The following is a 72,089-nucleotide window of genomic DNA, read 5'->3' on the forward strand; positions in this document are numbered from 1 at the left end:
AATTTATTAAAAATTATACATGAATTGAAAAATTATTCACAAACAAAATTTTTATTTTATAAACGGTATTTTGTATGGAAATTTTGTTTTATAAACCTTTTATAAAATAAAAATGTTGTTTGTGAATAAGGGGGTAGAATATTATTTATTATTTACTTATTAAAAAAGTAAATAAATTATCAATTAAAATAACAAAAAATTATTATTAAAATTGTAAGTATGTAGTAGCAAAACTACAAATTATATACATATTATTTTTTATCAGTCAATATTGGGAACTTATAATACCGTGTAGGTCTCTACTATTGTCGTATAAGAAATATATAATGATCTTTATAGAAATGTGACCAAACCACTACCATGGAAAGTTGTTAAAAATTAAGATATCTATGATAAAATCGAGTTTTAATAATTTTATTTACAATTGTGGGATGTTTGTACTCTCAATTGATTAGTAAAAAGTTCCCTATAATTGATAAAATAGATGCATATTTAAGACAAATAGTTTGTGCAATTTTTGAGTATTTCGCATAAATTTACTACGGTTTAAAATGAATATAAAATTTATTTATTAATTTTTTGTTCTAAAAATATAATGAATACCTAGATAGATGTACATATTTTTTCGGATTGTAGCAACTCTAAATGGTGTACTTTGACAGTTGTATCTACCTCAAATAAAAAAATGAGTGATCAGCTGTTGAATTGACTTCACCTATAGCTATAGAGTACCTATAGGTACTCTGTTCAAAATTTCGTGCGAAATGCTGTCAAACTACATATAAAATATTTGGTATGAAATATTTTCGAAATAATTTCGCAAAAGCAGTAGTACTCTGTTCTTATTGTGAAAAACATTGTAAAATTTATCTGGCAACCTTGTTTTCTAAAGCACAAAATTAAAACAAACATCTGATTACATTTTATTGTTTTTCACAAAATTATTATTTCTCGAGCCGAAAAATTAACAAAATCATCAAAAAATGATAAACAAAACAATAAATTTACTGCACAAGCAGTCAATAATATATTTTCATTCATTTTAAATAAAAAACACTGAATAGTTTATATTATTAAGATTTGTTTTATTTTCAGTTTTCAAAAAACATATGGATTTTACGTATTTAAAGCAATGATACATAATTTATAGCAATAGCGACAAACTTTCCAAAATCGCGAGATAGACTACATTTGTTGCACATCAATTTTTTCGTATGAAAAAAACATAATTTTTCGCAACTTTGAACGGGGTTGACAAATTAAATTGAAATATAAATTAAAAAGAAAATTTATTTTTTGTAACATTAAAAAATTTTGTAAGAAACATTTCACGTTTTTCAACAATACAAAAAGAGTACTAATTCAGCAACATTATTCCATAACATTTTCGTTACAATTTTTTTTTTTTTTTTTTGATGAAGTTTCTAAAAAATTTCATGTGAAACATAAATAAAAAATACTTTTAAATAAACATAAACAGAGTACTAATTCAGCAACATTATTATATAACATTTTCAAGTCACCTTTGACGACTTGAAGGTGACGGCGAATATTTTAGTGACTGACGCCGCCATCATTAATATTGCAGCGGTGGAGTCTGCTTACCGATTGTCAAAAACGCGCGTAGCAAACAGAATTAAAGGAGGTTTAGTAATTTTATTAATACAAAAATTATTTCTGCTGTACAATTTTAAGAAATAGACAAATAAAGTAATTAAGTTAAAACAAATTGTCTAAATAAGTTAACAAAATGAATGTAACACAAATGAGTGGTCAACTCGACTTACTGGATGTAGCCGGAAGCATGTTGGAAAAACATGATTCTAAAGATTTGTGTGCACCAGGACTTTTGGAGGTACATACATATTTTTTTCTATTAAATCCAATTGAAATTTATAAATTTGTTTATATCAAAGATGACCGGCATAAATCAACATGGAATGGCAACGGCCAGTGGTCTTAATGATTACGATTACCAGACACTGTCAAGTTTGTCTATGGGTCATAAGCAGCTAAACCAATTGCAAACCGTCAATAAAATTCCTATACCTCCTGAAATTTTAGAGCACTTTAAACGTAAGTGAATTTTTTTACCTATTGAGACGGTTTTTTATTGCTGTGATTTTGAACTCTCACATGTAACATATATAGTGTTCCATTCCATATCACACAAAACGATAAATGCTTTAGAAAGGTATTAATAAGACTAATAGGATTTTGAATGAAAGCCCACTTTAAAAAAATATATTCTCCAATATTTTTATTTAATAAGAATCAAAGAAAGCCTTAATGGCCAGAAAAACATTTATTGTCAGAAAGATATATACATGTGTACATCTGCATCTATATGTGTAAAAGCTAATATGAATATCCCTCTCAGTTATTGAATAAAATGAAAGCCTGAAAATTTCAGTGTAACTAAATTTGAGCTTGGTGATTAAGAATCTGCAGTCAACGCGCGTAGTAAACAGAATTCAAGGGCCAGTGGATAGCTATTATAAGTTGGTTACTTAGGATATCACATTTTTTTATCGCTAAGAATCCAATTATAAATTTAAAATATCTCTACTCCTTATGTATTTATGTTTAAATTTTTTTATTTTTTAAATTCATCGATCTTTTTTTTAGACGGGATCTATATTTGTCCAAAATTTTGTTCCAATATTTTTATCCGTTCAAATTTTAAATTAATTTTAATTTTATATTTAGGATTTAAAAAAATCTCTATATGTGTAATGATTTTGAACTTTTTTGTAAGTGGTGTTTTAACAATAGGTCCATTATATTATATATTTACTAAAGTTTAATCCCTAAGTCATTACGTTTTCAATGATACTATACATACTTCTACATTTTAAATGCTTTTTCGATGATTTGCAAGCAATTTTCACTTATTAGTCCTGCCCCTGGAAAGGAAAATGTCCACAAATGTATTTTTTGTAGTTCTTCTCAAGGGGTTATGTTTTAAATTTCAGCTCATTCGGATCATAAATAAATTATTGGTAGTTTTTTCGATGTAATACCTGAGGTGACCATCATGAGCTCATTGCGCCTACGATCACCTACAGCTGAAAATCAACTTGAAACCATGTGAAATTTCGTTACGATATCTCCAATATTTCCAGAGAATTATTTCCAAAAATTAATTACTATGCATACTAATAACGAAGTCCTTTTGTACAGCGGTTAAAAGCTAAACTCTTAACCAAGAATTAATTAAATAAAATAATTAATATTTTCTTGCTTTTGGGATTAAGTAAGTAAACAATTTATATAAAAACGTTTGTATATAGTGAGGGAAGCCGCAACCAAGAAATCTACTTTCATTAAAATAAATATGACCCAGATCATTTACATATATACATATATATCTTATTATTTTCATTTTGTAATTTTTTAAGATTAAAGTAATTTTGGCAAAAATATTAATACTTATGATTATATAACCGTAAATATTTATCCAGTGTGATAATTATATTTTAAAAATTTATTAAAATAAATTAGCATTATTGCAAATAATAAATATATCGAAGAATAATTGGTTACCGTTGTTCTTTTACTACTCACAGAAAAAATAATTCATAGCTAGAATGAATTTAGTAAAAAAATTACTCTTATCCCAATCCATTTTCATTCAGAATAAGAAAATTTTATAAAAAGTATGACCAATATTTTTTCTTATTTCTCAGAGATGGGGGTAGTGCACTAAATTATTAGTTAAATCAATATTTAATAGAGCCCTGCATGAGTGACTTAAATAATATTTTAAAACATTTAATTTTTTGTAAGTACTGTTTTTGACTCACTCATTGTTTTTTGAATGAATATAATAATTTATTCAAAACAAAAATGTATATGACAAAAAATTCAAATAAAGTAAAATACATGAATGTAAAGAGTATTGTATGATATGAGTATTGAGAGTGTTTTTGTGTTTCAAATCGAGTGCAAAACAGCGAATGAATCGAATCATAGAAGGATTTATTATGTGTTTTAATTAGAATGCAATTCTTTGAACGAATTACCGTTCTTATGAATTTTTATATCGAGATTACAAATAAAATGCATTATTGTTATGTATATATGTATATTTTATTAATGTAACTCATGTAATAATTATATTTGAATATTATTTAGAGATGTAAACAAAACTACTGTAAAGTGAAAAAATATGAAATATAAGGATTTTTATAATTATATATTAGCACTGAGAGCACCTTCTTCTTGTGCAACTGCGTATTTTTTCTGATTCGTGTGTAAGAAAATAATTTGATTTACCGCAATATCATTTGAGGCAATGGAGCATCTTTTTTCAGAAATTACGTTGCGGGCACAAGAGAAACCCCGTTCTGAAGGTGCGCTACTTGCTGGTATTGCTAAGATTCGGCAGCTCAATTTGTGTAAAAAGGGGAACTCGTTCTTATGCGAATCCCACCACTTAAGTGTGTCGAAATCATCAAAAAAGGACACTTCTGTGTTTTCGTATCGTCTCAACTCTGAGTCCACTAAATCCTCGTTGGTTTGAAAATCAGATGATCGAATAAAGTCTGAAAACAGCTCTAAATTTTTCGATGAGATTGAGGCTACTGACAGTTGTTGTGTTATATTCTGTTATAGGCTCACAATTCTGTACTAGGCTTTGTATCAACTCGATACATTTTAATTTTATAAGATTTCGATCTTCTTCAGAAAAACTTAGCAATTTGTTTGCAGGGGGGAACAGGAATAGTGCAACTCGATGCCAGATGGACAAATTAGAAAAAACGACAGTTTCCAAGTAGTGCCTAAGCTTGCTTTTCAAAGCCTGGGCGATACTTATATCCTCGTTGTTTTCAGCGCATTTCTTTTGAAGGCTGTTTACATAAATGTAGACCAAATGAATTGTTGGATATTTCTCTCCCTCTAGTATCTTCGAGGCTTCTTCAAAGGGTTGAATTATATCCAACACAGCAGTTATATTTCTTAAGTCAATATTCTGTATACGATGGATTTCATGCCTTTCTTGTAATATGAAAACAACTTCGTCCCAACTGCTTTTTAATATATAATAGAAAGTATTCCATCTTGATGGACAAAAGCTTTTTAAGGACTTTGTTATATTTGAATTTATCCCAGTCTTTTTAAAGTACCTCACTATCTTGGTGGCTACATCGCAAATAAATTTTACTTCTGGGACTGCATCTATGGATTTCTGAATAACATTATTCAGTAGATGGTTAATACAATATATGGGCAGCGCTGCGAAAAGCAGCAACCATATTTGATCCTCTGTCCGTCACGACGGTAACATTTTCAGTAAATACACAATCAAATTCGCTAAGTATGTTACAAACTTTGCAGTATATGTTATCACCTAAAGGATTTCGGAATAATTGATAAAAAATCAGTGGCCATTAAAATTTTATAATGGTATATACAACTCACTAGTACATTTTTCGCCATTCATGCTGCGTATTCCCAACAAAACGTTATTCAATTGTGTATCTTTTATATAATGCATTGTTATTGCCAAAAATGATTTGTGTAAATAGCTGTCCGTCCACAAATCGGTGGTTAGAACGAACCCAATGTCCTTGACTTTAGTGATGTCGGATTTTATCTCAGAAAATGCTACATCGTAAAGCTTACAAACATTTCTTCCTACTGTTGTTGAGTGTGGAAGTAATGATTTTACAATGACGTGCTTACCATATTTTGAACCGATGGACAAAACGAAGCTAACAAGTTCATGAAGACCGGAATCTTCCACCAATGTAAAAGGTCTGCAGTTTTCAATAATTCATTTGGTAAATGCATACAATGCTTTCCTTTTTGTGTCACTATCCACTAAAACGTTGTGTACGTTATCCCGATCTTTTGTGGCGATGTAGCATTTATGTCTTACCAAGTTTGTAGTAGATCTACTGTTATGTTTATACACGCTAAAGCAAAATCGACACGCGACTACATTTAACAATTCTTCACCTGAGTCGTTTATAATCATTCCAAATGTTTTCCATACGTTACTACGTCCAGTTTTATTACTTAATTTATATTCTTGGTTAATTATTTTTGTTTTTATTATCTCATGGCTCAACAAGCTAGTTACACTGGAAACGGATGCTGGGCTATCAACGGCGCCGCTAGAATTCTGTTCCAATTTACAATAAAATATAATATAAATTAAACATTTATCATACGGTTTAGTATTTATTAATTAGATATACCTCATTGTTGTCCATTTTTAAATTAATTTGCGATATCATGTTTTTTTATTATATTTCTTTTTAAATTATTTTTCTTTTGGCATTTAAAACTCGATTCACTCGATTCAAAATATTTATTTTGTATTCTTTTAATATACGTAAGTTGTTAACTTACTCGATTTGAATGTAGACGTACACTTACACAAAAATACTCGCAATGATTGAGTAAAACAAAAATTTGAATTATTAAAATCAAATGTACACACTCTTTGTAAATAATATTCAAAATAAAAAATGAGTTGAGTGCAATGCAGTGGATTACTCATTGTGGGTGACAAATAGAGTCACTCATGCAGGGCTCTAATATTTAACTAGCACTAAATATTATTTCCAAAAATATATTTTTCACTAATTTTCAGGAGCTTAGTGGTAGTGAAGCTTATATTTTTAGCACTAATATTTTTTAGTGATAATTTTATTTTTTTAACTGTAACTCAATTGAGTGGTAGTGTAGAAAAAAGCACTACACTCAAATAGTTAAAAATTTGAACAGTCACTAACAAAAGGATTCAATAATTTTCTTTGCACTATTTTTTTTATGAAAATGAAAGAATTTGTAAGACAATAAATGATTCAATTTTTTAAAAGGTACATCTATTAAAATGGAAAATACAGATTATGTTAGCGATGGCACTATGATAGACCCCAACAACATGCTTTAAAAAGAAATGGTTGAAACACCTAAATTCCAAAACTTTTGCCTTCTTCTGCTCAAGTATAACGATTTTTTCTTTAGCGGAATGGTGAACTCTCCTCGGAGTATTAAATTAATTGGTTAATTTTGTACCTCGATTTCCACGTCATCTGCGTTGCCAGTTGCCAAAATGATGTGGTTACTGGATGTTTTTTAGGCAAAAGCTTGGAACCTTTGTAAATAATGAACGGTTTACTCATTAATAATATTCGTCCAATGAGTTTTTGGTTGACTTAAATCATTTCCAGACTGTCCTATTAACTTAAACTTTCAAATGAGTGAAACATTTCTCTGTTGAAAAAAAAAAAAAATAGTGCAGGAATATTTTTTGAACTAATAATTTAGTGTAGAAAAAATTATTTCACTAGGCTGTAAAAGCAAATATTTTAACTATTTTTAAAATATTTTTAGTTAAAAATTTTAAATATCACTACCACTATTATTGAATGAGGCTTATATTTTTCAATTCATCACTAAACATAAATAAAAATAGTGAATAATTTTGAACTACCACTAATAATTAGTGATAGTTAAAAATTAGTGCACTACCCCCATCTCTGTTATTTCTTCTATATTTAATAAAAAAACAATAAATAAAAAATTATCTATTAATTTTACTAAACGAGTCTCAATTGCCAAAAATCTATGAAACAATGACATCAGCAATATACATACATATAATGCTATTTCCAATATGTATCGATATTAAATATAAATACTACAAAAACAGAAAATATTAATTTGCAAATTAGAAAATGTCATTTGTAAAGATTCACTTCCATTACTTTTTGGTAAGATTCAAAAATGTTTTAAGGACTTAAAACAAATTTAAAATTAATCAATGAAAGACCGTAAAACCTTGTTTGATAAAATAATATGGTAGCATCCTATCTATCCTATCCTATTTATGCTTGTATATTCAATTTATTTATTTATATATTTATATATTTATGCCTTTTTCGAAATTTATCAAGATTTACATTTTATTTATATTTTAGATATCAAATGTCACTGTATGATGGGGCTTTTTCCAGAGATAGGAAGAGCATGGTTAACTATTGATTCAGAAATATATGTATGTGAACAGAATATATTTAACATTTTTACTTTGTAATTCTGTATAATATATGTATATTTTTTATTTCAGATTTGGACATATGAACAGTCTCGTGATGTTGCATATTACGATGGATTAAGTCATCTAATTATAAGTGTTGGTTTGGTCAAACCAAAACCTGGAGTTTTTATCAATGATGTTAAATATCTCTTAATTCTTACTACACCAATTGAAATAATTGTTTTAGGTAATGCCTCAATTAATAACTTTTTGTCAGATTTTCATTAAGTTAACATTTCATATATTTTGTTGAATGTAAATCTAAAAACTTACTTTTATAGGCGTTACCTTTGGAGACACAACGAAAACTATATCTTCTCCAACACGCAACATTCAGAGCACGGCAACTTTCGAAGAGATGCAGTTAATGAACAAACCAATTTTCATATTAAGCACAGATAACGTTTCGATAAACGTTGTTATGGGAAGTGATAATGGTCGAATTTTTCTCGGAGGACGTGATGGTTGTCTTTACGAAATATCTTATCAAGCAGAGTCAAGTTGGTTCGGAAAACGGTGTAAAAAAGTAAATCATTCGCAGGGCATCGTTTCGTACATTGTTCCAAGTTTTTTAAAAGTATTTTCGGTAAATAAATTTCCTATAACAATGTTTTTAGTTTTTAATATCCTATTTCTTTTGGTACTCTACTAGGAAAATGATCCAATTGTTCGTTTGGCAGTAGATAGTAGCCGTCAATTGCTATATGTCTTGACCGAAAAAGGTTCAATAGAGGCATGGGAAATGGGACATGATTGTAACACGATGCGTCGGATAGCTAAAGTAACGCAGAATGAAATTTCTCAAAGTGCTGGAAACATAATTAAGTAAGTATTTTAATATATCCTTTGTTATGCATCTATGTACTAATGAAAATTTAAACTTTTCTACATTTAAGAACCGTAGATCCAGCAGTGTTTAAGAATATTAAATCAATATGCCCATTATCTGCGGATGATTGTCAAAATCTTCATTTATTAGCAATAACTCAATGTGGCGTTCGTTTATTTTTTGCAACTAATCCGTTAGTAGGATTTCAAAACTCTAATAATTATCAAAATCCTCTTAACCAAACGCAAATGTCGATAAATCAACATTCGCCTACAAAACCAACACCTGTAGGTAACGCGACGGGCCCATTGCCAACTCAAACTTCCCCACATAGTTCAGCAACTGAACAGAGAAGGCAACAAGGTTTATATCTTTTACATGTGAGGCTACCGCCTGGATATACTCCTAATACAACCATTAATAAACCGAAACAAGTTCATTCCGCCCATTATAATGAAGGCACCTTGCTAATGGTTTCAACGCCCCAACAAGATCAGGATATTTTGTGGTCTATAAGTTCAGCACCTTTTCCACATCGTCCATATCTAACTGAATCTACAACGGTTATTCCATTGGATGGTATTGTCTGGAGTTTAGCAGAGATGCCCGATCGGTGTAAAGCACAACTACAATCAATACTGCGTAAAGCGCAAAAGCCTAAAAAAGTAGTTTTATTAACTAATCAAGGAGCTCACATTATTTCACTTCTAAAACCTGTGGATATTTTGCAACAACTACTTATAGCATGCCATGGACCCCACCATGATGCAGTCAAAGCATTCTTTCAGGTAAAACAAAGATTCACTTCGTTATTCATAAAGGAAACAATAGTTTTTTATTATGATAAATAATGTATAACTTTAATAATGATTTATGAAAACCAGTGTCAATCTTGATATTGCATTTAACGTATACTTTTACTAATCTTCAGGCTCAAGGTGATCGTGAAGCATGTGCTACAGCTTTGCTTTTAACATGTTCCGAACAATATCGTGGAACCGATTTAGCAATGTGGGCCGCGCAGGCGTTTTTGTTATATGGAGGAGAGCCAACATTTTCTAATCAAATGCAAATGATGGGATGTCTGCAAGGACAGCGTCCATACCTAAACAACTCTATGGGCATGGACCAACGCAACACACCACAGATGTTCATATCTACACCAATGCCAAACACTGGAAGCGGTGGCTTAGTAAATCGTACACTTCAAAATACACCAATACAAAGCCCCATACAACATACGCAGTATCCCCTAAGTCCAAGTATGTATTAAACTAGTTAACGTTGTTAAGCTACGCTAAGCTTTATAAGAGCAAAATCAATTTTCGGACAAGAGCCACATAATAACGAATGAAAAAATAATTAAACATTAATTATTTTCATTAATACGGCTATTTTTATTTTTTTACAATTTCTCAAAAACTCTAAAATTTGCATATAAAAAATTATATTAGAAACGAATTTAAATACATTGAAAAAATCTAAAAATATATGGTCATAAAAATATACGTACTTTATAGTATATTTTTATATTCAGAAGGTAATTTTGATTATTCACTATTAAATAATCTGAGTTCATACACAGAAAAAACTGAAAAACGATTTCAATTACCAAAACCTCGTTTTCAATTATTTTATTTTTTGAAGTTCAACCTATAACAAAAATTGTATATTCGATTACTACTTATAATTGATTTCGTACACAAAATTTTTATATTTTTCTATTTTTGTTGTTGTTAAATACGTATTTGATTATACATTTTTATGAATCAAATATAAAATGAATTGAACCCTTTTAAAACTTTTGATTAATTGAAAATTTTTTAAAATTAATTTTTTCTGTGTATTTAATGTTTCTTAATTTAAAATAAAAAAAGTTTTTTTTTAGATGGAGTTTTAATAAATATTTTATTTTAACTTTTATTTTCTTTTATTTTAGTTTATAATCAAAATTCATTCATTGGATCTGGTATTGCTCCAGTTAACGATATGAATGCAATTATTTATTCCTCTAAACATGATGGTCTTTATATATATGTCGCACGTCTATTACGTCCTATATGGAAAATTCGTTGTGTGGATGAGAATCTAAATAGTAAATTAACTCAGGCGGATTGTACATTTATTCTGGAAGATTTGTATGCGCTCAAAAATTTTTTGGATGCAAACTCCGTTAATGATTTATCATGTAAGTTTATTACTAGTTAAATATATATTTATAGAAATTTCAGTTAAACTTACTTCATTTTTAAGGTACAATGAGAGCTTTTAATAATCAAAACACACTTTCTAATGGATATGGCCTTTTGATGCAAAATAGCACAAATATGCATACAAATGACCCACAAATGAATGCTGCAGAACAAGCTCAAACCGAAGAAAAGCGTTCATTGACTGCATTGAATTATTTTATAAGTAATGTATACAGATCGCTATATTATATAATGTATACTAATTGTATTTTTTTATTATTAGAGCATACTTGTGAAGTTATAGCACTGTGGAAAATTTTATGCGAACATCAATTCCAAGTTTTAGCCAGTCAATTATTAAAAGAGCAACAATCAGTTCTATTATCGTGCACTTTTCGGGATTTAATTTTATCTCGTTCTGAGTCGTGTGCACTTTTGATTGTGGCCTTAATAAATTCTTATTTAAAGGATAACGCATCAGTTAGCACAATATCTTCAAAACTGCGAGACGAATGTCCCAATTTATACCGCCATGAGGACGCTGTCTCATTTAAGGCCACGGAAATATTAATGAATTCTAAAAATTGTACCATTGTTGAAGAAAAGCAGGACAAGTTACGAACAGCTCTACAACTATGCAAAGATGCAGCTCCGAATTTACCTTTACAAAATATTTGTCAGCAGGTAATTTGACACATACGAAAAGAGTTTTTTGAAATAATTATCTTAAAATTGAAGTCTAATTTGAATGTTTTCAAAAAACTTACATTAACGTTTTATACAAAATTATATAAATGAATGTGAAGGTTCACCTAATTCTCATGGTTATAATGGGGCTTATCTTCGAAATTGGATAATATCTCTGTAACTTAAAAAAGTTTAATATACGATAAAATTCAAAATTTAAGCGGACCCACACTGAAGCTTTTGGCCAGAAAAGATGGCCAATATTATTAAAAATGTTTTTTATTTCGAGTTAGGATTTTTTGATAGTTTCAGGGTTAAGGTTCGACCTTGGGCCTAACCTTATTGATTTTATCACAAGAGTTTCACATAAATCTTGTTTTATTTTGTTATATTACATTATGAATATATATATATTCATATACATATATACATATATTGAATATTAAATTTTTGTTAAGATATGTTTTGTTTTTAAAATACTTTGTTTCGTTTAGCCAGAAATAATATAATATAAACCTCTTAAAAACCGAAAAAATAATCAATAAAACGCACTTCAATTACTATTGGGAAAAGCGATATGTAATATAAAAAGCTTTATGCAACATATAATTTCAGAACCTTTCTGTTCAAGTTATAACATTTATTTAATTAGGCTAAATGTTGGATTTTTTTAGTTTGTACTCAGTGGCTTTTTTGAAGGTGTTATAGAGTTGACATCTACATGTGCTTTCAAAATTGATCCTGAAGAATTTGGCATACATTTTTACCAGAGCGATGAACCAGAAGAGGATCGTGAAGGATACGCTGCATATGCTGCACGGTAATTAATACAACATTTTATATATATTTTTGTATAACCCAAAATTCCCTTAAGAATATCAAAACAAACGCTTCCGGTGAAATTATTTATATGTATGACCCTTTTATTTCTAGCCTAAATTGTTATAAGGAAGTAAAACTGATGATGGATCATGTCTACCAATCTGTTTGTAATGCCAATGCAAACCAAGAGTTTTCTCAGCAAATATGCAATAAACAAGAGTTGAGTGTCAATGCCCAGATTATGAAAATTGTTGGTATGTCTGTACAAATAAAAGATCCGATTTTACATGTCTGTGTCTATGAATGGTTAATGGCGCACGATATGCTTTCTGAGCTACTATCGTTAACAGAACAGACTCTGGGCGAATTTCTACGAAGAAATGTTGTACGAAATCCAGATAATTTAAATTTAATCGATTTATTATGGAAGTATTATGAAAAAAATGGTCATCATGCACAGGCTGCACGTATTCTAGATAATTTAGCATCTACTCAGAGTGATGGCATTCCATTAATACAAAGAATTGAGTATTTGGCTAGAGCAGTAATGTGCATGCGAAATGATGGAGTTGGTTACTCTATAACAAACGGTGTCCTACTCAAGGAACTAGAGGATAAGGTTATTTATATTATATAATAATGTTAATACATATTTGAATATATCTATATCTCACAATTTCAGCTAGAAATTGCTCGTGTTCAAAAAACTGTCTTGGATGCTGTTTCAGCTTTAGCACCAACTAATAACGATGCTAATAAAGCTGTTGAAAATTTAAACAAAATTTTATATGATATTACACAGTTGTACGAGAATTTTGCGGATCCATTTGATTTGTGGGAGTGCAAATTAACTATTCTTAACTGTTCGCATCATAACGATCCTTTGCTAATTGAATCTGTATGGGGTCAAATCATAAATAAATCAGTCGAAGGTACAGGTTCAATGCAAGAAAGAAGTACACGATTGTTTTCAAAAATTGAAACACTTTTCAAGGAATTTGGGGAATCGGGCCACTGCTTTCCACTTGCTTTCATTATAAGAGAACTGGAAATAAAGGCATGTCAGTTGCGTTTATCTGAAGGTATTGTACCAGACAAATTAGTCGCCATGAATATCGACGTAGAATTACTTATGGAATATTATTCGAGGTGAGTTCTTTACAACTAAAAAATGGGCCATTTTTTACGCAAGCAAACGTTAAAAAAACAAGTAAGAGTTATATACCACCATCAAAATACATGCTATAACATATATGTATTTCCTATACTATATGATCGATCCCTTTGTCATTTGTTATCACAAGTTACTCATTTATTCTAAGCTTTAATTTCGTGTATAAATAGTAGTATGAATTATTTTTATTTATTGAACGGTTTTCAGTAGGAGGTAAATATAAAATATTTTTCAAATATTTTGGTTTCAATAATACCTGTTGCATGTTGTTGAATTGCATGTTCTAAAGTTATTTGTGTTAAAGTAATTTTTTGAGGGGACGAAGAGATTTTATTTCCTATAAAACTTGTTTATGTAGAATTTTAAGCCATTTTTAAAAGTATTTTCTGAAGAATAGGATCGGTCTAAAATTTACCCTACCAATTTTAGATCGATCCTTATAGAGAGAAATCTATGAAACATTTTTATAGTAATTTTTTAAAGGGGACCTTATATGGGTCGTAGGGTCAATTATTCCTTGATTCTGAAAAAATTCAGCGATGAGATTTTATTTCCCATAAGTTTTTTATGTCGAATTTCTATACTATACTGGCATTTTAAAGCAAGTTATGAGCGTTAGTCATTTTCTGAATGTGACTTTATATGGGGGTAGGGTCAATTATTTACCAATCTTCCTAAAATTTAACACAGATTTTAGTTTCGATAAAACTTGTTTATGTCGAATTTTGTTGCTTTACTGGCAGTTTGAAGCGAGTTATGTCGATAAAAGAGAGAGAGCGATAACAAGCAAAAATCAACAGCTCTATATAAAATAATTAAAAACAAATAATAAACAGTGTAAAAAATAGAAAAAAGACTATTAAAACACTTAAAAACATTAATCCTATTAGTGAACATAAAGTTTTTCTAAAATAAAAATTTATTGATAAATAATCTTAAAAATAACCCAAAAATGACTGATTGCAGTACGTGCAAGTCAGTAATTAGGGGAGAGACGGGAATAAGATGCAATGGTGTTTGCGATAAAATATATCATTGTACAAAAAAATGCTCTGGTGTAGACCAATATTCGATCGGAGTTCTAGAATCAAGTAATTTTGTTAGATTTATTTGCGAGGATTGTATGCAATATATAAGAAATGTGGATCTAGTGCTGGGAGAAATACAAGATGGGGTACGAATAAATAAACAAAACCTAAAGGAATATAAAAGGGAATTTGAATCATCATTAAAGAGCAACGAAAATGAAATAAAGCAATTATTACTGGCGATTGAAAAAAGATATGAAGAAAGACTTAAAATTATTGATAACACTCAAAAAGCTTGTGAATAAAATGTACAAGAAATTAAAAAACTTTATGGAGCAATAAAAGACAATGAAAACAGTAATAAAGAAATATGTAATAGCATAGAACAAACAAATACAAAGATGTGCAATGAAATAAAAAAAGTAATAAAACAAACAAACGAAAAACAAGTAAGTAAGTAAGTAAGTAAAATGTTTTATTGAGTCTTCTTTTCTTTCTTTTACAACGAATGTTTAAATACTAAACTTAGTGACATGAAAATTCTTAGAACTATATACGTTTTGTTCTAATGCACAAATATGAGGATAATGCAACTTTGCAAAAAGGAAATGGAATATGTTTTAAATAACATTGAGATAACAATAGTGAAAAATGCTTGCTCCCGGCATAAACGTTAACTAACAGAGCAATGTCTGAACAAAATAAACAAAATTAAAACTAATCAACACTTAAAACTAATCAAAACAAAACAGCCGTTCAATATACTAGCAGAACAATGAGTATCACAGATATGTTACATTGAGTATCAAACGAGTGTTCGATTAAAAATCATCCATAAACAATTAATGCCGATTGCACTATGTATAACAAATGAATGTTAAAGAAAACATAGAATTCCACAAGTGGACAAAATCTCCAATATAAAGTAAAAGTAATAATCATAAATAATAATCATAAATAATAATAATAATATTAAAAACAAAAGTATAAATATTGCACCTAACCCCTATGAGATCCCGTCACAGTGTTGGCGTAAAAGTCCAGTAGTGTCAAAGGCGGTGTATCGTTACCGGTGGGCTCATTCAAAACACCAATCGGAGATAAATACGGGAAGTCAATCCATTTCGTATCCTTCTCTGATTCAAATATCAGATTCATCAATGAGTTGTCATGAAATTCAAGTTTTTCAACAAATCTTCTCTGAAGTGCCAATACGTATCTGTTAAAAGGGATCACGTTTGCATTTTCATATATATAAGTATTGGAAAAACGTTTCGCGAAACTCTCAAAATGTTTCCCAATACAATTTCTTAGGATTCTCCTCTCGAAGATCTCCAATTCCTTGGCCACTATTGGAGAAATAGTGAACCAGATTGGGAATGCGTAGGATAAAGCCGATCTAATTGCGACCTTGTATAGAAGAAGTTTCGTCTCCCGGGGTAGGTATTTACTGTTAAACAGTCCAGAGAACATGCCTGATATACGTTTGCACTTTGAGAGGATAATTCGTCCATGATTATTAAATTTAAAGAGTTTATTAAAATGGACACCAAGATACTTTATTGAAGATTTAAAAGGAATGTCAACGCCATCCAAGTTCAGGTCAAGCTTTTTACTTTCGGGTACAACATATCTTGCGCATTTACCAGATGCATTTCTTATACAGATCGCTTCAGATTTTGCAGCGTTGATCTTTATACCCCATTTTTTATAATAATCGTCTATCAATCTAAGATGAACGGCAGCAAAGTTCAATGCACGGATTGGCGACACATCGTGGGCGTATATCATGCAGTCATCTGCGTAGAGAATTGCCTTAGAGTTTTCCGTTATGTGCGGAAAATCGTTTAAGAAGAGATTAAAAAGCAATGGGGCAAGTACACTTCCCTGCGGCACACCACTCTTAACCGATCCAGCAGTGGAAATAGAATCGTTGATCTGAACACAAAATATGCGGTTGATAAAGTAACTTTGAAAAATTTTCAACAAAAATGGATCAATTCCAAGTTCTAATAATTTGTATAAAATTCCCAGATGCCACGCAGAGTCAAATGCTTTTTCAATATCCAAAGATATTGCGACTGTACAAGACTTTCCTCTTAAATTTTTCACAACATCGTCTGAGAATTTCAAAAGTGCATGTTGGGTAGAATGAAACCGTTTGAAGCCAAATTGAAATGGAGAAATCGGCTCAACTATGAAGTCTTTTTCAAGCTTCTCTTTCAAAACATGTTCGAAAACTTTGCCAAGATTCGATAGCAATGATATTGGACGAAAATTTTCAGGTCTGTCACTATTATCCTTTTTTCTGATAGGTATTATTTTTGCAGTTTTCCATGCGGACGGGAAGTAGCAATTATTAAGGCAGTTATTAAATATTATGACAAGGAATTTTAGCGTTAAGTCAGGAAGCTTTTTGATTAGAAAGTTCGAGATTCCATCTAATCCAGAAGACTTTTTGTTGTTTATTTTCTTAACAATTTCCTTAATTGAATTGACATTTGTAAAGTGATATAAATCACTGTTATCCAACGAATTAAATTCATCATCAAATGAGTAAATATGTTGGGAAATAGGATTCAGACCAGATGAAACTCGTTCCGTTATATATTCATGAGGGATTTCAGGTATTTTTTCACGAAAGACTGACGAGTAGTGCTCCTGAAATACCTCTGCAATTTCATTGTCATTCGTGATTGTCCTATGATCATGAGAAATTTGATTGCAAAATGGTGAATTCTTCTTCTTTCCCACAATTTGGAAGATTTCCTTAAATGCAGAGGGAGCAGGTTTTATTTTTTCCAATCTCTTATTAAATATTCTAGCCTGTTCTATGTTTACTGCTTCCTTAATAATCACCTTTAAAAGCTGGATTTGTTTGGAGAGGATGTTGTACTCGTAACTTTGTCTGTTACCTGTTCTGTGAAAAATTCTCTTCAAATCTCTTTGCCATTTATGTTTCGTAGTGAACATTTTCTTGACAGAATCAGATAATGGAGTTTTATTGCCTTTATATTCAATTTTTTCCGAGTGGATATCATGTACTGATTTGAGATTAGTATTAAAATCATTTATTAGATCATCCAACTCATCATTTTTTATATTAACATTTTCAGCTGGAAGCATACTGTAAGTGGCAATTACCATATCACGACGAAACTGGTTCCAATTGGTGTTCTTATATGAAGTGAAATAACGAGGACTACGTAGTAACAGCTCTGTAGAATCCAATTTGATTTCCAGTTTGACTGGAAAGTGATCGGAAAACGTTGAAAGCGTAGAAACTTTATAGTTGGGACCATTGTGCAAATTAGGGCTTATTAGAAAATGGTCCAGGAAAGAAAGGCCGTTAGGGTAGCTCGGATTAATATCGCACACTCGATTGACTTCCAAACTATGGTCCATGAGCCAATTCTGAAGGGTTTTGCCGTTACAGTTGTCAACCAAATCTCCCCATACAGGATTTTTCGCATTCAAATCGCCGCCAAGCACAAAGTCATCAAAACTATTGGCAGCATCTAGGATTTTGTCCAAATCAGCATATAAACTATCGGTAGAGAAATTACAGGGTATGTAAATGGACCCAAGTAGTAGTTTTCTATTAATGTTGTTGCGTTTGAAGTCAATTTGAATAAAAATGCTTGGAAAACCGACGTTGTCAATGTTGATTTTATTGTACGAAATTGTATTTTTGATTACAACCGCCACTCCAATTGGTGAGCAATCATATATAAAATCGTAGCCATATAGGGATATATTTGTATTTTTCCTCAGGTGACATTCTTGTATGAAACCTATGTCAATGTTGCTTTTAGAAAGGATTTTCTGTAGTTCAATTCTTCGACTTATATCGACGAGAGATCTGACGTTGAATGAAATAATATTAATGGGATTATGGACCATAAATATTCCTTACTTTATTGAGTAGACGCAAAAAATTAGTCTTTGCCTCTGTCTTTGACATTTGTTTATATTCTGTAAGGAACTTATTTATTTCCTCCTCTAATGTTAATTCGTCCGGTTCCAAAAAAGTGGAAGCAAGTTTAATAAACTGATCAATTACGGCAGGAACATTCCTCTGTTGGGTCGGCTTTGAATAAAAAAGACTAGCAAAAGATTCACCCGGTTTTCTCAGGGAGGAGTTCAAGATTCCGTTGACATTATTCGTGGCAGCCGCTTTAATGTTACGGGATTTCGACATTCGTTCCGTTTTATTAGCTAAATATTTTTTATATTGAGGACATCCTCGCCAATTTGCTGGATGACCAGTTTCTCCACAGTTTACGCAGCTGGGAACAGAGTTGTCATCACTGTTCTGGGGGCAGTCCCCGGGGAGGTGTGAATGACAACATTTAACACATTTAAAAATTTAAAAATGGAGTTACAATTCTTAGAAATATGGCCCCATTGTTGACATCTATGGCATTGTATTTCCTGGTTTTTCCTTTTTGGTTTTTCCCATGTTATTGTTTGGTTTAACAAATATTTCATGTTAGCAACATCACTTAATTTCTTTCCTGGAGCTAGAGTGACCAGAAACAGACCCGTATCAATGTTCTTTTTCTTAGAAAATGTAGTTGTAAATTTTGAAACCTTAGATATTACATTAGGTACTACCTTATCTAATGCTGCTCTTATATCCTCAGTTTCAGTACCAAAATATAGCCCACGGAGAACTAACGATACCTGTTTAAACTCTTTGGGTGTGAAAGAGTATGAGTTTATTTTCCTATCCCTCAATAAAGTCATCATTTCGGTGTGAACTGTTGCGTCAGACAAATATAATTTACTTTTGTGTTTATTCACATTTTTCACCTTAAAATTTATCTTAGGTGTTTTAGACTCTAACTGCTCACAGAGATGTTGAATATTGACGTTGTAAAGGAAAATTGGGGGGCAGAATGTTAAAGCAGAATGCCCGCCAGTCCGTTTGGCAGATTTGTCAGTTGTCGAATTTTGGCGCCCCATAATCTTGCCGTTGTTGTCGTTGATGTTGCCATTGTTGACACTTTCAATATCAAGATCAGCGAGAATAGCAAATCTATTTTGCTGACCAAGGCGACTTGTGGATGGGAAAATACCCGAAACGTCGACAGTAGTTGGTGTAGATTGAACATCAAATCTAGGCCTTTTCAATGAGTTGTCCTGAGTGCAGGCAGTATCATCACCCAACGCAGGTAATACTCTGCCAGCAGCCCCATCATCATCATCAGTCTTCATCCCAAAAGAGGAAAACAATTGCTATAGCAATCACAGTTATTGACAATGCAATTGAAACTGTTTGTTGTGAAATATCTCAAAAGCAACAAGTGTATTTGCAATATGTAAACGGCGTTAAAAATCAATTTGCCCAAACGAAAAACAAAACAAAATGTCATATGCAGAGACAATAAAAAATGCAGTGATACCAGATCAAAATAAACAAGTGCCTCTAATTGTTAAACCTAAAGAAAGACAGGATGCTGAAAAAACAAAAGAAGAATTAAATAAAAAGGTTGATCCAGTGAATTTAAAAATAACAAAAATAGAAAACAGAAAAAATGGGACAGTAATAATACAAAGCGAAAATAATGAAGAAAGAGAAAAAATAAAAAAATGCAATTCAAATTAAACTAAATGAAAATTATGATATTAAGGTGCCCAGTCCAAGAAATTTAATACTAAAAATAACGGACATAAGTTTTGACTATACGGAAGATGAAATAATAGAAAAAATTAAAAAACAAAATCCTATAATAAATGGTGAATTAAAATTAATACAAAAATACGAATATAAAATTAATGATAAAAGAAAAATTTATACTATAAAAGTAATCGTGGACAATGATACGTATTATAAACTAATTTCGGAGCAGAAAATAAACATAGGTTGGGAAAGATGTAGAGTATTCGATGGAACTGATATAATACAATGCATGAAATGTAGAGGATATAATCATAAAGCCAGAGATTGTAAAAATCAAGAATGTTGCTTAAAATGCCATGGTTGCCATAAAACAAAAGAATGTGACAAAGAACAAATAAATAAATGTATTAATTGTATTAGAATGAACAACAGATTAAATATGGGGTTAGATGACAATCATCAAACGAATAATAAAGAGTGTCCGGTATACCAAAACAAATTGAAAATAAAGAAAAAAAACCTAGGCCTCTATGAGTAACAATTAAAGTATATTCGTGGTGCTTACACAAATGTGCAAGGATTAATAAATAATTTTAATTTGATTGAAATAATGGCTGAAAGTGGAAATTTTGACTTCATAATTTTATCCGAGACACATTTTACTAGCGAACATGAAAGTAGTGAAATTATATTACCCAAATACGAACATTTAATATCACTGTCTAACTCTCGAAGAACTGGAGGTGTAATAATTTATTTTAAAAAAGAATGGAGAATAAATAAAATAATGGAAAAAAACGAAGACTCTAAATATTGGATACTTTTATGCAAAGCTGAACTCTACAATACAAACATTGTTATTGGTGCGGTATATAGATCACCTAGTTGTAGCGAGGCGGAATTTTGTACAATTTTCAACGATATACTCGAAGTGATATGTGATATTAACTGTGATATTATAATTAGTGGAGATTTTAATATTGACTGGTTACAGAACAGTTTTTACAAAATCAAGATAGAGAACATAATAAATGATAATGGTCTGAATCAAATAGTAAATAACTATACTCGTGTAACAAATAGATCCAATACTTTAATAGACTATGTCCTAACAAATAGTGAAAATGTGTCTATAGAAAACAGTGCTAATAATAATATAGCGGACCACGAAACATTAGTTGTTAATATAAAAACCAAATATGACAAAGAAACACATAATGAAACCAAAGAAATATTTAATTATAAAAAAACTTATTTTATAGTTATTTAAGTGAAATAATAGCTCCAAATCTAAGTGATGACATAAATGAAATAGCATCGAATTTAGATAAATGTTTTGATGAAACAGTGAACAAATTTACGTATAGAAAAACAATAACACAACGAAGTAACATCAATAATTGGTTTAACTCAGAACTAAAAAGATTAAAAATAGATAAAATAAGAAAACATGAATTAGCCAAATTTCAAAATACGAATGAAGCGTGGTCAATCTATATATCGAGTAGAAACTTATACAAAACAAAAGTACAAAATGAAAAGAAGAAATACATAAATAACAAAATAACCAATGCGAAAGATCAAAAACAAATGTGGAACCAAATAAAAAACTTAGTGCTTAGAAAAAACCAAACTGTGATAAAATCTGTGATATTTAATCAAATAGAATATAAGGAAAATAAACAAATAGCTGACGAATTTAACAAATACTTTATAAATAGTATAAGAGAGATAAGAGATTCCATTGAAAATGTGCAATATTCAAATAGTATACAACCAGTAATAACTAATTTTAAATTCCGTGCAATAAATAATATAGAACTAAGACATATAATAAGTAAAATGAATAAAAAACAAGATTTTAACAAGATATCAAATAAAATCATTCTAGACAATTGGAGCTTAGTGGGTGAGATTTTAGTCAATATAATTAATAAATCACTGGAAAGTGGAGAATTTCCAACAAATTGGAAAGAAACCATAATAACACCAATAGAAAAAGTAAAAAACACGAGAAATTGTGAAGAATTTAGACCGATAAACTCATTAAAAACATGTGAAAAAATTCTTGAAAAAGTAGTAAAAGAACAACTCGAAATATATCTAGAGGAAAATTCAATTTTATCTAAATATCAATCGGGATTTCGAAATAAATATTCGTGTGAAACTACAGTGAACTATGTAGTAAACAGATGGAAAAATAAAAAGAAAAATAATAAAATAATGGCAATATTTCTGGACTTTAAGAGAGCATTCGAAACAATAGACCGCAAAATATTATTAAAAAAGATGTACATGTACGGAATACAAAATAATGAACTAAAATGGTTTAATTCGTATTTAACTAATAGAATTCAATACACTAAAATTAACAATATAAAATCTAATTCAAGTATAAATGATTACGGTGTTCCACAGGGATCAATCCTGGGTGCATTGTTATTCATTATATATATAAATGATATGCCAAATGTTTTGAAAAAAGTGAAATTATTTTATATGCGGACGATACATTAATATTTGCTGAGGACGAGAATGATAACAATTGTAAAGATAATTTAGAGCACGATATGAACAATATCAATAACTGGTTGAAAATGAATAAACTAAAATTAAATGAAAATAAAACTAAAATAATGGAAATTAACATTACAAACAGTGCAATATTTACAATAAATAATAATATAATAGAAAAAGTAAATCAAATTAAATATCTCGGTTTTATAATTGATAAGGAACTAAGCTTTAAAGATCACATAGATTATATATGTAAAAAAATTGCCAAAAAAAGTCGGTTTTTTCAAACGAATAAGAAAGAATATATCAACAATGACATCAATTAATGTTTATAATACAATAGTAAAACCACATTTCGAGTACGGTTCCACAATCATATATACATGCTGTAAAACAACACAATTAGAAAGATTACAAAAATTTCAAAACAAGGCTATGAGAATAATACTTAAATGTAACAGATATACATCAATACAACTAATGCTAAATATACTAAACTGGATGAATATCAAGCAAAGACTAGAGTTAAATACAATACTATTTATACAAAAAATGAAGAGCGGAAAAGCACCAGGATATCTATGCGAACAATTAAATTATGTAGGTGATATACAACCATATAGACTGAGAAATGCAGAAGACTTCAGACTACGGCCAGCACATAACACAACTGCGCAGCTATCGTTATTCTATAAAGGACTTAAACTATATAACTCCATGCCAACATATATAAAAAAAGAAAGAAATGAATATGTATTTAGGAAAGAATGTGTAAATTTTGTTAAAAATAATACAAATGTACTTTTATAGAGCTAAAATTAATTTAATGATTATGTAATCAAATTGTAACCAAAATTGTAACTTAAAAGTATTAATAATACTAATAAATAATAATAATAATAATAATAATTTAATTTAAAAAAAATTTTGTTGCTTTACTGGCAGATTGAAGCGAGTTATGTGCGTTATAGTAATTTTCTGAAGGGGGTTATAAACCGATCCTCATAAAAGATTTATGTTTCTATAAAACAAGTATATGTCGATTTTCGTGCTATACTAGCACGAAGAGAATTATGGGTGTTATAGACATTTTTATTTAAACCCCGGCACCTGTGCCAGAGTCCATCTTGGATCCGTCAGTGAAAACTGCACACCCCTCAAACAGTACTTCGGATCCTTCCCACTCATCCCTACTAGGAATCACTATTTTGTTACTCCGAAGTCCAGGGTCGTAACCAAATGATCAGAAATACCCTCCGTACTTCCCTAAATTCCTGTTAGACCTACCTCGTACAGTATTCAAGTGTGGCCTACCCGCTTTGGTGTTACTAGAGCTGATTCAAACAGTCTGAGTAAGTTCCTAGTCGCTACACTCTCAACATATTTCTCAATTGGGAGCAGATTCAGAATAATATCCAATGCCGCTTGCGGTGTACTACCCCTGGCACTTGTAATGCCGATAGAAGCACATCTTTGAGCCTTACTGTGTATTAATCTATAGCTGCTTTTCCTCATCCCTACTCACCACACAGTACAACCATAGGTAATAATGGGCCTTACTACCGACGTGTAAATCCAATTTACCATGTCTGGTCGCAAACCCCAATTCTTACCAATAGAGTTTCTGCACGTGTAATAGGCATTGAGACCCTTTTTAAGCCGTTCCTGTATATTCTTCTTCCAAGACAATTTGCGGTCAAGGAAGGTCCCTAGATACTTGGCTCCTTCCGATAAAGTCAGTTCAACGCCGTTTATTTTTGGCAAGTTAAAACTCTCAACTAAAGTAACCATAGTAGGGGAGATAACACTCCTCCTTGGGGTGTACCCCTGGTAACTCGTTTGCGAATCCTATCATCCCCTAAGGTTGAGTTAATAATTCTGCTATCAAGCATCGATACTATCCAACTCACTAGGAAATCCTGAACTCCTAGTACGACTAACGACTCTCTGATGGCCTCTGTTCTAATGTTGTTAAAGGCGCCTCTATGTCCAAAAACGCGGCTAAAGTATATTCCCTATGCTCTAAGCCGCGCTCAATACAACCAACTACCTCATGTAACGCACTCACAACCGACTTACCCTTTAGGTAGGCATGTTTAGCGTTGCTAATAAGACGCGTATCTATATTGCTCCTGAGATAAAGATCTATCAGACGTTCTAAGGTCTTCAGTATAAAAGACGATAGGCTGATAGGCCTGAAATCCTTAGGTTTCGAGTGGCATGCCCTACCGGCCTTAGGAATAAAGATTACCCTAACCTCTCTCCACCTTCTTGGAAGGTATCCCGTGAGGAGACAGCTCTTGAAAATGTCAGCTAGAACTGCCAATGCGTCTTCAGGAATATTACAGAGCATGGCCGGAAAAACGCCATCCGGACCCGGTGATTTAAATGGGTCAAAGGTTTTCACCGCCTAGCCCAATTTGTCCCTAGTGACTATTTCATCAATATGAGCAGATGAATAACTAGAAGCACCAGGTCCCTATCATCTATGTCAGCACAACCTGGGAAGTGAGTTTCCATAAGCAAAGAGAGTGTCTCTGAGCTGGACTCCGTCCACGAGTTGTCTTCACGTTGAATGTAACCTAAGGCCTTGGGGTCTTTGGCTAAAATTCTACGGAACCTAGACATCTCATTTACGTTTCCAACAGATTCACAGTAGTTCCTCCATGATGTCTGTTTTGCTCTCTTGATCTCTCCCCTATACATATTGAAACTCACTTTGTAGTTGTTCCATTCTTTTGGAAGTCTAGTAAGCTTGGCCCTATTAAACAACCTTCTAACCGTCGACCTTTGATCACGTAGTTCCCTGGTCCACCACTTAGGTTGCTTATGCCTACCCGGAAATTTCATCGGGCAGGATAGCTCATAGCTCTCCGTTAACACACTGGTGAATTTGTTGTCTACAACCTTATCCAATTCAAGGGACCGCAGAACATTTATATCCATCTGCGAAAATCCTGACCGGACCCTGTTGAAGAATTTTAACCAGTCGGTTTTCCTACGATCCCTAAAGGGTTCCTGCTTGGATTTATTCAAATTCACTATGAAAGTAATCCGGCTATGGTCAGAGAACGAATAGTCGGTATGTACTTTCCAATCCCTGATAAGATCCCTTTTTGGTTAGTAAGGGTAATATCAATGACTGTTTCCCTATCTTTATTCCTAAACGTTGGCATATTGCCCTGTTACAGATAATAAGATTCCATGCAGTAGTGAAATTAAACACTAACTCACCTCTTTTATTAATGTCAGCACTGCCCCATTGACTGTGATGTGCGTTTGCATCACAGCCTAGTACCAGGCGGCTCTATAGCTTCATAAGGCATGTACACTGAGGCCACCGAGAGCAAACGCTCACCCTTGACCTCTCTGTTTATAACGGTAAGATCAACTCTCCTAAAAGAATGAGATATTAGAAAATTAAGTTCATTCTTTGCCAATATACATGTTCTAACCTTATCCTCAATGGACGGGACGAACAAAGTATATCCCGTGATCGCTAATCCACAAACCCTATTGTTATTTAACCATGTTTCTTGTGATTAACTGTATAAAAACGAGTATGAGTTCAATATTCGCCATTGCCTTCACTATAGTGTGTTTTAAATAGTTTAATTTATCAATAACAAAAAATACAACAATTACTAAAGCCCCCTTCACACGAGTACACAAGTAATATGATCTGTCAAAATTTTGTGTAGAAGAGAACGGATGGGATCGTCTAAACGCAATATGTAACGAAATCATCACACATTGAGAGAAAATACGGATGGAAAATTTAACAGTCGTATGGCTCTCTTCATTTTTTGAAATCGCATTAGATCAGGGATGTATTTTTATGTAAACACACGCAAAAAAGCGAAACCGCTGTTTCCATCTTACTTTGTTATTGTTTTATACCAATCGTGTGAAGACAAAAAATATAAGTCATACTACTTTTATTATCTCTTTTGTCATATGGATGGAATTTTATTTTACTTTTTCATCTGACTTGTCGTACGTAAAGTGTGATCGTCTGAAGGACCCTTAACACGAAACGAAAGAAAATACAAAAAAATAATAAAGAAAAAACCAACAAAATACGCGAAGTAATAAAATCAACATACAACCACACATACATACGTTTTTTATTCAAAGCATGCACTAACATTTTTTTAATGAAATTTTCAGAGGGTGTGATTTTTGCTTATATCTCCGTTATTGATGGACGAATTTTAGTAATTTTAAATAGGAAACTTTTGGAATGCATGTCTGAAGATTCGGATTTCGTAGATATCGAACATGGCTAAATTGACTCCGCTATCTATAAGGGTCTATAATATATGTACTTTATAGGGTCGGAAAATTATATTATAGAAATTACTAACGGAATGACGGAACTTATACCCTTCTCACGAAAGTAAAGGGTATAATAAGAGACATTTAACAATTTTTGTGATGTTTAAAAGATTTAGAAAATATTTTTATCGTGCAATTACATTTGTTTCAGGATGATTTCAATTAATGAACGCATATGGGCAAATGAAGGTAACGAATGGCATTTAGTTCAATCTTCTATACGAGTGGTTACTCTTTTGGCAAATAATGCCCATGCAATATGGTCCAGATCAAAGTAAGTAACAATAACTACATTATCAAGCTATGAATAATACTGATATTCGTTTTTTATTCTATCATTAAAATAGACGTCGCATAATTGGAAAAGCTCAAGATATGGTATCGGTATGTTTAAATTTGTGCTATCAGAAACCGGGTACTGAAAGAATGCAACAATCTTTAAAGGAATTACAATGTCGCCTTCAAAGGAGCTTAACATAAGTTGCAAAGTAAATTATTATATTAATAAGATTTAGTTTTTAAAATCTTCTATTTTTATATTAATAACCGTTTGTTGATAGGGATACTTTATATTTTTTTGTTTTCAATACCAATAAATAATTCAACATTTTAACAAATTAAACACTTATTAATACATACATACATACATACATACATACATACATACATACATACATACATACATACATACATACATACATACATACATACATACATACATACATACATACATACATACATACATACATACATACATACATACATACATACATACCACAAATACCAGGCACTATTCAAAACAAATAAGTGTAACCAAAAATTATGCTTGTATTTCTTGTCTTCTGTAAATGTCAACGAATACTCTCAAAAGCAACGAATACTAAACGATTGGTATGAATGGTTTCAATGCTGATTAAATATAATGTAAGAAAAAATTAACATAACAATTTTTCGTGTTTTTGTGTGGTTACCGAAAAATCGGTTTTTTATACATACATATATTTTGGTTTTTCGTGACACAATTTTTGGAAAATATTGATTTTCGGTTAACCTGGCTCGGTTAACCGGTTTAAAATATTTGTAATTTTTAGTATAAAATTGTATGCTTTGTTTGGTTTTTTATTGTGATAAGTATTAGGATTCAGTCAGAAACATGAACAGATTTTTAAAGCATTATGACATTTATTGAGAATGTTAATATCATTTTTCTTGTTTATGAATATAATCCTCAACTTTTTGCAAAAATGTTAAAAATATTTTATGCGTATTAAATGCAGATATAAACTAAAAAAAAAAAACCAGGTAGTAAAAATAGTATGATACTCCATGAGTATATTTTAAATATTATTTATTTTCCATAGAGAAACTTTTATGTTGAATATTTCTTTAATTCCAATGCATTTAAGCAATTCATTGATGATCAACAATTGTCTAAAAGAGTCTTTATATGGGAGTTAGTCAAAGCGGTCAAATATGGACCGATCTTCATAACATTTGGAGGATGGATGTATATAAACGTTAATTATGTTGAATCTCATCGCTGATCATAGTATTCTGTATATGAAGATTTTCGCTCTTAACAAGAGCGTAAAAAATACAAAAATGTTATTTAGTTGCTTGAAAGCATTTAACAAAGTAGGTTGATGTTGCTTTGTTCCAGAAATTACATTACTATGGAATGTATAATAATGATTGTTGCTAGATAAAACTGGCATAAAATCGTCAAAACTAGTCTTAAAAATCGTCAAAATAATTGTTTCGGCGTTAATCCGTTTTGGTTCAGTGTAAATGCAAAAAAAGAATAAAACACAAAGAATTATTAGTTTTATAAAAGGAGAAGATTTGTCTTCCTTTATTTATATATTACCTTTAGCATGTATGCACAACAAGAAGTGCTCTTTAAGGCTTCTATATGACGAATGATAAACAACTACTTATTTCAAAGTATGGAGGCTAACAAAGTTTAAATACAGTTAGCGGTTTACTCGTTGAATTAGTAATAGTTTTCCATCAAAGATGTAAACTAAAGCAGTAAATCATTAGGATTTACACTTAGAGGAAAAATACCGCAAATAATCGATTTGTACTTAAACATTGCCGGCCCCCTTGCAACACTTAAGGTGTTGTAACTAAATAAATGACGAGTCATTAAGGACTCTCGTGGACTGTTTTTTCCAAATTAAAATGAGCCATGATCAGACTCCAGTTTTTTCTACTTGGGTCATTATGGACCCGTTTGAGCCATGATGAAACTCTGGTTGAGCCATGATGAGACTCTGGTTGAGCCATTAAGAGACTCTGGTTGAGTCATTAAGAGACTCTGGTTGAGTCATGATGAGACTCCGGTTGAATCACTAAGGACTCTTGCTGAATTAAAAATAATTTAGGAAAAGGTTAGTAAAGTAAATTGATATATAGTGATCATTTAGGAATTCGAAACAACAAGTCTGCCATACAAAGCGATCAATAGTAAAATTACTTAAAAATTCTTCTTTCCATATTTTACGATTCTATTAATACAGCGTTAAGGATAGACGTAAATCTCGAATTATCTATATTTAAATATCACCTCGTAAAAGGTTACAATAAGTGTTTGCACGTAGTGCCTTGTCGTAGACAAAATGAAAAATAATGATTTACAAACATTTTAATTAGTAGCGGTTCTATTACAGATTGATAAACTAACTACATCATTTGGGTTCATTACGATTCCATGTTGGAATGTATCTATTTTTAGTTGGCCTATATCTTTCGTTCGTAGGGGATGAATTAATACTATTTACAGGACCGGTTAATATCCAACCAAATACGGTTTTTTGAGCCAATAATGATCCTTGTACTTTTTTTCTAATTCCGGGTAAACTAAGCTGGGGGTATACATCAGCTCCTAATAATAATTCCACGGGTCTGTTGCCGAAGGGATTCGAATCTGCCAAATGAAGATTTGGCAATTTGTCGGCATTAACCGAAACCGAAGGCAGATTTCCCGAAATGTTTGGCAAAACAGATGCCGAAGTGTTTAATAAAAATGATGAATCAGTACTAGAACCTATTATCAAATCACAAGTCTTCGTCGAAATGGCCGAAAATTCCCCATTTACGCCTGTTTCGGAAATGGTTGACAGCTTTAATCTTTTCATGAACTTTTCAGAAATAATAGTACATTCTGAAGCAGGGTCAATTAAAGCTCTAACTTGATATCTACAACCATTGAGTATCAAGTCGACTGTTGCTGCACCCAAAAGAACAGAATGATTTCTACGAGTATGGTATATTTGTCGTTCAGTCATGGTGCCTGTCGTAGTAGTTCTTCCAGCTGTTGTACTTGACAAAATGGGTCGTTGGTCATTAGGAGTTGGATTAGTGGGTCGTAGAACCACACTAGAATTGTCATCTAATGAATTAGCTAAATTACCCAAAGGAATAGAATGGTTTTGACTAGCTTGAAATACTTGTCGTTCAACTATAGCGCCTGACGTAGTCGGTCTTTCTACCAATGCAGTTGACAAGTTAGTAGGTCGTTGGTCATTAGGAATGGGATTGTATGGTCGTAAAACCATAGAAGAATTGTCATCTAATGACTCAGGAAGTGCATTTCTACAGTTTTGCGAAGCTGAAGAATCCCGATGTAGTGAAGTATGGTGCCGCATATTACAAATAGAACAACGATGTTCACTTAAACAATCATTAACTTCATGTGAGTTAGCTAGACAATTTATGCAGCAATGAAATTTTTAACCGTTCTAAATCTCTCAGGAATAGACATTCTATCAAACTGACGGCAAAAACGAAGTAAATGACCCGGTTTTTTACATAAAACACAAGCATTCGTAGGACTTGTATTCAAAACATGTGGCTTTTCCTTGCGTTCAATGCCTTCCTTATCAGTATTGGAACTCTTAAGATCGCGTATGCAATCTAACGTTTGGATTCTTTCGGTCAAAAACATGTCCAAATCTTTCCATAAAGATAAGGCAGTTTTGTCCTTAACACTTTGTTCCCATAGTGTCACTGTCTGAGAGGGCAGTCTTTGTATGCAAATAAAAACGATAATTGGATCCCAATTTTGAGTGGGAATCTCATATATCGACATAGCAGTTAAAAATCCATTTATTCCGTAACCTTTTCAAAGTGGAACTATTCTCTTCTGTTATTGTCTCTAAACCAAACATTTTACCTGATTATTAACTAGCATTCGAGGATTTTCGTACGTATTTTTCAAACTTTTCCACGCTATATCAAACCCAGCATTAGTCAACGGACATTTAGACACAATTTCTCTCGCTTCGTTATCTGTTCTTTTTACTAAATAACATAATCGCTCGATATTACTAAGTCGACTCTAATTAATATATAAGGCAGTAAAAAGATCCCTAAATGTAGGCCATGAGAGATAATCGCCGTTGAAGATGTCCGTATCACATGGCGGAAAATGACTAACATTATCAAAATTTGAATCATTGTTTGGATGAGGGGAAACTTTAGGCTTAGTCTTTGCTTCCTATTCATCAATCTTAATTTTTATCGACTTTGAACATCGCGCATAAACATTGAGGGTACTCTGAAATTTATTTTCGGCCACTTGAATATCTTCTGGCTCGGCGTCTTCATAAGATTCAAGGTCATCTAAACACTTATCGAAAGTAATTTTCACCTTTTCCCAACACATCTTCAATTCACTTTCTAAAACTTGGAAGTAGTATACGTGATGTTCTTCCTCGCGAATATTATTAAAGTTTGCCTCAAATTTTATTACGGCATCTGAAGCACGAGTGAATCGTTCGAGGGCTGTCAAAGGCATTTTTCACAATTTTAAGATTGGATTGTATCAGTAAAACAGTATAAAAATGGAAGCAGCGTTCAATTTCACAAAAAAAAAATCGAATTTGTATTATAAATTTCTAAACTAACTATTTTAAGTCAAATCGACCGACCGTAGGGTAACTAACAATAAATTAGTAAAAGGAGGAAGAAGAAGAATTTTATCTTTCACAACACAATTACTAATAATAAATTTGTGTGAACAAACCTTGCATTAAATGCAGTCACTAATTATTTTGATCACTATGTGTTTCACTAGAAAATTTACACCAAAATAATTTTCATAAAATTTAATTATTGAAAATAATTTATTTATTTAAGTATTTGCCGAAAAAATTCAAATTTTAATTATCAATTATGGCTGTTGTCCAATGTAAACAAACGCAGCCTTGATTATAAAAGTACCGATCACTATCTGTCAACAGGTACTGTATAAAATATAATCGCGCAAGGATGTATTAAATATGGATTAAAATTAATTCACAATAAATTATTGGCAGTAAAATTAATTCCCTCTTTCGACAAGACACTTGTTTTCTTTTGTTTTTTTCTTTATAACACACACGTATATACATCCATATGTATGTATTTATGTTTGTTTATATACATTTTTCCTTTTGACACAATCACTTTAATATCAATTTACTAACCTTATTTAAATTAAGGCTTAAACAAATCTCCAACAAAAGGGCGCTTATTAATTCCTTGGCAAGGAGTCTTCCTTTCATACGTTGGAGTATGTCCTTCTTAGTGTTTTATCCTCGGTTCGAAAAGAGCATGTAATTATTCGGTTCGAAGCGACCAATGTTTCGGCGTCAATCCGATTTGGTTCAGTGTAAATGCACAAAAAGAATAAAACACAAAGAATTATTAGTTTTATAAAAGGAGAAGATTTGTCTTCCTTTATTTATATATTACCTTAAGCATGTATGCACAACAAGAAGTGCTCTTTAAGGCTTCTATATGACGAATGATAAATACTACTTATTTCTAAGTATGGAGGCTAACAAAGTTTAAATACAGTTAGCGGTTTACTCGTTGAATTAGTAATAGTTTTCCATCAAAGATGTAAACTAAAGTAGTAAATCATTAGGATTTACACTTAGAGGAAAAATAACGCAAATAATCGATTTGTACTTAAACAATAATTTTTAAATCAAGAAATCGGAAAAGTAAAAAATATATTATTTATTGTTAAAGTATTTTCGGTAATACAATGGAATTTATATTTCTGAAATTAGAAATATTTATTAATAGCGAACCCGTTTTTTGCCAGTAGACCACTGAAAAATCGTTCTTCCGCCGGACTGTTGTATGTGGAACAAACTTTCTGCAGTTTTCCATCAAAGATGTAAACTAAAGTAGTAAATCATTAGGATTTACACTTAGAGGAAAAATAACGCAAATAATCGATTTTTACTTAAACAATAATTTTTAAATCAAGAAATCGGAAAAGTAAAAAATATATTATTTATTGTTAAAGTATTTTCGGTAATACAATGGAATTTATATTTCTGAAATTAGAAATATTTATTAATAGCGAACCCGTTTTTTGCCAGTAGACCACTGAAAAATCGTTCTTCCGCCGGACTGTTGTATGTGGAACAAACTTTCTGCAGTTTTCCATCAAAGATGTAAACTAAAGTAGTAAATCATTAGGATTTACACTTAGAGGAAAAATAACGCAAATAATCGATTTGTACTTAAACAATAATTTTTAAATCAAGAAATCGGAAAAGTAAAAAATATATTATTTATTGTTAAAGTATTTTCGGTAATACAATGGAATTTATATTTCTGAAATTAGAAATATTTATTAATAGCGAACCCGTTTTTTGCCAGTAGACCACTGAAAAATCGTTCTTCCGCCGGACTGTTGTATATGGAACAAACTTTCTGCAGAAATATTTCTTGTCAGTTTCGATTTAAATAGGTTTAAATTTCTCGAGCAATTTTCTAGATGATTTGATGAAATTTTTACACATTTTATTTTTTTTATCACCAGGACGAAGCCTATTATGGTTGAAATCTATCAGAATAGCACTTTGGGGCTCATAATGGGCTCATGTTAACTATTCTAGTATTTCTACAAAAATCAATATAACTATATTTTGTATTATCATAAATAATACTTCCGATTTATGTAATAATCTCTTTGAAGCATGTACCAGGTAAATATGAACTAAACCGGTTCAATTGATGTCAATCTAACTAAATATTATTTTCACATTGGCGCATGAATGAGTTTATTTAATATGTTTTGGTGTAGGGTATAATTAAAGGTTTTTTCATACAACCGACAAACCGGTTTCTCCAAAAGTCGTTTTTTATAAACTCTAAAGAGGGTTTTACATTACAATACTTTGTAATAATATCAGAGTTTCGTTAACTTTAACACAAACTCGAATTTGTTGTCAAACTGTATTGAACAATTTTCATGTATTATGAATCCTATTTTTTTTTTTTGGTTTATTTTCAATTTCAAATGGATTATAAAGAATATTATGATGTAAAATAAAAGAAAATTAATTTAGAAATTAAAATCCAAAAGAAAACTTTAAATAAATTGTGTATTTTGTAAAGAAATATATTTTAAAACATATTTAAAAGCTTAATATATTTCAAACTACAAAATGTTTTAGTTTTTTAAACTACAATACATATTTCAATAATACTTTGTATTAATACAAAATAATATAATATAAAGTACCTTTAAGTAGTATCAATTAAAAACAATAAAAAATTAATTGAAATCAAACACACTAAATGAATTTTTCATTAAATACTTTTCTGCTTTTGTTTTCTTACTTCAAAAGTATTTGTTTTTTATTAGTTTTGCTCATGTACATTAGTATTAGTATTGTATATTTGTGGAGATTTTTTCTTTAGGCTTATGAAAATAGTTTTTATACCCTTCACTTTGGTGAGAAGGGTATATACAGTGAATCAACTAAGTTTTTTGCCTACCTTTTTTTAAGAGAATTTTGTTTTTTGTTCATAAATAAAATTCAAAAAAAACAGGTAAAAAGTAAATTTATGTTTTCCAATTGAAAATAGAGATTGTGTAGAATGGGAAAACCAAGAAAAAAATATTAAAATAAAAATGTTGGTGCATTTGTTGTTGCATTTTATTATTTTTCATCAGAATTTGCACGTCAATAAAGTAGTATTTTGCATATTGAAATTTCCAGTTAATTTAATTTAAGTTTTTCAAATTATTTTTTAATTGCTTTTTGGAATTTATTGTTTTATTGTTAGAAGGACACGTGTTAAGTATTTTTCAATCGTAATTTTCAAAAATCATATCCTTATTGTGTGAAACTGTGTAGTTATTCGCGTTAAAAATGTTTAAAGGGAAATAATGAGGCAATTCCAATATAAAAAATTTGTTTAGATTTTTAGAACAAGTATAAATCAATGGAATTCAATTATGAGATGTTTAATCAATCATTAAAAAATATAAAATATAGAAATTGATGAATTAACACAAAGAATTATTAAAAAAACGCACTGAGTTGTCTTTCAAAATCTTTAACTGCCAAAGGAGAGCGACTTGTATCCAAGCAAAAACCATTGAAGTCCTCATTTATCTTCTCCAAAGTCCGTATACGAACTTAAAAGAACACTATGTTTAAATTTAGACCTCTAAACAGACCTTAGGTTGCTTGGAAACAATATAAAGTTAACTATCGTGTGGTACGGGAAAAATACATAATTTAGGTATTTACAAATAGAGGCGGTTCTCATCACCTAAGATGCACAAATGCAATATTTTTCAGCTAATACATACACTTATATATAGTTAGAACCCAAATCAAGAATAACTATCCAAATCCAGCTACGCCTACTGTATTTTATTCATAAAATAATGCATTCAAAATATGAGGAAGAATATCAAAATTCTAGCATGTAATAGTTCTATAGTGGTATACGGTGATATCCCCATAATTAGAGTGGCTAGGATAGTACTTAGTGTTAGCTTTATTGAATAAGAATCAATATTATACAATTCTAAATAAAATTCAGACAGTACTCCCCAAATAGATGGGGTTTCCGTAATGTAGTTTTTGTTTATCAATACAAAACAAGTAAGAAATTATAGTCGGGCGAGGCCGACCATATAATACCCTACACCTGTTACAAAAATAAAATGTGATTTAGTTTTCATAATAAAGCATTTAAGTTGAATTTCTCCTTGCCTTGAATTATACTTAAGCCATTTATTGCTGAATAAAATTGTGGACATTTAAGTCAAATTTTGAAGGGGGATTTGTATAGGGGCTATGGTCAAATGAGACCCTATAATTATAAAATTCATGAGAGTCATCAATTTCATTGAATTATCTTCAAAATTGCGACCTGTAGTTTGATTAAAAGGTTTACAAGCCCTATTCGGGGGTTCAGTTGTAAGGGGGCCAGGTGAGAAAATGGACCGATGTTAACCATTTTCAATAGGCTTCGTCCCTGGGACAATAGAAGATCATGTGCCAAATTTCATTGAATTATCTTCAAAATTGCGACCTGTAGTTTGATTACAAGGTTTACATGGACGGACAGACGGACGGACGGACATAGCTAAATCGACTCAGAAAATGATTCTAAGCCGATTGGTATACTTTAAGGTGGGTATAGGACCAATATTATTGTGCGTTACAAACATCAGCACAAATCCAATATACCCTCCCCACTTAAGTGGTGTAGGGTATAATGACCAAAAACCCAGATTCTTTTTGTTATAATCTATAGATTTATACCCCACTAATTTTTTTTTTTTTAGGTCCAAATCCATTGATTTCCTAATATATCATGTATCCAATTCAAAATTACTTATTATTTTCGAAATTTAATCAAAGAAACGATAGATTTCATGTTAAGTCAGATATTGAAAAATTCTTATAGGTATATAGGATAATAAATCGGCTAAGAAATGTCCAAACTTAGTCGTTCCACTGCTAAAATATCTAAAAAATGTTATTCTAATATATAGGAGTAATAAAAATATGAAATTTTATAAAATAATGCAGCAATATTAAAAAAATTAACAAAAAACCTAAAAAAGCAAAATACTTTATTGACCTTAAAAATTAACAATACGTTCAGATTTTATCAAAAATCTCGTTAATTAATATCACGATTTTACTTTTTATGGTAGAAAATTAAAATATAAGATATTCTTTAAAAAACACAACAAACAAATTGCTTTATTTTGCTAAAAATAATTGTTCAGATAAAGTTTTTTCTTAAAATTTATAAAATTTTACATAGGCAAATTACTTAATTGATTCACTGTATAAGTTTGTCATTCCGTTTGTAATTTCTATAATATAATTTTCCGACCCTATAAAGTATATATATTCTGGATCCTTATAGATAGCGGAGTCGATTAAGCCATGTCCGTCTGTCTGTTGAAATCAGTTTTTAGAGGACCCCAGATATCGGCGAGATCCGAATCTTAAATAATTCTGTTAGACATGTTTTCGAGAAGATCGCTATTTAAAATCAGCAAAATCGGTCCATAAATGACGGAGATATAAGCAAAAATCCGAGACAACCTCTGAAAGTTTCATAAAAAAAGACAATTTTTTTCATGCTTTGATTAATAAGCAACAACAACAACACTGCTTTTTCATTGAGTATTTCGTTTCACATGTTTGGATGGCTGTGTGTTTCATTGGCATGTGTATATTGTTTTAGTTTCTTGGTGTATTCAGTTTCGTATGTTTGGATGTCTGTTGGTTTGATTGCGTTGTGTATTTTGTTTTTTTTCGACTATTTCGTTTCGTATGTCACAGTGGGGCAGAATGGAAATTTTTTGGAAATAAATCTGGCATTTCTAAACGGCTGATCCGATCGGGATAAAATTTGGCGTGAGCGTAGCCAAGGAGTATTCGAGTTTAAGTTTTGAAGATGAATCCTGCAGATGCCCCAGGGACGGCGCTGTGGCGGCTCAAAGTAGGGTACCTACGACATGTAAAATTTTTAAACTCGTGCCATTTTTTTGTTTTTCACCCAAATACAAAGATTTTTATATTTTGTGAAAGCGCTCGACGAGATCTTGAAAAAACATGCTTGGACATACTACTTATCTCTTATAATATCCGAGTTATAGGCATTTAAAAATTTAGTGATACAAAATTTACCATACCTTGGTCCGCCTTTTTTTGAATACCGGGCGTAATTTTGGACCAAATGGAAATTTGGACCAAATGGACTTGTTAGTTAGACAACAAAATTTCCAATAATATACAAAAAATTTCAGATCAATATTGTTTACAGATCCAAAAATATACGTTTTTTAATCTAAAAATTCAAAAAATTTTAGATTTTTGGCGTTTTTTTGCTAAAAATGTGTCTTAACTCTTTTATTAATAAAATAAAATTTTTATTAAGAACATATAACAATTTTATAGTTTTCTAAAAGGTATCTTTACGCAGAACGCTTTGGCGTAAAAAACTTGTCCTATTTTTTGAAAATGTTGCCACTGCGTCCTTCCGAATATGACCTATTTTTTATCAAAACTTCAACTTTGGGCGACATGTTCTAAAATCCCAAAGCTGGGATCAGAAAACTGAAAGCAGTTTTGGAAACCTCAATATGTTTTCTATTTACTCCAAAAGTATTTTCCCAGCCCTGAAAGAAATGTGGACCCAATGGGCAAAAAAGTAAAAAATCCCATTTTTGGGATTTTCATTCCTATTTTTGGGAATTGCGGGATGCCCTTTGACCTTTTCAATTTTTTTTTTGCATATTCTTATTTGAAATGACAAATTTAACAAGCGTTGAAAATTTCATTGAGTTTTGTTCATAAATAAAGATTTTGTCATATATTACATATTTGTTTAATTTCTAAAACTATGATTTATATCAAAATTTTAATAGGATCGCAGATAGCTACAATAATTTAGTCCATATTTATCCTTTAATATCATTTTTTAGTTAGATATGGAAATTCTCGACCCTTTACAAAAAATTTCATGCCAATATCTCAATTACATTCAAAAATATGTTCATTTAAACCTGTGTCCTTTAATTTCATCTTTTTCATATTTTAGTATTAAGTATGACAGAACATACATTTGGTGTTGAATAAAATATTTGGACAATTTTTAAAAATTATTTAGTTAATTATTTTATTATAATATTGTATATAAAATAAAAAAAATTATAATTTTATTATGAGCCACGCACAACAACACCTAAATCACCCCACACAAATTACCTTTCCCGCCCACCGAAATATAAAACACAATTTAATACAATATCATCAGTTAGTATAATAGCTTTTTTTATTTGAACTGTTTATCTTAAACATAATACAATTAATTCTTACAACCTACTTATATAGTTAATTCCTAACACTACTTATTTTCTATAAAATAATCTGTCATATCGGTATACATATCCAGAAGGTAATATAAGTCCTTTAAATCTTCCTTGTTTTGAGATGATAGAGTTTCATAACAAATCCATCTTTTTCGCATAGTTGAAAGAACAGGATCAGAAGATAGAAGTAAACTATTAAAAATATCTTCATTCTGTGATTGCCTGGAGCATTTTCTTGAGCTGAATAGTTGAACATGCTTAAAATCTCGATTCCTCGCTTCCTGGGCTTCTTCTGTTAACTCTCCAAGTGGAAGAATATTCGATTCAATTATTATTTGACCATGACACAATACTTTGTGTACTGTTGGTGTTAGTTCCCTCCATGGATACAGAGATACAAGTAATTTAGAAATTTCAGATGTGTATTCCCCAAATCGATTTTCATTAATTTTATGTTTACTATTCAGTGCCATTAAAATAGTTTTAACTCTTCGAAGCAACTCCTTGTCGATTCCAGTTATTTTTGAAGTAATTTCAAAATCACGAAAAAACCTTCTCGACGTATTACCGTCATTTGTACTACCGCAACTTGAAAGTGGTTTGTCGATGTTTAATCCCATCTGAACTTTAAATTCTTCTTGGATTCTGCTTTTTTCCGCAGCTCTCAGTTCTTTCAATTCTTCATTATTTTTTGTTGATTTAGTAGGATAGTTTGTTTTTTTTTTCCTGGATCGCCTTGTATGATGGTAATATATTGTGTCCTTTTTCATGCAGAGCTTTCCTTAATATTTGGTACTTATTTCGACTGAGACCCAGTTCCAACATAAGCGCTATTGCTTCCTCTTCAGTAAAATTTGATTATGATGTTGGAGTTGGTATACTTTCCACAATTCGCTTAAGTCGTTTTGGTGATGCATTAGGAAGAATAGTTGCAATATGTACGACATCCATATGTTGGTTTTCCTTTTTCAGCATTTCGTTAAATGTATCAGCAATTTCTTCATTTGAGATTGAAAAAAGTTTTTGTGTGACCCTCTTTTTTTTTACCTTGAACATAAGTCTTCGTATGACTTGCAAGGCGCTCCTATTGATGTGTTGTAAGTTGAGATTTCCGTAGTAGTTTCCATCCAACTACAAAATTTTAATCGAAATTTCTTTTGATTTCCATCCACAGACTTACTTTTTACATCAAAAAGTTTTAAAAAGTTTTCAATTTTTGATATGCCTGTTTTGTCTACTTTTCTACTATATGTAGTTTTTATATAATTTGAAATGTCTTCAATTCTTTCTGGCCCTTTTGAAGATATACTCCATAAAACGGAACACAACTCTTCGTACTTTAATGTAATCTTCATTGTAGATTTATTAAATATGGTACTTAAAATCTGAGAAGTTTACTTATATACCAATTCTTGTCATTTCCGATACAGGTATTCCAAAGTAAAAAATTACGAATTGTCTACCTATTAACATTTAGGACTATATTACTATAACCTGTAATTCAGTCATTGATATTTCTTATTAGTGAATGAATCGAAATTATCATTACCTGTATATTTTTACCTACATGATCATAAACGAAACAGAACGAAATGATCTGTCGAAAAAATTTAGGTAAAAAATGGTTATAAATTTTTGAAAATTTAAGCATAATAGGACCTTTCAATTATAAGGATAAGCAAACAAATAGGTAAATATAAGATTTAAATATGTGCTGTCATTCTTAATACTAAAATATGAAAAAGATGAAATTAAAGGACACAGGTTTAAATGAACATATTATTGAATGTAATTGAGATATTGGCTTGAAATTTTTTGTAAAGGGTCGAGAATTTCCATATCTAACTAAAAAATTATATTAAGGGATAAATATGGACTAAATTGTTGTAGCTATCTGCGATCCTATTAAAATTTTGATATAAATCATAGTTTTAGAAATTAAACAAATATGTAATATATGACAAAATCTTTACTTATGAACAAAACTCAATGAAATTTTCAACGCTTGTTAAATTTGTCATTTCAAATAAGAATATGCAAAAAAAAATTGAAAAGGTCAAAGGGCATCCCGCAATTCCCAAAAATAGGAATGAAAATCCCAAAAATGGGATTTTTTACTTTTTTGCCCATAGGGTCCACATTTCTTTCAGGGCTGGGAAAATACTTTTGGAGTAAATAGAAAACATATTGAGGTTTCCAAAACTGCTTTCAGTTTTCTGATCCCAGCTTTGGGATTTTAGAACATGTCGCCCAAAGTTGAAGTTTTGATAAAAAAATAGGTCATATTCGGAAGGACGCAGTGGCAACATTTTCAAAAAATAGGACAAGTTTTTTACGCCAAAGCGTTCTGCGTAAAGATACCTTTTAGAAAACTATAAAATTGTTATATGTTCTTAATAAAAATTTTATTTTATTAATAAAAGAGTTAAGACACATTTTTGGCAAAAAAACGCCAAAAATCTAAAATTTTTTGAATTTTTAGATTAAAAAACGTATATTTTTGGATCTGTAAACAATATTGATCTGAAATTTTTTGTATGTTATTGGAAATTTTGTTGTCTAACTAACAAGAAAAAATTGAGTCCATTTGGTCCAAAATTACGCCCGGTATTCAAAAAAAGGCGGACCAAGGTATGGTAAATTTTGTATCACTAAATTTTTAAATGCCTATAACTCGGATATTATAAGAGATAAGTAGTATGTCCAAGCATGTTTTTTCAAGATCTCGTCGAGCGCTTTCACAAAATATAAAAATCTTTGTATTTGGGTGAAAAAAATGGCACGAGTTTAAAAATTTTACATGTCGTAGGTACCCTACTTTGAGCCGCCACAGCGCCGTCCCTGGGGCATCTGCAGGGTTCATCTTCAAAACTTAAACTCAAATACTCCTTGGCTACGCTCACGCCAAATTTTATCCCGATCGGATCAGCCGTTTAGAAATGCCAGATTTATTTCCAAAAAATGTCCATTCTGCCCCACTGTGTATGTTTGGATGGCAGTGTGTTTCATTGCCTTCTGTATATTGTTTTTGTTTCTTGTTGTATTCAGTTTTGTATGTTTGGATGGCTGTGTGTTTCATTGCCTTGTGTATATTGTTTTTCTTTCTTGGTGTATTCAGTTTTGTATGTTTGGATGGCTGTGTGTTTCATTGCCTTGTGTATATTGTTTTTGTTTGTTGGTGTACAGTTTCGTATGTTTGATGTCTGTTGGTTTCACTGCGTTGTGTATTTTGTTTTTGTTTTTTTTTGTGTATTTCGTTTCGTATGTTTGGATGTCTGTTGGTTTTACTGCCTTGTGTATTTTGTTTTTTGAGTGTTTATTTCGTTTCGCGTTGTTGTTGTTCATAAATTTAAATTTTATAAAATATATATCTTTTAAATACACTATGGTGAAGGGTATATAAGATTCGGCACAGCCGAATATAGCACTCTTACTTGTTTAATTTCAGTTTATTGAATATAAAGAAAAATATATAGTTTCACAAAGTAAATAAAATTATAAATTCAAGATTAAATCGCGGTTGCGTCTTTACGTCTATTCGTCTTCACGGTTGCACAAGAACTGATGTTACTTGCAATCAAGCTCTCTCACGTTTGCTTTGGCTCTCATCCCACAATTCGGCCATCCTGCGCTTAATTCGCCTCGAATTCATCATCATCTAGGCTGGAATACCACGGCTTCATATATTCAGCAAAAGTTGTTGTGTTCCTTGGACCCTCTGACAGACCAATCTTCGTTACATCATAGATGTAAAGATAATTTAAGTCCTGGACCAAACTGGGTACGTTTGATTGCCACCAAATCGCCTTTGTTATATTTATTTGGATTTTTCCGTCGTAAGTTGTATGTTCTACAATTTTCAGCTTGAACTTTTGCTATTTGTTGTTTTGCCTCGTTTCGGAATTCACTACGCTCGTTATTAAAATTTGATATTAGTTCATCCTGGAGTATTCTAGCAATGTCATGTTGTTGTTTAGTACGCATCTTCACGCCAATCATCAGTTCAAAAGGAGATGTATTTATGCTTCTTGAGTACGTTGAATTAACTACTCGTTGAACATCATCAACATATTTATACCATTTCGTTGGGTCGTCAATGCTGAGCTTAGCTAAAATTGGTACGATAATGGCGTTGAGTCGCTCCACTTGCCCATTCGCTCTTGGTAAGCCTGTCGTTATAAGGTGATGTCGAATATTTTCCTCTTCACAATATTTTCTAAAATCCTCGGAGGTAAAAGCGGAACCTCTGTCGGAAATAATTTGCACTGGATTTCCAAACACTACACTCTGATTCTTCAATCGCATTATGACTTCATTTGCTGTTGTTGAGCGGGTTGGATACAGCCAACAAAACTTGGTGAAAGCGTCGATAACTGCAAAAATGTGCCTATACTTTTTACTTGTTGTCTCCAATGGACCAAGATGTTCGATGTGGTAAGTATAAAGCGGTTCGTCGTTCTTATGAATGGGATGCAATTCACCTTCCTGTTTGCCTCTCTTTCTGTTGTTGACTATACAGTGCACACAATTGGCTATATGCAATTCTATTTTATCGTCAAGCTTTGGAATGTAGTATTCTCGTCGAATAAGCTCCTTTAACTTCTTGTGGGCAAAATGTCCCTTCTCGTGAGCACACCTTATAATTTCACGCTGCATACCGTTAGGCACCACCACCACTTCATAATCATCCACCAGTTTATACAGCAAGTCACCTTTCAAAAAAATAGTTATCATGAGAGTCTTTTTCCTGTAGAATATTTATTATCGCCATTAACTCATCATCACGTCTTTGAGCTTGTTTTAGTCGTATCAGAGTGTTGTCTTCTCTTATTGTCATGATCGGGTGTCTACTTAAAGAGTCGACGTGCCTCATTTTGGTTCCAGCTCGGTGCTCGACCTCATAATCAAATTCTTGCAACAATAATACCCATCTGGCAACTCTAGTGCACAGGTCTTTCTTTTCCATAGTTTTCGTGAAGGCGTTACAGTCTGAGACAATTTTAAAATGAAGACCTAGTAGATATACACGAAATTTTTTCAATGCTTCAACCACGGGGAGTATTTCCAATTCATAACTGGTGTATTTTCTTTCCGCATCTGTCGTCTTCTTACTCATATATTAGACTGGATGAAATTTGTCGTCGTCGGGAAGTTTTTGAAGTAAAATGGCACCATAGCCATCAATGGAAGCATCTGTGTGTACCTCTGTCTCATACTGTTGGTTAAAAATACTAAGCACTGGTTCCTCACTCAATATATTCTTCAAGGATTTGCTGGTCGTTCATCTCAAATTTCACATTAGATCTCGTCATGTCACTTAATGGTTTGGCAATTAGTGAAAATTCAGGAATAAATTTTCTGAAATAGCCTGCGAGCCTGTTGGTGTTAGTTCCCTCCATGGATACAGAGATACAAGTAATTTAGAAATTTCAGATGTGTATTCCCCAAATCGATTTTCATTAATTTTATGTTTACTATTCAGTGCCATTAAAATAGTTTTAACTCTTCGAAGCAACTCCTTGTCGATTCCAGTTATTTTTGAAGTAATTTCAAAATCACGAAAAAACCTTCTCGACGTATTACCGTCATTTGTACTACCGCAACTTGAAAGTGGTTTGTCGATGTTTAATCCCATCTGAACTTTAAATTCTTCTTGGATTCTGCTTTTTTCCGCAGCTCTCAGTTCTTTCAATTCTTCATTATTTTTTGTTGATTTAGTAGGATAGTTTGTTTTTTTTTTTCCTGGATCGCCTTGTATGATGGTAATATATTGTGTCCTTTTTCATGCAGAGCTTTCCTTAATATTTGGTACTTATTTCGACTGAGACCCAGTTCCAACATAAGCGCTATTGCTTCCTCTTCAGTAAAATTTGATTATGATGTTGGAGTTGGTATACTTTCCACAATTCGCTTAAGTCGTTTTGGTGATGCATTAGGAAGAATAGTTGCAATATGTACGACATCCATATGTTGGTTTTCCTTTTTCAGCATTTCGTTAAATGTATCAGCAATTTCTTCATTTGAGATTGAAAAAAGTTTTTGTGTGACCCTCTTTTTTTTTACCTTGAACATAAGTCTTCGTATGACTTGCAAGGCGCTCCTATTGATGTGTTGTAAGTTGAGATTTCCGTAGTAGTTTCCATCCAACTACAAAATTTTAAGCGAAATTTCTTTTGATTTCCATCCACAGACTTACTTTTTACATCAAAAAGTTTTAAAAAGTTTTCAATTTTTGATATGCCTGTTTTGTCTACTTTTCTACTATATGTAGTTTTTATATAATTTGAAATGTCTTCAATTCTTTCTGGCCCTTTTGAAGATATACTCCATAAAACGGAACACAACTCTTCGTACTTTAATGTAATCTTCATTGTAGATTTATTAAATATGGTACTTAAAATCTGAGAAGTTTACTTATATACCAATTCTTGTCATTTCCGATACAGGTATTCCAAAGTAAAAAATTACGAATTGTCTACCTATTAACATTTAGGACTATATTACTATAACCTGTAATTCAGTCATTGATATTTCTTATTAGTGAATGAATCGAAATTATCATTACCTGTATATTTTTACCTACATGATCATAAACGAAACAGAACGAAATGATCTGTCGAAAAAATTTAGGTAAAAAATGGTTATAAATTTTTGAAAATTTAAGCATAATAGGACCTTTCAATTATAAGGATAAGCAAACAAATAGGTAAATATAAGATTTAAATATGTGCTGTCATACTTAATACTAAAATATGAAAAAGATGAAATTAAAGGACACAGGTTTAAATGAACATATTATTGAATGTAATTGAGATATTGGCTTGAAATTTTTTGTAAAGGGTCGAGAATTTCCATATCTAACTAAAAAATTATATTAAGGGATAAATATGGACTAAATTGTTGTAGCTATCTGCGATCCTATTAAAATTTTGATATAAATCATAGTTTTAGAAATTAAACAAATATGTAATATATGACAAAATCTTTACTTATGAACAAAACTCAATGAAATTTTCAACGCTTGTTAAATTTGTCATTTCAAATAAGAATATGCAAAAAAAAAATTGAAAAGGTCAAAGGGCATCCCGCAATTCCCAAAAATAGGAATGAAAATCCCAAAAATGGGATTTTTTACTTTTTTGCCCATAGGGTCCACATTTCTTTCAGGGCTGGGAAAATACTTTTGGAGTAAATAGAAAACATATTGAGGTTTCCAAAACTGCTTTCAGTTTTCTGATCCCAGCTTTGGGATTTTAGAACATGTCGCCCAAAGTTGAAGTTTTGATAAAAAAATAGGTCATATTCGGAAGGACGCAGTGGCAACATTTTCAAAAAATAGGACAAGTTTTTTACGCCAAAGCGTTCTGCGTAAAGATACCTTTTAGAAAACTATAAAATTGTTATATGTTCTTAATAAAAATTTTATTTTATTAATAAAAGAGTTAAGACACATTTTTGGCAAAAAAACGCCAAAAATCTAAAATTTTTTGAATTTTTAGATTAAAAAACGTATATTTTTGGATCTGTAAACAATATTGATCTGAAATTTTTTGTATGTTATTGGAAATTTTGTTGTCTAACTAACAAGAAAAAATTGAGTCCATTTGGTCCAAAATTACGCCCGGTATTCAAAAAAAGGCGGACCAAGGTATGGTAAATTTTGTATCACTAAATTTTTAAATGCCTATAACTCGGATATTATAAGAGATAAGTAGTATGTCCAAGCATGTTTTTTCAAGATCTCGTCGAGCGCTTTCACAAAATATAAAAATCTTTGTATTTGGGTGAAAAAAATGGCACGAGTTTAAAAATTTTACATGTCGTAGGTACCCTACTTTGAGCCGCCACAGCGCCGTCCCTGGGGCATCTGCAGGGTTCATCTTCAAAACTTAAACTCAAATACTCCTTGGCTACGCTCACGCCAAATTTTATCCCGATCGGATCAGCCGTTTAGAAATGCCAGATTTATTTCCAAAAAATGTCCATTCTGCCCCACTGTGTATGTTTGGATGGCAGTGTGTTTCATTGCCTTCTGTATATTGTTTTTGTTTCTTGTTGTATTCAGTTTTGTATGTTTGGATGGCTGTGTGTTTCATTGCCTTGTGTATATTGTTTTTCTTTCTTGGTGTATTCAGTTTTGTATGTTTGGATGGCTGTGTGTTTCATTGCCTTGTGTATATTGTTTTTGTTTGTTGGTGTACAGTTTCGTATGTTTGATGTCTGTTGGTTTCACTGCGTTGTGTATTTTGTTTTTGTTTTTTTTGTGTATTTCGTTTCGTATGTTTGGATGTCTGTTGGTTTTACTGCCTTGTGTATTTTGTTTTTTGAGTGTTTATTTCGTTTCGCGTTGTTGTTGTTCATAAATTTAAATTTTATAAAATATATATCTTTTAAATACACTATGGTGAAGGGTATATAAGATTCGGCACAGCCGAATATAGCACTCTTACTTGTTTAATTTCAGTTTATTGAATATAAAGAAAAATATATAGTTTCACAAAGTAAATAAAATTATAAATTCAAGATTAAATCGCGGTTGCGTCTTTACGTCTATTCGTCTTCACGGTTGCACAAGAACTGATGTTACTTGCAATCAAGCTCTCTCACGTTTGCTTTGGCTCTCATCCCACAATTCGGCCATCCTGCGCTTAATTCGCCTCGAATTCATCATCATCTAGGCTGGAATACCACGGCTTCATATATTCAGCAAAAGTTGTTGTGTTCCTTGGACCCTCTGACAGACCAATCTTCGTTACATCATAGATGTAAAGATAATTTAAGTCCTGGACCAAACTGGGTACGTTTGATTGCCACCAAATCGCCTTTGTTATATTTATTTGGATTTTTCCGTCGTAAGTTGTATGTTCTACAATTTTCAGCTTGAACTTTTGCTATTTGTTGTTTTGCCTCGTTTCGGAATTCACTACGCTCGTTATTAAAATTTGATATTAGTTCATCCTGGAGTATTCTAGCAATGTCATGTTGTTGTTTAGTACGCATCTTCACGCCAATCATCAGTTCAAAAGGAGATGTATTTATGCTTCTTGAGTACGTTGAATTAACTACTCGTTGAACATCATCAACATATTTATACCATTTCGTTGGGTCGTCAATGCTGAGCTTAGCTAAAATTGGTACGATAATGGCGTTGAGTCGCTCCACTTGCCCATTCGCTCTTGGTAAGCCTGTCGTTATAAGGTGATGTCGAATATTTTCCTCTTCACAATATTTTCTAAAATCCTCGGAGGTAAAAGCGGAACCTCTGTCGGAAATAATTTGCACTGGATTTCCAAACACTACACTCTGATTCTTCAATCGCATTATGACTTCATTTGCTGTTGTTGAGCGGGTTGGATACAGCCAACAAAACTTGGTGAAAGCGTCGATAACTGCAAAAATGTGCCTATACTTTTTACTTGTTGTCTCCAATGGACCAAGATGTTCGATGTGGTAAGTATAAAGCGGTTCGTCGTTCTTATGAATGGGATGCAATTCACCTTCCTGTTTGCCTCTCTTTCTGTTGTTGACTATACAGTGCACACAATTGGCTATATGCAATTCTATTTTATCGTCAAGCTTTGGAATGTAGTATTCTCGTCGAATAAGCTCCTTTAACTTCTTGTGGGCAAAATGTCCCTTCTCGTGAGCACACCTTATAATTTCACGCTGCATACCGTTAGGCACCACCACCACTTCATAATCATCCACCAGTTTATACAGCAAGTCACCTTTCAAAAAAATAGTTATCATGAGAGTCTTTTTCCTGTAGAATATTTATTATCGCCATTAACTCATCATCACGTCTTTGAGCTTGTTTTAGTCGTATCAGAGTGTTGTCTTCTCTTATTGTCATGATCGGGTGTCTACTTAAAGAGTCGACGTGCCTCATTTTGGTTCCAGCTCGGTGCTCGACCTCATAATCAAATTCTTGCAACAATAATACCCATCTGGCAACTCTAGTGCACAGGTCTTTCTTTTCCATAGTTTTCGTGAAGGCGTTACAGTCTGAGACAATTTTAAAATGAAGACCTAGTAGATATACACGAAATTTTTTCAATGCTTCAACCACGGGGAGTATTTCCAATTCATAACTGGTGTATTTTCTTTCCGCATCTGTCGTCTTCTTACTCATATATTAGACTGGATGAAATTTGTCGTCGTCGGGAAGTTTTTGAAGTAAAATGGCACCATAGCCATCAATGGAAGCATCTGTGTGTACCTCTGTCTCATACTGTTGGTTAAAAATACTAAGCACTGGTTCCTCACTCAATATATTCTTCAAGGATTTGCTGGTCGTTCATCTCAAATTTCACATTAGATCTCGTCATGTCACTTAATGGTTTGGCAATTAGTGAAAATTCAGGAATAAATTTTCTGAAATAGCCTGCGAGCCCCAGAAAACTTTGTAACTGCTTCAAATTGGTCGGTATAGGAAACTTAATTACGGCATAAATTTTCGAGGGTGAGGGCAACACTTTTCCATCTTTTATAATGTGGCCTAGAAATTCCACTCGCCTCTTCAAAAATGAGAATTTTTTCAAATTTAACTCGAGCCCGTAATCTTCACAAACACTTAAAACTTCCTCTAGGTTTCGACAGCGTCATCTTCGTCTTTACCAGGTATAATTATGTCATCTACATATGGCAGCGCAATACTTCTTCGGGTTAAGTCGCGAAATATCGTATTTATAAATCTTTGGAAAACAGCCGGTGAGTTAGAGAGTCCAAAAGGTACTTTGCAAAACTGGTACTGGCCGCTGGCTGGAGCGGCTACCTCAACGTGAAAAAACCCGTTCTTCAAATCAATTGTTCCAACTGGTCCTCGATTAAGGGTAAGGGATACCGATCCTTTACTATGACCTTGTTGATTCGTCTATAATCGATGCATAAGTCTTAATGAATCATATCGCTTTTTTACCATAACCACGGGGCTACTGAACTCCGACTCTGAATGCTCTATTATACCGTCGTTCAACCACTTATCTATTTGTTCATCGACAGCCTTACGTTCTGCTATAGGCAATCTGCGCTATAGGCAATATTGGAGTGTCATCTTTCAAAATTATGTTCATCTCGACATTGGTATTTCTACTTTTATCCGCCATGTAATTTTGAACCAAATCCATAATCTTAACCTTAGCGTCATGTTTAGCGACAACGTCAATATCAACCAAATCGGTATCATTGTGTCCAACAGCGTCTATTAACATCATACTATGTACCTCGCAATCGTCGTCTTTCTTGATCTTCTCGAATTTGACTTCATTAGGTGTTATAATCACGCACGCATACGAACAAAATTCTTTGCCGAGTATAACGTCTACATCTACTGAGGTATGTGGCACGACATGAAATGTCAACTCATATTTCTCATTGTCAATTACGACCTCAATTGTAAAATTACCCATAGGTTTTACTTTGTTGTCATTGGCGTTGTTACCGAATCCTATCAAATAAAAATTCGATTTATCGAGTTTCGGCTTGTGCAGGGCTTTGTAAACTTTCTCGCTCACAACGTTGTATTTACTGCCTGAGTCAAATAATGCTAACCACTCTTGTTCGTAAAATCTTATCTTTTTGTGCATAATATCATCGGCTATTAGATGTCGAACGTTAGCTTTTTCCACTTTAAGAGGACACTGTTTCGAAATATGTCCAAAATTATTACAGTTAAAACACTTTGCACCTTTGTCCTTGTTGCTGCAGTTCTTTGAGTTGTGGCCTCTTTCGCCGCAGTTAAAACATAATTCCTTTTTGACGTCCTTCTGTTGCATTTTGGCAGGCTGCATTCGTTTAAAATCGTTTTGTGGTTTCGCCTTTTCCTGCATAATTTCATAGCGTTTTAACTTTTTAAATTCGATGCACCGTCTAAAATTGATTTGTTGACAGTCAAGTCTCGTATACCATCTATGACATACTGCATCAAGGCGTCATCTTCAATGTTACCGCGTGAAGCAAGTTCTCACATCTTCAAGAAATATTCCTGGTAACTTTCATCTTTATTAATTTTTCTCTCTGTCAACATCTTATGTAGCTGTGCGCTGTTCGTCGCCGTCTGGAATTCATCAATATATGCCAATCTCAATTTACGCCAAGTAGTAATGCCACGCTCACCAGCTATAAATAATTTCGCTAGACCCTTTAACGATCGTTTTGCAAAAATAAATTTTTGGAAATCATCCCAACACATAATCGAGGCGGTTTCCTCAAATTCCTCCAACCAAACGTTCACCGGAAGATTACCATTACCATCGAAAGATCTAACTGATTCCTCGATATTGCGGAAATTCAGGGAAAACTTGGGCGTACGGGCACACTGTTGCATTGATGGCAAATTCTGACCTATATTGTTATCACCTCTGTAATCGTTCGAAAAACCATAGATGTTGTTATTTGTTACACCTGCTGCTTGCGGTACATTTCCGACTGTTCTACTCGTTGCACTATTAAAACTTGCGTCACTGTGTGCACGTATCATCTTGCGCTCATCACCATGATTGTTGACATCATTATCACCTTCATTGTCGTCATTAACATCGTCGTTAAACTCGTCGTTCTCACCATCCATACTTTCAATATTCTTCAACATTATGCCTCTTCGCAAATTATCAAAAATATGATTAAACAAATTATCGGCGTCGTAACTAATACCAAGTAGGTTGCAAATGGAAACTAGATCGGCTGTACTTAAGTTGTCCTCAACATATGCTGATTTTTCCTCGAAAAGAATACTCGTTTCATCATAATCGAAACCATCAAAAGCACGTAAAAGTTTTCTGTTGTTGCGATCCCCTTCAATACCATATATAAATTTGTGCATGGCAACCACCACAGCTCGCTTAGCCGTTTTCAAATTGTTGCTTACAGCCTCATAATCACCTAACGACGGCATGTTCAAACTTGTACAAACACAATGCTCCAATTCTATGCTTGTATTTGACCCCTCCTCCCTTGTTGCACCAAAAGTTCAAATTTCGTAGTAAATTTTGTTATTTTACTTTCCCCTTTGTGTGGCAAAATTAACTGCGTATTCGTCGTCAATTATGTACAGAAACAAAAAATATGTATAAGCGTCGTTGTTGTCTCAATACTATACACGTTCTCTCACACACACATTCTAATAATTCGTCGTAAACGTTTTACTCTCTTCATCAGCAAAAACACAAAATCAAAAAAATCGTCGTTAGTTTTGTTTTGATAAGTCTCTTCCACTTTTACGTCGTTGTTGTTCTTGTACTATTCTCATTTGCAAGCACACACAAGAAAACAAATCAAACAATTCGTTGTGATCGTCGTTAGCAATTTTGTTTTGATAAGTCTCTTCCACTAATATGTCGTTGCTGTTGTTATATTCTCTTTACATACACACACAAAATTGTCTTTACTTGCAAATACACACACAGTTCTTCTTTTTTCCCTTTACATTTAACACATCACTTAATTATCCATGTTGAGCCCCCAAATTGTGGAGATTTTTTCATGTAGTTTCACAAAGTAAATAAAATTATAAATTCAAGATTAAATCGCGGTTGCGACTTTACGTCTATTCGTCTTCACGGTTGCACAAGAACTGATGTTACTTGCAATCAAGCTCTCTCACGTTTGCTTTGGCTCTCATCCCACATATTATATAAACGTTTGCGAAAGGTTTCGTATGCTTCCATACTCTGCAACGAATACTGGACGAATGGTGTGAATGTTTATAGTTTTTTTCATGTGGCATTGAATTATTTCGTTGCTTGATGTATAAAGTCATATAAAAAAAGATTGTAATAAAGGCAATGTACATTTGTATTATTGTTGAGTAAAGGCAATTCAAAAGCAACGAATTTGCGAATGGTCATAAAAGGTTTCATTCTGTTCTCACGTATGTAATACGAAGTTGTCATTCTCATTACATACATGTATTACATAGTACATACATACTACATACTTTCGGACAAAATAAAGTGCAAAGTACTCATGCTATATTCTTTCAGTGAAAAGTCTGTTAAATGATTATTGAATATGGAAATTTTTTTAAATTCATTTAATTAATATACAATCCCAGCAAAAAAATTGAAGTTGTTCAAGAAGAACGGATATATTCATGATTTCTTTAGTATGTATTCAATTTAATGCGTTTAATTAGGTTAGGTTAGGCTGATAGGAGGATGTATCTACATCAAATCCGAAGAAATACACCTAGGCCACTATCGGGCCTGTTGTGCGCTTCTTTTCATGGAAAATGTTTTTTGGTAAAAACAAAAACCTTATATAGTATTCACGAAATGTATTATCGTCCGATGTTCAGAAACTCAGTTTTCGGGACGTAATTCCTAAGAATTTTCCAATCAGTGTTCGTGATGGATATAATATCCGGAATAATATCACTTCCAAGATATTTCAGAGTTTCAATGTATCCTCTACATGCTCTACATTCGTCTGAATCCGCACGTCCAATTTTGTATAGGTGTGCCCGTAATCCTGTGTATCCACTCAGAATACGTACCATCATACTAACCTCTGGCTTGTTCATTTTGAGGAGGATTCTCATCCTGCTCTCGTTAGGGTCGCACCATAGGATCTTTGTGGTTCTACCCACGGTTTCATTATTCCAAGAGGCCTTATGGGTTCCTCTCACCCATAATTTTAATTCTGCCCTCGTTGCGTCAAATGGTTTTGTGTTCGTCAGGTTAAATATCTCGAGTTCCCTTCCCTTTAAATCTATTACATTCGCTCTTTCATTGCCGACTACTCCCGAGTGGCCTGGTACCCATATGATGTGGGAGTGTATTCAGTTAGAGCTTTTTAACAATCCAATACGGTTTTAGATTTAACATTATCACCTGATATCGCCCTAATTTAAACTCCAGATGTCGGGTTTAAATGTTCTTCACATTCGTGTAAATTACTCTATTCCTATTTAAATGATCGTATTCAGTTTGTTGGTGTAGAGCATAATAAATCTTCATTAGCCTTATGTTCGAGTGGTATACCGCAGGGCTCAATTCTCGGCCCTTATTTTTTATTATGAACAGTTTTGATGGTTACAGTCACTGTAAAACATTCTTATTTGCAGATGATATTAATTTATTGTTTTCCAATGACACTCAGTTTCTAGATTGCCATGAGACCAGCATTAATTATGTGTTGTCTCTCGTTACAGATTGGGGTACACGCAATAAACTTGAATTTAACTCGAGTAAGACTAAAGCAATGTATTTTGGATCACGTATTTGTAACCATGTGTCACTTAGAATTTATTTTAATGGCATCTGTGTGCCTTTTGTGGACACGATGAAATCACTGGGCTTGATAATTGATGATCATCTTGCATTTGACAACCATATAACTTCTGTTTCTGTTAAAGTTAACAACATGCTCCGATGCGAAGGCTTAAGTGTGTTGACCCATGCAGGCCGTACTGGATAGGGACACCCATACCAGAGGGGCTCATGGCGAGCACTTACTAAGAACTACCCCCCCCCCCCCAAATCTGCTAGCGTCTGTTTCTCCCCTATGGGGCGGCTACCAGATCTCTTGGGTCTGCCGGGTGTTTTTCCCTTTTCGTGGCTGAGAGGGCACCCGGTAGCACCGGTCCGTTCTTTTTGGTCCTATTGGATCTGTCCATCTTAACGTCCGTCAAATCCACCAGCGTCTGTTTTTCCCACATTGGGCGGCTTGGTGGTCTGCCTTCTCCATGTGGTGAGGCAGCCTCTAAAACTTGGCAGTAAGTAAAAAATGCAAACCTTTTTATATGTCAAATGTCCGATAAAAAGATGTGCCCCATGTATCCGGTCGGGGGCCTTACAATCTCCGGAGATCCTATTCCCGCGGCGGCGATTTCAGGTCGGGGTGAATGGAATGCTACTGAGATCCGGGCTAGTTTGGCGGCAACACCGGGCCAGACTAATCCGCGAGTTACCGGCAATCAATCACCGGCAGGAAAGGAGGAGGGGAAACCCAAATCCAACGAATGCCTAAAGAAAGCCCACGAATGCCCAAGTACTTCAAAGGCTGCCCGATGAAAATTCGGCCAATTCCCCTGCTTGGGTACTGCTAAGGCAGTCAACCCTGTGCCAGTTGTGAGCAATGGTACTGCGAACCAGATTTCGGGTACCATAGCAACACCTCCCCCCGCCAGTGAAGGAACTGCGAACTCGATTTCGGGTTCCTCAGCTGTGTCTCCAGCCCAATCGGGCGATAGTAAACCCACAAGGCACGTAACACCTGCTAGAAGGGCCTTCATTAAACGGCGCGCCGCCGAGAAAATTATCGACCGGTTAGGTAAAGAACCTGCCGAGTCCCTGTCTTCCGATGACTTGTCATCCCTAAACTGGGCTAAGTCCGTCTTAGCTGACCAACAAACTCTCCCCCTCACGTCGAAAGACGCGCCTAAACGGCAACGTTCGGAGGAGGAGACACGAGGTCAGTCGCAACAGCCCGAGACCAAAACATTGAAGCAGCATAGGTCCTTCAGTGAGGTTGTCAAGGGTCACCTCGTTAGAGCTATCATCGACCGTGCAGATTCAGATTGCTCTATATCCCACTCAAACTGGGATATGGTGCGTAGAAAGCTGATGGGAGTGTTCTGGCGAGTTCTTAAGGAGAACCCAGGTCCCCCCCCCTCAGTGTGATGATGCTGGCTGGTATCGTGGTCGGGTAAAGCTAATGGCCTGCTCAAATGAGCGATCTGCTCAGCTACTTAAGCTGGCGATAGCTCTTTTGGATGGCCTGTGGGATGGAGCGAAGCTGGATGTGGTCTCTGTTGACGAGATACCACGCCGGCCTAGGTCCACTGCCCTGGTTCCCGACGAGCCAGCGAAACCAGAGGAGATATTGGAGTTACTGAAGATTGGAAACCCTGAAATCCCCTCTCATGACTGGAAGGTAGTCAGGGTATCCGAATCTGAAGGACACTCCAGAAGGATCACCGTCGTTATGAACAAGGAGTCCTTGGCGCCGCTTCGGGAGAGACGAGGAAAGGTCTACTACGGCTTTGAGTCGATCTTTCTCCGTGTCTACCGAGGTGACGACAAGGACAAAACTGTTCACAATGACGAGGATCCGGCTCCGGAAGAGATGTCGTGCGACGAGGCTGCCAGTTCAATCGCCGAGGAGGACTCCACAACCAATTCACAACTGGTTGGTGAGTTTTTCGAGGGGGTTGAAGAGACAGTCGATGGCGGCGAAACGGTTGACGAGGACGACCTCCTGAAATCCGATCAAGAGGACGCCAACGTCACCGTTATACGCGTCTCGAAGAAGAAGAAGAATGGTGAAGGTCACACAAATTAACCTTCACCATTCCAAAGCAGCTTCGGCTGCCCTGCTCCTCCGGTTGGCAGAGAGAGGGAGGAGCTCATACTGGTCCAAGAGCCCTGGATCCACCGTGAAAGGGTTTGCGGACTTAGTATCAAATGCTATAAGCTTTTATACATGAATGGTACAGGTAGGATTAGATCATGTATACTTGCCAAAAGCGATCTAAAAGTCTTCATCCTCTCTGATTACAGCGATGAAGACACTGTTGTAGCGGCCTAGGAGACAAGCTCTGGTACCATACTAGTGGTCTCCTGTTACATGGCCCATGACCACTGCGAACCACCGCCAAACAAAAAGGTTCGCGATATTGTAAATAGGGCGAACAATAAAAAGTTGCCGATCATAATTGGGGCTGACGCCAATGCACATCATGAGATATGGGGCAGCTCGGATATCAACGCAAGGGATGAGTCAATTTTCAACTTTATTCTTCGCAATGGTATTGATGTAGTTAATACTGGTTCAGAACCTACCTTTGTGGTGACAAACAGAAGGGAGGTTTTAGACATTACGCTAGTTAGTTCTAGGCATTTTAACATGATCAGGGAATGGAGGGTCTCAAAAGACTGCTCCTTTTCTGATCACATGTATATTGACTTTATAATAGAGGTCAGGGAAAAGAAGGCTATGCCTATTCGAAATAGGAAAAGAACGGATTGGACAAGACAACATGAGATCCTATCCAACCTTCTCCAGCAACCACCGTACATACAAAATCGGACGGATATTGAGAATGCGACTAACGTACTTACAAATGCGTTCGACAGAGCAATCTCGGAATTGTGAGGGTGTCTACTTTTCATTAGTTTTATTCAAAATAATATTTTATTAATTTCAACTAAATTTTGCTTTGGCTGTAAAAATATTCAAATTTTTATTAGAATTTTATTTTTATGTTTTGTTTCATAGATAGCCTTGATTTTTGTTTTATGAATTATCAGAAAATAGAAAATTTTTCGTCATTTGTAAAATAATTTTAAAAGGTGTTAGTTCAAAAAGTCAGAGAAAATTTAAATTATTTTCATATTTTCAAACTTTTGGATTGGAAAACTTTAAATATTGGAGAATTTCTGTTCATTTTGTTCGCTAAGGTAAGGACATTATTAAAGGATTTGGTTAATGTTTAGGTGTTAAAGGCAATATGCATTTATTTTAGGATTTATCTTTCCTGAGATATTGTTGGAAGACTGTCACCGTTTCCTACGGAATTTACTATCTTTTTTCTTAACCTGTTCATCCTAATTGGTCAATTATTCATTTTATCAATATTCTGTGGATAACAACATTCAAGATTTTGGTCTCAGGATACAATCCATATTATTTTTTTTTGTGTGGTTGCCGTTGAAATCGGACTTCCCTGTAAGGGAAGTTCCAGATACATTAGTTTATACAAATAAAGTGGCCAGTTTTTATATAAAAGTGGAAAGATAAAAGAGAAATTCTAATATCGTTGGATACGATACCCTCATTTACTTGAACGATTTTTTTTTGCTCCCGTTTCAATAAGCCGAGATTTTTTTTTTAAATTTGACATCAAAACATAATTACACATAAATTTAGACAACATTCTTGTTAATTTCGATTTAATTTTCTTTTAATTTTTAAATTCTAAAATCGTACAATTTCTTTGGACTTGTTTTTTTTTATTAATCAATTATCGTATTCATTGTTTGTAATTTTAAATTGAAATTGTTTAAATTCCTTATGGTCACCTAGGATAAATAGTGTTTTATATTTGACATCCTAAAAGTATACTATATAAAATTTTGGAACTTAATATTTAACTTATAATTATATAAGACAAAACAATTTCAATAGAATGTGGATTCTGAATTAGATGAAAATTTATAATTTAATTTAAAACATAATCCACATTCCACATACCACATTCAATACACATACATAAATCTACTAAACAAAAATCTAATTTTAAATAATAATTAAAGTCTACACTTAAGCTCATGTGGATTGTATCTTTAATGGATATAAAAGTTTTTTATAATTAAATATACAATCCACACACATATATACAGTACAAACTCTGTTTAGGTACATATTTAAAAGTTTTTTTTAAGTTCAACACGCAACCATCTTCTGTCATCCGGCGCCGCTGACATCGTGGGACAATAATTTAATGTAAGTGGTGTTGTATTTGTTTTATCTATGTATCTAAATATAATCCACATTAAAAAAAAAAAAATCAATTAAGAATACATTAACATCTGATATGAACAATTTTTAAATGTTACTCTAATTTAAATTGCAACAAGTGTTGCCATAGTTTTTATTTGTTTTCTTTGATACCTTCATACTATAATATGAATTGTTCATAATACCTTTTTGTTGGACACCCTACATTATACATACATACAATTTTAATACAATTTTGATATAAAAAAAAAATATCGTTTTAAAATTTTATAATTTTTTTTATCCTTTAATATTCGTTAATATTTTAAATATAATTCATAAATTAACTAATGGTGACCTATTCTTAATACATATTTCACATTTTTAACCATTTGATTTCAAACACATTAATAAATTTTAAATAATATATATTATAATGAATTGAAATATGAAATTTTGAATCTTTTAATTATGAAAGGTGAAGTTAAGAGTATGGGGTATGTAGGATAAGGTTTTGTTTTGTTATCATTTTTTTTTTTTTGTTTTGGGCTGACAACAAACTTTAATTCCGTCAGCATGGAGGGTGGGCTTAGGAAAAGTGTAGCGAACGACATCAAAAGCTACACTCTAACATTTTACCACTTCTAGTATACCTTATGGATTATATTTATGTATGGCTACCTAATTTGAAGTCTAGGTAACGCATTCTATAAACCATTTTATTATATTTTTTTTTATGGGAACGAACTCACCCCACCGACGAGCACGGCCGTATTATAGGTAGCATCTTTCCCATACCAACTACACCAAACCTTTAGAATCGTTAAAGAGATTTTGGCGCCCAACGTGGGGCCTCAGTTATCGTAATATTTAAGAATTTTAGTGCAATTTTGATCTAGATACTGGGGACTCTGAATCTTTTGTGGGTTATAATTTATGAGGTATTCTTTTGTTATCAATTTTTTATTTTTTTTTCTGTTTTCATTATTTGTCGCTGTGGATCTAATTGTTAATTGTTTTTATGATATGCAATTCCCGGTCTGTCATTTAATGAGTCTGAAGTCTATCAGGGCTTGGGTTCGAATTTGGGAAGTGGTTCTGGTAGTTATCGGTTCAATGCTCGTTCGACTCTTTCGTCCTGTCTGTTCTATTTCTTTTTATTATTTGTCCGATTTACTCTTTTCTCTCTCACTCTTTCCTTTCCTCTCTCTCTCTCTCTTCAAAATTAAATTTTCATAGTTTGGTTTTTCCGGATTTATGGACGTATAGTAACTGAATTTATAATCGGTAACTTTCCTATAACGGATAATCAATCTCTAACATTTCTTATTTTTGACTTATTATTGTTTTGGAATTATTCTTTTGATTTTGGTCGAAGGTTTCCAGCAGTTATAAGTTATTTCTTATTATTATTTTTTTTTTGTGGTATTTGTTGGTCCGTTTACATTGGTTTAATTTATGTTACTTTATTGTGATTTTCTTAGTTACTTTTATTTTTTTTTACCTGTATACCCCTACTTAATAACTTCATCGAGTAGTGATAATTTTTATCGTAGTTTTATACATTTTTATTGAACATAGTTGCTTTTATTGTAACTCTTTGTGATTTATACATAGTTTTTCTTTAACTCATTCAGTTTTCTGAATTTGACCTTAAGATTTTCTCGATTCTACTTAATATTTACCTGACGTTCATTATCTGTCAAATACAACAGATTTGATTTTCATATTTTTATTATTGTCATTGTCATTATAATATTGAAAAATGCCTCTGGTACGTAGTGCCGGAAATATACCAGCTGAGGTTGAAAGAGATGCTGATAACATTTCAGTAGATCAGGGAGCTGGTGGTGACGCACAGACACCTGCTAATCCAATCAGAAGACCGGTAACTCGTATGCAAACACGTAGGGAAGCTAACCAACAGGAAACTGTCAACGAAAATATTCGTCGTATTGTTGACAATTCATTACAAGAATTTAGGACTGAAATTGCGAACATGATTGCAGACAGTTTTAGAAATTTGACGTTAGCTAATCAAGGACCATTAGAACAAGACATATTAAGTCGGACTGAACGACTAGCTACGGAGCGCAATGAACGCGAAAATCGAGATGATCGTAGCGACATCTCTAGAGACCATCGGAACAACGAAAATAGGAACTTGGACAGACATTTTGATCGGAATTCTGAAAGGGTTTTGAATATAATCCGAAATTGGAGAGTGCGTTTCACTGGTAATCCTTCGGAGATTACAGTGGATGAATTCATCTATAGGATTAATACACTCACTAACGCCAATCTTAGGGGGGATTTCAATCTATTGTGTGAACATGCTCATATTCTTTTCGAAGATAAGGCCTTGAAGTGGTTTTGGCGTTTCCATCGGAGTTGTGTGGACATGGACTGGGACGAATTGTGTATTGCAATGAAACGCCAGTATAAAGACGATAAAACTGACTTTGACATTAGGGACGACATACTTCGACGAAAACAAAGACACAACGAGACTTTTGACGAATTTTATGAGGCGATCATGGTTCTGTGTGATAAACTTCGAACACCCTTATCAGAACATGAATTATGTGAGACGATACAACGCAATTTGAAACCGGAAGTTAGACACGAAATACTACATTTGGAGATCACTCGTGTTGCTCATTTAAGACGTGCTGTGCGTAGGCACGAGAAATTTATTAAAGACATGTCATTGGCAAATTTGAATAGACGTGAACGTGGATTCCCAAAGACTCAAGTTTCAGAGGTCTTGGTGGATGAAACTATTCCTGATGGCAATATTTTAGAAGACGACAGTAGCGAAATATGTTTGGTGAAAGGGAATAATAAATGTTGGAATTGTGACAACATTGGTCATAGTTTCATAGACTGCCTAGAACCTAGGACTATATTTTGTTACGGTTGTGGGGCGAAGAATATTTTTAAACCAAAATGTCCCAATTGCCAGAAGCGGGGAAACGTTTTGAAGGATGTTCGTTCCTAAAAGGACGGACATCCGAAAACGAATTATTAGATTCTGTACCAATAAGTACATTACCAGAAAGAGACAACCCACCGGCTATATCAAACATACCTGACGTGACAAACCAATTTAGAGAAGACAAAATATTACCAACTGTGGAAGATCATTCAGAATCATTGATTCATCCCTTACAACGACCATATCACATACGTTTGGAGGAATACAATCGTATTAGAGCCAGAATTTTTGATGAACCTTGTATTGAACAAAAACCTAGTAGATCGTCGAAAAGGATAAGGGAATTCTATAAAAGGAAAAATTTGCTTGGAAAACATATCATTTCGTCACTGGTCAATAAGGAAAATGATAATAGACCGTATGTTAGTTTGAAGATTCGTCATAAAAATTATTTTGCTTTGCTTGATAGTGGAGCTAATGTGAACGTTATTGGAGGAGAATTGTGTTCTGAAATAGTTGAGAGTGACAATTACAATCGTTTTATGGGCAATGTTAGAACTGCGGACGGTCAACGTCAGCGTAGTTTAGGAACTGTGATTCTTGATATTGGTTATAATGGACAGGATAAATCAGTTGAGTTTTTATTGATTCCATCAATTACTCAAAATGTTATTTGTGGAATGAATTTTTGGAAAACATTTGGTATTCAGATTGTCACCATTAATTCCGTGAATGAGATTGTTTCTGACGGCGACCCGGACAAAATCCCATTGACTTTGTTACAAAAACAACAATTACAGAAAATAGTTGATTATTTTCCTAACTCTGACCGAGATGGTCTAGGGTGTACCACACTGTTGGAACATAATATAGATTCCGGTGACGCAACTCCTATCAAACAACGTTATTACCCGATATCACCAGCGAGGGAAAAATTGTTATGTGGCGAGATAGATCGTATGTTAAAGTTAGGCGTTATCGAAGAATGTCCGTCATCTCCTTGGTCATCACCTGGTATTTTAATTGTTAAACCAGGAAAGGTACGTTTTTGCTTGGACAGTCGAAAGTTAAATTCCGTTACCAAAAAGGACGCATATCCCATTCCCAACATAGACGGACTAATTTCTAGGCTTCCTCCAATTTACTATATTTCCAAAGTTGATCTGAAAGATGCATTTTGGCAAATAAAATTGGACGAAACCTCAAGACAAAAGACAGCTTTCACAATCCCTAATCGGCCATTGTATCAATTTACAAGAATGCCGTTTGGATTGTGCAATGCACCACAGACAATGTGTAGACTAATGGACCAAGTCGTTCCGTATAACTTAAAGACAAACGTTTTCGTTTACCTGGACGACTTACTGATAATATCAAAAGACTTTGACGAACACTTGGGACATTTAAGGGAGGTGGCGACACAACTTCGGAGAGCTAACTTGACAATTAACGTCAAGAAAAGTAGTTTCTGTCTTCGCCAAGTTCAGTACCTTGGTTATATTGTGGGAGAAGGGTCATTGAAGGTTGATCCAGGAAAAGTAAATGCCATTTCTCAATTTCCGGTGCCTAAAAGTGTCCGACAACTCCGCCAGTTTCTCGGTATGGCGGGTTGGTATCGTCGATTTATCGATGACTATGCCACAGTAACGTTTCCTATGACGGAACTCTTGTCGAAGAGGAAAATATTTGCGTGGTCGTCTGATGCTCAAAAGTCCTTCGAGACCATTAAGGAGAAGTTGACTACTGCACCCATTTTGATACATGCGAACTTTGACAAACCATTCATCATCCAATGTGATGCCAGCACTGTTGGTGTAGGAGCAGTTTTAGCCCAACTTGACGACAAGGGAAACGAGAAGCCAATAGCTTTCATGTCTCAAAAGCTTAACAAAGCTCAGAGAAATTATTCCATCACGGAACTGGAGTGTTTGGCGGTAATATTGGCTATTAGGAAATTTAGGGCGTATATTGAAGGCCACGAGTTTAAAGTTATTACCGACCATGCCAGTCTAAAGTGGCTTATGGGGCAGAAAGACGTATCGGGACGATTAGCCAGGTGGGCACTGAAATTACAAGGGTTCGACTTTACCATAGAACATCGAAAGGGTAAGGATAACGTTGTTCCGGATGCCTTGTCACGTGCCTTTGATGACGATACAACTGTAGCTGAATTAGAGTTACAAACATTGCCTTCCATTGATTTGAACTCCAATGCATTTGATTCTCCTGAATACACACGGTTGAGAAACGAATTTTCAGAATCGGAATTACCCGATTTCAAAATTATCGGTAAATTTATATATAAAAGGACACATTTTACAACAGGTAACCTTGATGAATCGGATAGTTGGAAACTTTATGTACCGGACGAACTACGTAAAGATGTTATTTTTGCATCGCATGACGTTCCGAACGCAGCTCATGGTGGTATTGCCAAAACTGTTCATAGAATACGACAATTTTTCTACTGGCCTAAATTAGTAGCCGATGTCAAAGAATATGTTTTGAATTGTACATTATGTAAAACCTCTAAAGCCCCGACAACTACACTCAAACCACCTATGGGTCCAATGGTGGAAACTGTAAGGCCTCTACAACGTTTGTATATAGATCTGATAGGACCTTTTCCACGTACAAAATATGGCAACATAGGAATTTTGATTATTTTAGATCATTTCAGTAAATTTACATTTTTAAAGCCATTGAGAAAATTTGTAACAAAGCCCATTATTGAGTACCTTAAGAACGAAATATTTACTTGTTTTGGTGTCCCAGAGATAATTATATCTGACAATGGAAGTCAATTTAGATCTTCTGAATTTAAAAAGCTCTTAGACCAATTTGGTATTGAACATCAGTTCACAGCTGTTCATAGTCCCCAATCGAACGCGAGCGAGAGGGTCAATCGATCCATAAACGAGGCGTTGAGATCATATATTCGCAATGATCAACGTCAATGGGATACTTATTTACCAAGTGTTAATTGTGCCATCCGTAGTAGCATCCATCAGACAACAGGTCGGACTCCTTACGAACTTTTATTTGGACAGACAATGATAACTCATGGACAGGACTACAAAATTTTACGGAAATTAAAACTATTAGAGGAAACAGACAATGAACTTGAAAGACAGGACAACTTTACATTGTTACGCGACTCTATTCGGACAAAGATTAAGGAAGCTTATGACAGAAATGTGAAGTCATTTAATTTAAGATCGCGGAAACGGGAGTTTAACATCGGTCAAAAGGTAATACGCCGCAATTTTGTTCAAAGCTCATTGGCTGACAACTTTAATGCCAAATTAGCACCTACTGGTGTTAAGGCGATTGTAAGGAAGCGAATTGGCAATGTGCATTATGGGCTTGAGGACGTAAATGGTGGTTATACTGCAGTTTACCATATCAAGGATATATGGATATGATTTCTTCTAGATTGTCAAATTTCAATAGTACTTGTGCCACCTTTTTTTCAGATGAAATTCAGCAGCATGCTTTGCTTTTCATCTGCTTTGTGAGGGTGTCTACTTTTCATTAGTTTTATTCAAAATAATATTTTATTAATTTCAACTAAATTTTGCTTTGGCTGTAAAAATATTCAAATTTTTATTAGAATTTTATTTTTATGTTTTGTTTCATAGATAGCCTTGATTTTTGTTTTATGAATTATCAGAAAATAGAAAATTTTTCGTCATTTGTAAAATAATTTTAAAAGGTGTTAGTTCAAAAAGTCAGAGAAAATTTAAATTATTTTCATATTTTCAAACTTTTGGATTGGAAAACTTTAAATATTGGAGAATTTCTGTTCATTTTGTTCGCTAAGGTAAGGACATTATTAAAGGATTTGGTTAATGTTTAGGTGTTAAAGGCAATATGCATTTATTTTAGGATTTATCTTTCCTGAGATATTGTTGGAAGACTGTCACCGTTTCCTACGGAATTTACTATCTTTTTTCTTAACCTGTTCATCCTAATTGGTCAATTATTCATTTTATCAATATTCTGTGGATAACAACATTCAAGATTTTGGTCTCAGGATACAATCCATATTATTTTTTTTTTGTGTGGTTGCCGTTGAAATCGGACTTCCCTGTAAGGGAAGTTCCAGATACATTAGTTTATACAAATAAAGTGGCCAGTTTTTATATAAAAGTGGAAAGATAAAAGAGAAATTCTAATATCGTTGGATACGATACCCTCATTTACTTGAACGATTTTTTTTTGCTCCCGTTTCAATAAGCCGAGATTTTTTTTTTAAATTTGACATCAAAACATAATTACACATAAATTTAGACAACATTCTTGTTAATTTCGATTTAATTTTCTTTTAATTTTTAAATTCTAAAATCGTACAATTTCTTTGGACTTGTTTTTTTTTATTAATCAATTATCGTATTCATTGTTTGTAATTTTAAATTGAAATTGTTTAAATTCCTTATGGTCACCTAGGATAAATAGTGTTTTATATTTGACATCCTAAAAGTATACTATATAAAATTTTGGAACTTAATATTTAACTTATAATTATATAAGACAAAACAATTTCAATAGAATGTGGATTCTGAATTAGATGAAAATTTATAATTTAATTTAAAACATAATCCACATTCCACATACCACATTCAATACACATACATAAATCTACTAAACAAAAATCTAATTTTAAATAATAATTAAAGTCTACACTTAAGCTCATGTGGATTGTATCTTTAATGGATATAAAAGTTTTTTATAATTAAATATACAATCCACACACATATATACAGTACAAACTCTGTTTAGGTACATATTTAAAAGTTTTTTTTAAGTTCAACACGCAACCATCTTCTGTCATCCGGCGCCGCTGACATCGTGGGACAATAATTTAATGTAAGTGGTGTTGTATTTGTTTTATCTATGTATCTAAATATAATCCACATTAAAAAAAAAAAAAATCAATTAAGAATACATTAACATCTGATATGAACAATTTTTAAATGTTACTCTAATTTAAATTGCAACAAGTGTTGCCATAGTTTTTATTTGTTTTCTTTGATACCTTCATACTATAATATGAATTGTTCATAATACCTTTTTGTTGGACACCCTACATTATACATACATACAATTTTAATACAATTTTGATATAAAAAAAAAATATCGTTTTAAAATTTTATAATTTTTTTTATCCTTTAATATTCGTTAATATTTTAAATATAATTCATAAATTAACTAATGGTGACCTATTCTTAATACATATTTCACATTTTTAACCATTTGATTTCAAACACATTAATAAATTTTAAATAATATATATTATAATGAATTGAAATATGAAATTTTGAATCTTTTAATTATGAAAGGTGAAGTTAAGAGTATGGGGTATGTAGGATAAGGTTTTGTTTTGTTATCATTTTTTTTTTTGTTTTGGGCTGACAACAAACTTTAATTCCGTCAGCATGGAGGGTGGGCTTAGGAAAAGTGTAGCGAACGACATCAAAAGCTACACTCTAACATTTTACCACTTCTAGTATACCTTATGGATTATATTTATGTATGGCTACCTAATTTGAAGTCTAGGTAACGCATTCTATAAACCATTTTATTATATTTTTTTTTATGGGAACGAACTCACCCCACCGACGAGCACGGCCGTATTATAGGTAGCATCTTTCCCATACCAACTACACCAAACCTTTAGAATCGTTACAGAATCTTGCAGACCAAAGGTCTGTAAAGGTATGAGTAAACCACCATGGTGGTCCTCCGAAATAGCAGACACTCGCAAAGCGTGTCGCAGATTGTTTAATGCGGCCAAACGACTAGGAAACTGGTCGGAGTATAAAGCCTCAGTGAACAGGTTCAAAAACCTGGTCAGGAATGCAAAACGCAAGTCTTGGTTATCCTTCTGTAGCGGCGTGGAGGGATCTTCTGAGACGAGCCGCTTGCGGAAAATACTGTCTACATCGACGGTTGTTCCTAGCTACATTCAAAAGGACTGTGGCTCATGGACAACTTGCAGTAAGGAGACTCTAGAAGTCCTCCTTGACGCCCATTTTCCTGGTAACTCGCCTCTCACGGGGGAGCTCTCCAATGAACTCTCTGATACGCGCATGGAGGCAAACAATCTCATTAATGAGGATAAGCTGAAATGGGCCCTCGAGAGCTTTGACCCGTATAAATCACCGGGTCCTGATGGTGTAATATCTGCTGATCTCCAGCACAATGAGGATGTCATAATCCCCTGGCTGACTAGAATCTACTCGGCCTGTCTTGAATGGTCCTACATTCCTGAATCTTGGACCAGATGCACGGTGGTCTTTATCCCCAAAGGGGGGAAGGCCTCTCATACAAAACCGAAAGATTTTCAGGCTAATCAGTCTGTCGTCCTTTCTCTTGAAAACCTTGGAAAGGACTATCGATCTGCACATTAGAAGTACGATCGATTCTGACCGTTTATCTGCATCTCAACATGCCTATATGAAAGGTAGATCTGTTGAAACTGCACTTCACTCACTCGTAGGCTTTGTTGAAAAATCCCTCGAGCACAAGGAATATGCATTAGTGGCCTTCCTTGATATTGAAGGGGCCTTTAATAATGTACTACCAGAATCAATTTTATTGGAACTGGCTAGGCTGGGTGTTACCCAGCCGATCTCCCAATTTATTAGTAGACTTATGACTAATCGAGTCATAATTTCTACCATGGGAAATGACACTGTTTACAGGATGGCGAAACGCGGCACTCCACAAGGAGGAGTCTTATCACCTCTTCTTTGGAACATTGCCATTAACTCACTACTCATGGAACTCGATTCCATGAAGTGCAAGACTATTGCATATGCGGATGACGTGGCGGTCGCTGTCTCTGGCAAACATCTACCCACCATCTCACAGTGCCTGCAACAATCACTGAACCGACTGAGTCGATGGAGCTACAACAGTGGTCTCAGTGTCAATCCTGGGAAGACCGAACTTGTTCTATTCTCGAACAGATACAAGATTCCCTCCTTTCCTCTTCCTCGCCTGAATGGGGTAGAGCTTAAATTCTCCGAAAGTGCAAAATACTTAGGTATCATTCTCGATTCTAAGCTACTATGGAATCTAAACATCAAAGCGACAGCCTCTAAGGCATCTCTCGCGTTGTACACATGTAGGAAGGCCATTGGTAAGAACTGGGGAATTAGTCCCAAGACTGCAAAATGGATCTTCGGCATGGTTATAAAGCCTATTCTGATGTATGGAGCGCTTGTCTGGTGGAATGCTTTGGAAAAATCCACCTACTGCAATCATACTGAAGGAATAATGCGAGCTTCTGCACTAATGATCACCGGTGCGATTAGAAGTACGCCATCACAGGCGTTGTTCACACTTATCCATTGGTTGCCTGCCGATCTGATGGCCAGGCAACTGGCATTAAACTCGGCAGTCAGACTTCATGCTGCCGGAATATGGAAGCCAAACTGACATGGTCATGCTTCTATCCTGGGAAGTATGACTTACATCCCCGAAAATATAGATTACTGCTCTCCCAAGCTCCTTCCGGACAAAAGATTCACAGTTAGGATGTCAAATGAACCATCCTTCTCAGAAGGCGAAACACTTGACATCTTTACTGATGGATCTAAGTCCACTACAGGCGTGGGTGGTGGTTTCTTTATTTCCCGCTTAAATAAAGCGGTATGTTTTAAGCTGAACGATAACTGCAGCGTCCTACAGGCTGAAATCTCAGCTATAAAAACAGCGGTTAACTGGATGAGGTACTATAGGATATACAATGTTAATATCCGAATTTGTACTGACAGTAAACCCGCTATAAAGTCTCTAACTGGTGTCTACACGACATCCAGACTGGTTCGCGAATGTCTTGACGAGATGGCGAACCATTCGTGCCTGGAACTACTCTGGGTACCGGGTCATTCTAATATTCCCGGAAACAGAAAAGCGGACGAACTACCAAAAACTGGCTCCCGCCTTCATATAGGGGACACTGACACACTAGTCGGTGTTCCGCTTTCATGCTGTAAGGTTTTTATTCAGCATGAACTCTATGGGTCTGCTCGGACCAGATGGTCATCACTGACCTATTGCTCTACATCAAGAATGACCTAGCCTCTCTATGATGAGCGAAGGTCTTTCTGTCTGATGGGGCTTCCAAGGATGAGACTACGCAAACTGGTAGCCATCCTAACAGGGCACTGTACTATAGGTGCGCATGCAAGAAGACTAACCCACATATTCATAAATGCTTAATAAAGTTGTTGATGGTTTATTGTAGGAATTTTGTATGAAAAATGTGTGTAATAAACCTAAAATAAACTATTAATATCTTTATGTATACGGGGGTAAATCTTCCATACAATGATTATTGCAGGAGCTGTCAAAGTGAGGAAGAAGAGGAAACTGTAGAACACTTTCTCTTTTAATGAATGAATGAGGACTACGGGAGCCATTGACTAGCTAACAGTCCGGCATGGGGGAGTTCGGTCCTCATTTAAACAAACACAATGTAACAGTTGGTATATTGTAGACTCCCTATTTTATTGAAGATGAAATTATATTGGGCCAGGCTGACCATAAATACTTTGCCCTTTTATGGTCAAATGAGTTTTCAAAAAATTTACTACGAATCCTATTTTACCGACTGTATCCTTTAAAATAGTTTCGCCACGGTGTAATTGACTAGCTTGGTCTCTAAACCCTTCCTCTTCCTATGTCTTGAGGACCAATATTGATCAAGACCCCAAAAATGAACACCTAGACTCTACCAACCTTAAGATAAGAAAGATTTACATTTATTCCATTATTTTATAACAAATAAAAATCCTTTTATTTAACAATATCATGGTTTAAATAACCCTTCTTAACTTATTGTAATTTTACATTGATGTTTCTTTTGTTTTTAATGGCCTTAAGATTTAATTGAAAATTTGAAATAGTAAATAACACAAATGTTTTCTACAACTATAGGGAATCTTTTGTATAACAAAACAAACTAAATATTATTTTAAAAATTTAGGGGAATTCAAAAAAAAACGAATAAAAAAAACTGTAATACAAAATTAAATCAAATAATAATGAAACTAAAACCAATCATAATTATAAAAAAAAATTTAAAAAAAAAATAATAATTAAATTTAAGAATTAAAAAAAGGCAACAAATTAGTATTTGAAATTTACATATTTAAAAAAAATTGTAACAAAAATGATAAAAAAATTAACAAAATTTTGAAAATAATAATGAAACAAAATAAAAAGAACTTAAAAATTAAAAAAAAAAAAAATAATAAAAGAAAAAAATGAAGATTAAAAAAAAAATAATAATAAAATGAAAAAAAAAAAAATAATGAAAAATGAAATAAAAAAACATGAAATTGGAATTTCAGAAAAAAATCTAAATTTTAATCTAATTTTACAAAAAAATGTATATAATCAGTATAGAAAGGATACACTCACCAGTTTATTGTTGTGTCCAAGTTCACGAAGGCCTCCGGATCTCAATGAACAATGTGACGTTGGTTTTTTTTCTGAAATTAGCTCACCCAGTTATAAACATTTTTTTAAGATTATTTTATTAATTTGCTGGTAACATTTTTTTCTTTTTCAAAGCACTACATTGCCAAAAAAAAATCTTTCACTATATTATGCTATATTGGGCCGTGCCGAATCTTATATACCCTTCACCACAGTGTATTTAAAAAATATCAATTCTATAAAATTTTAATTTATTTAATTTTCCCGTTTATATCATTATAGCATTAGCAAAACGAACAACAACGACGCTAAACGAAACAAACACACAAAAAAACAAAATACACAACGCAATGAAACCAACAGACATCCAAACATACAAAACTGAATACACCAAAAAACAAAAACAATATACACAAGGCAATGAAACATACGAAACGAAATACTCAAAAAAAAAGCAAAAACAAAATACACAACGCAATGAAACCAACAGACATCCAAACATACGAAACGGAATGCACCAAGAAACAAAAACAATATAAACAAGGCAATGAAACACACAGCCACCCAAACATATGAAACGAAATACTCAATGAATAAGCAGTGTTGTTGTTGTTGCTTATATCAAAGCATGAAAAATATTGTCTTTTGTATGAAATTTTCAGAGGTTGTCTCGGATTTTGCTCATATTTTTGCTCATTTTCTCTTTCTCTTTTTTTTTTAATTTTCAGCACTTAATTCAAATTGGAAAAATTTTAATTTAAAAACAAGTAAGAAAGTATAGTCGGGCGTGGCCGACCATATGATACCCTACACCAGTTATGAATATTAAATGTGATTTATTTTTCAT

At 33.1% G+C, this 72,089-nt stretch overlaps 1 protein-coding gene across 1 annotated transcript; it reads left to right on the forward strand.

The window, feature by feature from the left end:
• The first annotated feature begins 1,581 nt into the window (after positions 1-1,581).
• On the forward strand, positions 1,582-27,901 carry LOC119605425 (nuclear pore complex protein Nup154). The gene is made up of 16 exons (XM_037958525.1): positions 1,582-1,855; positions 1,917-2,076; positions 7,938-8,014; positions 8,087-8,243; positions 8,338-8,642; positions 8,709-8,881; positions 8,953-9,673; positions 9,817-10,147; positions 10,825-11,073; positions 11,139-11,300; positions 11,361-11,761; positions 12,439-12,584; positions 12,698-13,205; positions 13,269-13,735; positions 27,421-27,543; positions 27,617-27,901. Exons 1-16 carry the CDS (start codon positions 1,751-1,753, stop codon positions 27,747-27,749), a joined length of 4,218 nt encoding a protein of 1,405 aa, XP_037814453.1. The 5' UTR covers positions 1,582-1,750; the 3' UTR covers positions 27,750-27,901.
• The last annotated feature ends 44,188 nt before the right edge of the window (positions 27,902-72,089 follow it).

Source organism: Lucilia sericata, unplaced genomic scaffold (assembly GCF_015586225.1).
Source record: "Lucilia sericata isolate MDLA Ls3-8-SP2 unplaced genomic scaffold, ASM1558622v1 Contig000483F_arrow, whole genome shotgun sequence".
Classification (NCBI taxonomy): domain Eukaryota; kingdom Metazoa; phylum Arthropoda; class Insecta; order Diptera; family Calliphoridae; genus Lucilia; species Lucilia sericata.

What these genes read in the sequence shown, in the direction of transcription:
- LOC119605425 (XM_037958525.1), top strand. Translation starts at nt 1,751, where the DNA reads ATGAATGTAACACAAATGAGTGGTCAACTCGACTTACTGGATGTAGCC. An exon ending in TCAAGGAACTAGAGGATAAG is followed by an intron (nt 13,206 to 13,268) that starts GTTATTTATATT and finishes TCACAATTTCAG; the next exon opens with CTAGAAATTGCTCGTGTTCA. An exon ending in GCAATATGGTCCAGATCAAA is followed by an intron (nt 27,544 to 27,616) that starts GTAAGTAACAAT and finishes TCATTAAAATAG; the next exon opens with ACGTCGCATAATTGGAAAAG.